At 36.9% G+C, this 72,089-nt stretch overlaps 2 protein-coding genes, 1 non-coding gene and 3 pseudogenes across 3 annotated transcripts; 4 read left to right on the forward strand and 2 right to left on the reverse strand.

Moving 5' to 3' along the window:
• Positions 1-5,396: 5,396 nt before the first annotated feature.
• LOC103544642 (olfactory receptor 7G3-like) lies at positions 5,397-6,332 on the forward strand (annotated as a pseudogene).
• A 2,872-nt stretch (positions 6,333-9,204) lies between these two features.
• LOC103544643 (olfactory receptor 7G1-like) lies at positions 9,205-11,362 on the forward strand. The gene is made up of 2 exons (XM_008511446.2): positions 9,205-10,125; positions 11,345-11,362. Exons 1-2 carry the CDS (start codon positions 9,205-9,207, stop codon positions 11,360-11,362), a joined length of 939 nt encoding a protein of 312 aa, XP_008509668.2.
• Positions 11,363-24,606: 13,244 nt separating this feature from the next.
• Positions 24,607-24,711, reverse strand: LOC139084359 (U6 spliceosomal RNA). Its single transcript, XR_011541707.1, has one exon. It is a non-coding gene; the product is annotated as a U6 spliceosomal RNA (small nuclear RNA).
• Positions 24,712-26,999: 2,288 nt separating this feature from the next.
• LOC103566559 (olfactory receptor 7G1-like) lies at positions 27,000-27,978 on the forward strand (annotated as a pseudogene).
• Positions 27,979-32,848: 4,870 nt separating this feature from the next.
• On the forward strand, positions 32,849-33,787 carry LOC103566560 (olfactory receptor 7G1-like). The gene has a single exon (XM_070626681.1). It carries the CDS (start codon positions 32,849-32,851, stop codon positions 33,785-33,787), a length of 939 nt encoding a protein of 312 aa, XP_070482782.1.
• A 17,911-nt stretch (positions 33,788-51,698) lies between these two features.
• On the reverse strand, positions 51,699-52,631 carry LOC103566561 (olfactory receptor 7G2-like; annotated as a pseudogene).
• Between the last annotated feature and the right edge of the window lie 19,458 nt (positions 52,632-72,089).

Raw genomic sequence — 72,089 nt, forward strand, 5'->3', positions numbered from 1 at the left:
GAGATGATCCCTCTTGCGAGGAATCCAGTTGCCTTGCTTGGTCCATCTGTCATTTTGGGGGACAGATTTCCTATTTATATCCTTCAATATTCAGAGGAGAGGTAAATTACTCTGATGGCTCCAAGGTAATCAGAGGTCCCCCAATAAATTCTGTGAGAAATTGAACAGATGTTTGTTTTTTTTTTTTTAACCAACCTATCCAGAGGACAACAAAGAGGTAAGAGAATGTTCAGTGGGATTGTTATAAGTGAGATTCCAAACTAATTTTTGACCCTCTTCTTGATCTATTTGCTTTCCCTCTTTCATCCAATTTGCAATCAGCTTTCATTATTTCTGGCTTCTACTCTATCTTGTTAATTCCAAGGACTCTTTCCCCACCTGAGCGTGAATTAGCCCCTTCAGAAATTGAACAGGTATTCTACAGTTCTCTCATTTCTCTCATTTTTTTGGCAGTGAGTGGGGCTGGAGTGAGGTGAGTTTGGCTTCTCAATTTTCCCATTCCTGGTTACAGATGTCATCCTTCGAGGACAAATCAAATCTCACCCTTATTTCTTTTCTGTGAGGACTCTGGGAGAGGAGGCTGAGACCCATTAGTCTGGCTATCCAGTGTTTCTTTGAAAACTCCAAAACAAATCATCGTGAAATATTTTAAACCATCAGAACAGCACCGTGAGCAGAAAAACAGCCATACAACCGCCTTCTGGATTAATGCTGACTCTTTGCCATATTAGTTTCAGACTTTTAAAATAAAGTATTATACATACATATGAAGTCCTCTTTACTACTATTTCTCTCCTTCCCTTCCCAGAGCTTTACCACTCTGGAATTTGATGATTATTTGCCATGCTTAGTGTACCGCTATTATTGCATGTGAATGTATCTCTATAGATACTTCTCTATTGTAGAAGAAAATCATATCAAACCCAAATGACCATTGATGTGAGACTATGTTAAGATTCATGAACCTGACCTGCTTGTATTAATCTTGATAAATTTCAGACACATGGTGTGAAACCAAAAACAAAGTTGCCAAATTAAATATGTATTATACCATGTATAATAAATATGAACATGTAATCTGTAACATCACATAAACAGAATGTTTATAGATAGATCATTACTCATATAAAACACTCCAGAGGACTGATCCACGTGAAGTTCAGTATCATGGTAACACCTGGTGAGGGAAGATCAGTATTGATTATGCAAGAACACACTGGGGCTTTAAGGAGATCTGCATTGTTTTATGAAAAAGAAAAAGTGAAGTAAATTTGGCACAATATTTGAATTTGATCATGCTGGCTGGTGAGTTTAAGCCCCATTTATTGTCATTCTTTGTACTTTATGGGATGCTTAAAATATAACCTTTTAAAACATAAAAATAAACAGTAGAGGCCTGCCTCATGGCCAAGTGGTTAAATTTATTCATGCTCCACTTCAGTGGCCTCAGTTTGTGGGTTTGGATCCCAAGTGTGGACATACTACTCATCAGGCATGCTGTGGAGGCATCCTACATACAAAGTAGGGAAATATTGGCACAAATATTAGCTCAGGGCGAATCTTCCTCAAGCAAAAAAAAAAGAGGAGGATTGGCAATGGATGCTAGCTCACGATGAATCTTCCTTACCAGAACCAAACAAAGAAACAAACCAAAAATGATAGTTGGGGCCTGGCCCCATGGCCTCGTGGTTAAGTTTGGCGTGCTCTGCTTCAGCAGCCCAGGTTCGCAGGTTCAGATCCTGGGTGCGGAAATACACCACTTGTCAAGCCATGCTGTGGTGGTGACCTGCATACAAAATAGAGGAAGATTGGCACAGATGTTAGCTCAGGGTGAATCTTCCTGAGCAAAAGTAAATAAAAAATAAACAACAGTTAATCATTTTAAATTTACATAAATTTCACCTTGCTGTAGCTGTCATTGTATTTGTTGCCTTTCCCCTTTAATAATTTTTTACTTTAATTTTATACCCCTAGAACTAATATAAGTGTTTTAGTTTTGAATATTTAAAGAAATTATGATGAATATTTAAAAAATTAAGGATGATGAAATAGTCTTAAAATAGTATAAAATAGCATTAGAATAATGTGGCATAACATAGCTATGCCTTAAGTTTTGTTATCTATTCTCATCCTGATGTTTATTTGGGTTATTTCCTCCTCTACTTCATTATACTAAGAGGGCTCCCAGTGGGATTTGAGCACATCCCTCCTTTCTCACCGCTGGGACATTGTTCTTGGAGTGTCCTCTCTCCTTTTCCCCTGCTTCCTCTTTCACTCAGTCTCACCTTCAAATTTCCTTCTAGGCATCAAGACTTGTCCACAGCTAAAACCAAAAATGATGGAAATCAATGCAGGGCCCTATGTGCTGAGTGCTGTGCTTGATGCTTTCCATCTATTCATTTCTCATTCCTGCAGTACCTCTGTACACTTTTTAACAGTACTTCCCATTAGAAAAATGAGAGAATTCTATCTGTTCAGGGAATTTCAGGGACCTTCCCACATCACAGATTCATGTCACAATTAGAGGAATCACGATTGAACCCAGGATTGTCTGAGTTCAAGTCTTACCCATATATGCTTGACATTATCAAGATCTCTTGTCTTTCTCCGGGAAACAGTCAACTTGCTGCACAGAGCTTCAATTTGTGAAGCAAAGGGCTTGGATTAGGTGGAATCAGTGCACATGTGAATCAATGATTTATTTGACTGAGACACCATTACAGAAATGACTTTAACTCATTAATTCATAAGAACAGTAGCAGATGCTTGGACACACCAATCTTTTACTCCCGCTTTTGGGAGTTCCAGGATCTCCCAATTTCTCAAGAATCAGAATAAGCCAGAGGGGATAGGAGTGGCCTGGAGCTGGCCGTGAGTTGGTCCTCACAGGACTTCTCACCTGAACCAGGGACCGAGGTGGCTGAACCAGTAATAATAGGAGGGAGGATCCGATCTGTGGCTTACTCTACGTTTTCTTTCTCTCTTTTTTAAAATTGAGGCATAATTGATATATTGTATTAGTTTTCAGTGTACAACAGTATGCAACACAATGATTTGATATATGTATATATTGCAAAATGACAGAATAAGTTTAGTTGACATCCATCACCACTCATAGTTACACATTTTTCTTTCTTGTGATGAGAACTTTTGAAAATTTTTTTATATTGTCTATGGTACAAATGAAAGACATGGGTCAAGACAAAAATAGAGGGAGGGACCTCTACTGATGGATAAAGACTGATTAATTTTCATTCTCAGAAACTGCAAGAAGAAAGGAAAAATGATGGGAGTGAAAGACACTGATGAGATACCTATGAAGGAAGTAAAAAAAAGGCAAACAGATCTATCCAGACTATTAATGTATGCATGGAGATTAACTGTAATGACTCCCATTAATATTTGAATGTTTTTGCAGTTAATTATCCCTCCTTTTTTTAACCTCCATTCATGTGGTCAAAGACTATTAAGCAGAAAAGGTCATGTATATTTGTGTAAGAAATTACCTGTGAGGAAAATGTAAGGAACTTCCAAAACTGAGTGTCTTATTTTCTCTCCCACACATAAAGATAATCAGATAAAAAAGTACTAACATTTTACTATTTGCATGTACTATGACAAACGTTTTGCATTTATTGTTGTAAGTCCCATCATTATCCTGAAAGTATAATTATCAGAGCATATTTGATTCTATTTCACTTCTGTCTCTTCATCCACCATTCTGGGGCCTTTGTTAAGTGGCCTGGATATCAGGAGTAGCTAATTAAGAGATACTTTCTCTCTAGGACTCTGAGGATGTCACACAAATATTGTTATTTTATTTGCTTAAGGTTCCTTATATATTATCTCTCACACTATTCTGTTATGGTAAATAAATGCTTCACTCTAGTTTCCAAGGGGGACATTTTAGCCTTCAGATAATAAAGAGAAAATTGCATCATCATATTTTCCCAGCATACTTATCTTTCCTTAATGGAAAGTATCAAAGAATTTGTGGACACATTTTAAATCCACCACATTTGTGACTAAAAATGCCATATGTTCCAAATGATACAACTGTAAGACTGTGGAGCCCCTATCAGCCTGGGTTCCTAAGTGACTCTGTGGAGCAGAAGACCTGTGCCCAGTGTCTGTTAAAATCGTTCACATATACACACGTCTAATGCATGACAGATTCACACAAGCCTTCCTTTGGTCAGGCAGCATTCTCTAGTCTTGACTGATCTCAGGTCCTGCAGGTGTACCCTGTTTTGGTGTTGTCAGACAGTAAACACTGTGGGATCATGGGAACACAGGGGACTCAAGACCAAGGCATTGACAGACATAGACCATCTTTCATGCCAAATTTAAGGGAGATATGAGAGTGCTAGTTTCATTTCAGAAGGACTCAGGAGGCAATTTGAGGAGGCTTTCACTGGCCAAAGATAGGACAATTGGAGAATCAATCTGAATAACAACTTCAATGTATTGAAATATATCAAATACATTTAAAATTAGTTCATGAAGACATAGTGTTCATCTTTAGATAATGCTGAAAGCCAATTTATCATATTAAAAAGTGGCTAATACAGGAATGAAGATGTATTCTGCTTTTCTTATAAGAACTCTATGTCAGAGTGATCACCTATTTGATTAGGGAAAGTTCCTCTTTATGGAAGTATTTCAGCCAACAAATGAAGCGTGAATTAGGATGTCACCATTTTGCAACTCCTGAAGAATTAATGGATCCAGGCAATAATTACCAGAAGCAGGATAAACAGACACTACGTACTTCCTCGTGAAAATACTTAAGGATGTTTGCCAGAAATTGAACCTAAATGTAGTCAAGCTTCTAGACTAGAGGTAGGAAGATTTTTCTAGCAAAGAGCCAGAAAGTGAAGATTTTAGGTCTTGTGGGCCGTATGACGTCTGTCACAAGAATTCAACTCGGATGTTGTAACACGCAAGCCACCATGGACAATACATAAGGGAATGGCTGTGTTTCAGTAAACCTTTATTTACCAAAAGAAATAGGAGGCTGGATTTTGCCCACTGGCTGCATTTTCCCAAACTCTATTCTAGAAATCAGCCTTAGTAATTTTATTTTGTGATTATTGTTTGCTTGGAAGCATCTTAAAGCAGAGGACAGTATTTCATTCTAATTTTCTTCTCATCGAGTCCCCATACGTGACAACGAATAGATGAAAAATAAAGACTTGGGATAGGGAGCGGTGCAGGGGGAAGAATCATGGGAATATAAAGCTGGAAACGGAGAGGAAAGGAAGAGGGAAGAGCAGCAGGAGAAAATATCTGTAACTGATTTGATTCCAAAATATAGACAAGATTAAGGAAGTTTCTCTTAAGTTTTGTTTTCTTGTCACCTCCATCGTTTTTTTTTAATCAGGGCTATCAACAATATGAAATCAGGAAATCTCTCTGAGACTGCAGCATTCCTCCTCCTGGGACTGTCAGAGGATTCAGAACTGCAGCCTCTCCTATTCTGCCTGTTCCTGTCCATATACCTGGTCACTGTGCTTGGGAACCTGCTTATCATCTTGGCCATCATCTCTGACTCCCACCTCCACACCCCAAGGCACTTCCTCTCTAATTTGTCTTTCATCGATATCTGTTTCACCACCACCGCAATCCCAAAGATGCTAGTGAACATTCAGACACAGAGGAAAATCCATCAGTTACACAGCCTGTCTCACTCAGATCTGCTTTTTCTTAACTTTTGCTGGATTGGAAAATGGAATTCTGGTAATGATGGCCTATGATCGATTTGTGGCCATCTGTCACCCACTGAGGCACAATGTTATCATGAACCCCAAACTCTGCGGGCTTCTGATCCTTCTTTCCTTCCTTATTAGTGTTCTGGATGCCCTGGTGCATACTTTGATGGCAGGCAGCTGTCCTTCTGCATAGACCTGAACATTCTCCACTTTTTCTGTGAACTAGCTCATGTTCTGAAGCTCGCCTGTTCTGATACCCTCATCAGTAACATCCTCGTATATTTAGTGACCAGCCTGTTGGGTGTTGTTCCTCTCTTTGGTATAATCTTCTCCTAGACTCAAATTGTCTCCTCTGTCCTGAAAATCCCATCAGCTGGTGGAAAGTATAAGGCATTTTCCATCTGTGGGTCACACTTAATAGTTGTTTCCTTGTTCTATGGGACAGGTTTTGGGGTGTACCTTAGTTCTGCACCTACTCACTCCTCCAGGAAGACTACAATAGTATCAGTGATGTACACGGTGGTCACCCCTATGATTAACCCCTTTATCTACAGTCTAAGAAACAAAGACATGATGGGGGCTTTGACGAAACTCATCTCTAGAATATCATCTTTCCATTGATGTGTCAATTGCTTTGGGCTTACGCTGTGAGTACGTGACAAAGAGAAATAAACCATAAGTGATCCAGAAAGCTGGGCCAACTTATTTAAATACACATGACCAGAGATCAAATGGTTAAGGGTGAGAATTTTGGAATCAGACCAGCTGGGTTTGAATCCTGCCTCTGCTAAACCTTTGCTAGGTGGCCTTTGACAATTTACTTCAACTTTCTAAACTCAGTTTCCTCATCTAAAAAGTTGGTACAATTATATTAGTTTACATTTTGGGATGGTTTAAGATACTTCAACTCTATCAGTGAGGATGCATGCCGTCAGCAGTAATGAGGCAAAAGTCTCAATCCCAATACAGTCTAACAATAAAAACAATGATCATCTTTCCTATCAATTGCCTCAGAGATTGAATAGGTTCAGGCACAGAATCACAGGGCTGCAGTTCATTCTGCCATGTGCTGGCTTCCTCCTAAGCCTGTTCTCTTGATGGACAGCAATGCACACAGTAGTGCAGGGACACTTCAGACACAATAACAACCAGAAACAGAAAACTGACTGCCTCTTCTTGGGTCTCTTTGCAATGCACATGTAAACTTTACAAAGAGACATCCAGAAGCCATTGTTTTTATCATCATTCCGACTTGGGACATATGTCCTATATTAGTTTCCTGATGTCATTGTAGCACATTGCCACAAACATACTAGCTTAAAACAACACAAATGTATTCTCCTGTGGTCTTGCAGGTCAGAAGTCTGAAGACTGCTACACTGGACTGAAAGTGTTGAGTTCCTTCTGAAAGCTCTGAGGAGAGAATGAAATGGGGAGTTGTTGTTTCATGGGTACAGAATTGCTATTTGAAGTGATAAAAGCGTTCAGGAAGTGGTTGGTGGTTCTGGTCACGCAACACTGTGAATGTTCTTAATGCCATGGAACTATACACCTAAAGTGGATGAAATGGTAAATTTTATATTATATATATTTTACACATTAAAAACCTCTCAAAAAAGGAATTAAAACTGATAAATAATATCTTGCTTTCTAGATAAAAAAACAAACAAAAATCATTCCAATGTACCAAAGTGTTATACACAAAAGTCAAAATGATTAACTATTTCAGAAGACAATATACAAAAATATTTTTGTGACTTCAGAGGAGTTAAGCATTTCTTAAGAGAGTAAGTGCAATCCAAAAGGTAAAGACTGAGAAATTCAAGCATTTGAGAGCAAGCCACTAAACCAAATGACTCAAGAAAGAAAATTCACAATTGTTCTTTCAATACAACAAAAAGAAAAAGGTAGGGCAAATAAACTTCCCATGAAATATGTCCAAATCTAACCTTGCTCACCCCATCAATATCAGTGTGATATTACTCAGTACAGACAGAAACAACTATTAATATATTCTAGCACACTCAAAAATCAATCCTTCTCTTCTGCTCCCCTGGTAACCACCATTCTACTGTCTGTCTTTATGAGTTTACTTATTCTAGGTACCTTATAACTGAAATCATAGAATATTTGTCCTTTTTCATCTTATTTCACCTAGAATAATGTTTTCAAGGTTCATCCATGTGTCAGAATTTTATTCCTCCTTATAGCTGAAAAAATATGCAATTATAATCAGGCTTCCTGATATCATTGCTTATATAGATATGCCATTGGTTTTACCTAAAAAAAACAATACTGGAATCCAATTAGAGAAGGGTAGTGGGTCCATTTTTGCAAAGTGTATGAAATAGATGTAAGCAGAAACAGGTGGAGAAGTGAGTGGTGAAAACTTAGCCTCACAGCATCAGAGACTCAACCATCCTGAATTCCCCCATTCTATACTCTTGGTCTTTACGGATTTGCACAGCTCTGGGATCAGAATGATAATAAAATTGGCTAATGATGAGCTTCAGATATTTATCCTCCAGGGATACACAGACTATAAAGTGTTTGTCTGTGACCACTTCACTCAATAGCCTTTTCTCAGTAAAGAAACATGACTGCTGAGTCCCCTCCCAGAGATGATTCCTCTTGCCCAGGAGCCTGGTGCTTCATTCAGTCCCTCTCCTCTTCCTAAGGATACAGCTTCAGTCTCCATCATTCAATATCTAGGAGAGATGTCCGGCCCCATTCCACAGTGACGTTGTCTGGGTAACCTAATGTTCCTTAGTTAAAGTTTGAGAATGAGGGCCAGTGTTTTAATACAAGTTCATCCAGGGGAAACTGTGAGGAGCATACATGCAATGGATGATTAGAACCAAGACAACCATTTGCCTCCTGCCTGTCTTCCATCTTCTTGATATGAGTCCTTGTATCTCTCTTCTGATTCTCAATCAACCCTCATTCTGCTAGTCTCATATTTTCTCGACCATGGCAAAGAACATTTTCCTCCTCAGCAGGCGTATCCTCATCTGCAAACATGATGATTGTTATAAAATTCGCTGGCATTTACTTAATTCTTATAGTGGTCTTAGGGAGACTTGGTCAGTTTCACTGTGTCTTCCAACTCTGGGTTTTAAACACACATTTGTACTATCTCTGTTTCCGGGTTGTGAGGTCTCTGAGGAAGGAAGTGCAGACCCTGATAGAGTCATCAGCCTGCTTCCCTCGACTACCTATTTCTCCTAATAAAATTTAAAAATATTTTAATTAATCAGAACAGCACAGGCAGTGTAATATTTAAAGGGATCATTTCTTAATCCTTTCCAGAATTAATAAATGTTTACATGCTGCTTTACTAACTCGAGGTATTTTTTCAAAATAACAAAATTACATGCATACAGAAAGCTTCCCTTCATTTTACTCTTTCTCTTCCCCAGACGATGTTTGCCTCGGAGGACACACTTGCTCCTGGTCAAGGGACCACATCTTTTCCATCATATTCATCGACAACATGGGACTCAGAAACAAAACAGATGTTTCAGAATTTCTTCTCATGAGACTGACAGAGGATCCAGAACTGAAGACCATCTTTTTCAGCTTGTTCCTGTCCATGTACCTGGTCACCGTCCTGGGAAACATGCTCATTGTCCTGGCTGTCAGCTCTGACTCCCATCTCCATACACCCATGTATTTCTTTCTCTCTAATCTGTCCTTTACTGACATCTGTTTAAGCACAACCAGAATTCCAAAGATGCTGGTGAACATCCAAGCACAGAATCAGAGCATCACTTATGCAGGCTGCATCAGCCAGATCTGCTTCATCCTGACTTTCGTTTGTTGGGAAAATTTTCTCCTTGCAGTAATGGCCTATGATCGCTATGTGGCCATTTGCCACCCGCTGAGGTACACAGTTATCATGAACCCCCGACTCTGTGGACTGCTGATTCTACTCTCCATGTTCATTAGCATTGTGGATGCCCTGCTCCACAGTCTGATGGTGTTGCGGCTGTCCTTCTGCACACACCTGGAAATCCCCCTCTTTTTCTGTGAAGTTGTTCAGGTCATCAAGCTTGCGTGTTCTGATACTCTCATCAATAACATCCTGATATATTCTGTGGCTAGCATATTTGCTGGTGTTCCCCTTTCTGGAATCGTTTTATCTTATATTCAAATTGTTTCCTCTATTTTGAGAATGTCATCATCAGGAAGAAAGTATAAAGCTTTTTCCACTTGTGGGTCTCACCTCTCCGTTGTTACCTTGTTCTATGGGACAGCTTTTGGAGTGTACATTAGTTCTGCAGTGACAAACTCTTCCAGGAAGACTGCAGTGGCTTCAATGATGTACACTGTGGTCACTTCCATGATGAATCCCTTCATCTACAGCCTGAGGAACAGGGACATGAAGGGAGCCTTGAGGATGCTCATTGGTAGGGTATCTTCTTTTCTGTGATTTTGTCATCTGATTTGGGCTACATTCACTAGAATGAGCAGAATGCTTGACTCATCCATCACCAAGTTATTACTAAAGGAATGGATAGCGTGATGGCTAAATGCATTTTATCTGAGGGTGAAACCTAACTTGCTCTTTATCTAGCTTTGTGGTGTTTGACAAATGATTTCCATTCTCTAAGATAAGTTTCTTTGGTCAGGATTCATAGAAACTGAATCTGAGGCAGAAGTTCTTGGTACAGTAATTTTGTGGAGAATGTTATCAGCACAAGGGAAGTGAAAGAAGGTGAATAGGTCAGAGAAAGGACTTACACAAGGTTGTGGTCATTGCAGAGACTAGATTCTGCCTGATCCCATGGATAGTGCCATGTGAATTGCACCCCAAAATTAAGCCTATTGTGAGACATGGTGGCTGATCTTTCATAACTTAATTCTGTAATTCCTGAGACCTGTCAGTGGTAAATTGTACATGTGCAGGGCAACATTAGCATCCACAACACTCAGCTTCATCATCTGAAAAATCGCCATCATTAGATTATCCCAGCAGTTTGAAATGTTTGCAAGATATTTGAGCTTGATCAGTGAGGCAACCTTAGTTTCTAATAAGAGAAAGAAATCCTGGCTCTAATATGCTCAGATAATAAAGAGAGTTATCTTTCATTACAAGGACTTGAGAGGTAAGGAATGTACAGGAATGAGAGAGTGGAGATTCATTCAGTCCTCCCTGAAGCAGCCTCTTGCTTGGGCTCGTTCCCCTCATGACACCAGATAGATGCAACACATGCAAGCATCAATCACATCTAGACATGATTCCTGGAGACAGAAAACTGACTGTTCTTACCTGGGCCTACTGTTAATAGAAGATCTATTTATAATAGACATTCCTATGGCATCTTCTATAAGATATCATCTTTAATCTCATCACTGAAAACAGGGTCATATGCGACCTAGTTAATCTCTGTTGGTGTGGGAAAAATGATTACTACAAGAACATTAGACTGACAGTACAGAGTGAAACTCCTGCCAGGAAGTCCAACCCATAAGCACCACAAACACTTAGGACAATGCCTGGTACATAGTAAGTACTCAATAAAATTTAACTACTATCATTGTATTTCATAAAGCCTTGTAATCCTATTGGTTCTCCATATTTTTGCCACCTGCTTCAGCAGTTTGTTTTAGTTTATTGTTATATTTGTCAGCTGCTTTTTCTGGTCTGAGTAATATAATAAAATAAATAATTTTGTAGGCAGGAAAAATGTTGGTAATCTTCTAGCATCTTATTTGCTTTGAAACCTTATTGATCTATGAGTGGGGTCATACAGAGTACGTCTTTCTCTGTCTGGCTTATTTCACTTAACATAATACCCTCAAGGTCCATCCATGTTGTTGAAACCTTATTGATCTATTTATGAGAATGTATCTGAGTTTTCACTTCTTCCCTTAGTCACCTTGTATTGCTGTGTTTCTTACACATCTCTGGTTGATTCCACACAGAGAAAAATAATTGAATAAAATTAATTGTATCATTGATGTCATAGAGGATTGGGTGCAGTCTTAGGGCACTAATACAAAACTATTTAATGTGTTTATGAGGGAAGTTTTTCTATGGAGAACTGCTTTCATTTGAGAAGGAGATGTTGAGGGTAAGACAGGAGAGGAGAAAACGGAAGTTGGCAGGATCAGGAGAATTACTTTTCCCATAAACACATATAATCAGGGCCGTGAGTTAGAATCATCTCTGAAGGCGAGGGAGTGAAAACGGTGGAGGTCTCAAATGAGGATCAAAGGAGTTGCTGGAGAGCTTTCTGTTCTGGCTGTCAGTGGAGGTCTGGTTTTATTTTCAGAACCGTAACTGGGAAACAGCTCCCTGCCTGGAGCTTGAGGTGTCTTCTAGCGCAGAGCTTCCTCCACTGATGTCCACAGAACAGCTGCAGAGGTGAATTACCTGAGACCTTTGTTCATACAAAGGAGAGTTCCCTGTCCTTCTGCAAGAACTACTGATGTTGAAGCTCTGGGGAGACATGTGAGGGGTGAGACTTTTTAATAAGCATTTTGCGAGATTCTGGTAATCTCTGAAGTCTGAGATGCATGATTTTCATATTAGAACATGAGAAAATGTATTTAGAATTAGGAATACGGAAGGGCCTTTTCTCAATTTTACTTGTTAAAATATCATATGCAAAGCAGTGCATAAAATCTATGTGTAGTTCTGAACGAACAGTAACATAACAACCACGCATATATCCATCCTGGGGTAGAAAATAAAGCAATGCTCTTCATAAAATTCAGCTGAATGGTCTCCCATGCACATCACCCTCTCCTTTCCCAGTGGCAAACACAATCCTGAATTCTATGTTAATAACTTCCTTTGATGTCCTTTTATTAGGTTGGATCCTGTGAAATTGCCAGTATTTGATCATATTTACCCTGAGACACTAGCCGTAGGATTAAACGTCACTGTCTTAGCATCCCTGCATGTATTCCTTTCCAATTTAGAAATTTTCCTCTTTTAAAACTTGTTGAAAGTTTAATTTTAATATATGAATTTTGTGTCCTGATTGTTTTTCTCATTATTGCACTTTTGAGATTAAGTCCTGTTGTTGAATGTATTAGTAACTGATTTATCTACAATACTCTGTATTTTTACATTTGGTATGATGACTGTTTTCAAACTAGATCCTTTATGATATTGATGGAAATTTTATTTGCTTGTAGCTGGTATTTTGCTATTATTAATAAATCTGTTTGAATAAGCTTTTTTATGTCTCCTGGGAGAAATGAGAGAGTTTTATTTTTGCGATGGAATTGTTGGTTAAAGGGAACATGTATTCTCATGTATTCTTCTTTGGGTAGTTCCCAAGAGTTTTCCTAAGTGGATGAATAAATTTACACACACATTAAATCTTTCTCTTGAGCCATATCATCACCAACACTTTTTCATTTATACTGACAATTTTGTGGATATAAAAATTATTTCATCAACCAGCATATGTCTTATTATTGTATGGTTGACAGCCTTTCCACACAGTTATTTTCCTTTCTCTTAAATAACTATTTGTGGTATTTCTACTGAGTTGTTTTTCTTTTTCTTATTAATTCTTATGAGTTCTTTACATAATAAAGATATTAGTCTTAGTCAGTTATGCGCATTGAAAATTTCTTCTTTAAGTGTATGACTTCTCTTTGGATATCCTTTACAGTTTTCCTTTCAGTGAACAGAAGTGCTTCATTTGAATATAGTTACAGTTTCTCAACACTTTCCATAATGGCTTGCACTCAATAGGTCTTATTTATGAAATCCCTAGTAGTTCGATCTGAAGAATTTTCAGTTTTGGCTTTTACATTTGAAGCATGAATCCTCCTAGAATTTAGTTTTCCCTTCATTGTGAAGCAGGATCCAAATTCATTTTTATGTTCCTGCATAAACTGCCCAGTTGTGTGTTGATTTCTTTCCGGGGATCTATATTCTGATTAATAGGTCTTGTATTTACCCCTGCACCAATATAACATGTCTTAATAATCATAGTACACCAGTCAGCTTAAAATAAGTATGCTGTGGTAACAAAGAAGCCCCAAACTCTGTTAATTACAATTACAAGGTACATTGTATCATAGTTTGCTTCTTTGGTAATTCACAACTTACTGTAACAATATTGATAACAAAAAGGACCATAATTTCAATGAATGGTCCATAATTATGTAGGAAAAATATATTGAATCTACTAGTTTGAAACTGGGGAAAGTTGGTATGAAATTCTGCAATGGGAATAAAATACCTATTACATGCCCAGTCTATATTTTTTTAAATTGTGGTAACATTTATAACTAAATTCACAATTTTAATAATTTTTAAGCATGCAATTTGGTGGTGCAATTACATTCACAATATTGCAGTCATCATCACTATCTGTTTCCACATTTTTCATCACCTCAGTCTCTCCTCCTTCCTCAGTCTCGTCAATTTCTAGTCTACTTTCTGTTTCTGTGAATGTTCCTACACTAGATATTTCGTATAGGAGGAAGCATACAATCTATATTCTTTTTTTAAAGCTTCCTATTGTGAAAATTTTCAAACATACAGAAAAATTGAAAGAATAATACAATGAACACCCATTCACCAACTACCTAGATCCAATGGATATTAATATTTTGCAATATTTATTTCATCAATTTATGTATGTTTTTTATTTTGTTAAAATACACACGACATAAAATTTACCAACCTAACCATTTTTTTCTTCTTTTTTTTGAAGTTTTTAAAAAAAATTTTATTGAGTTAATGATAGGTTACAATCTTGTGAAATTTTAGTTGTACTTTATTGTTTGTCAGTCAAGCTGTAGGTGCACCCCTTCACCCTTTGTGCCCACCCACCACCCCACCTTTCCCCTGGTAGCCACTAATCTGTTCTCTTTTGTCTACATTTTTAAATTACTCATATGAGTGGAGTCATACAGAGATTGTCCTTCTCTATCTGGTTTATTTCACTTAACATAATTCCCTCAAGGTCCATCCATGTTGTTGCAAATGGGACAATTTTGTTATTTTTTACAGCTGAGTAGTGTTCCATTGTATATATATACTACATCTTCTTTATCCAATCATCTGTTGATGGGCACTTAAGTTGCTTCCACATCTTGGCTATCGTAAATAATGCTGCAATGAACATTGGGGTGCATAGGACTTTTGGAATTGCTGACTTCAAGCTCTCTGGATAGATACCCAGTAGTGGGATAGCTGGGTCGTATGGTAGTTCTATTTTTAATTTTTTGAGGAATTTCCATACTGTTTTCCATAGTGGCTGCACCAGTTTGCATTCCCACCAGCAGTGTATGAGGGTTCCTTTTTCTCCACAACCTCTCCAACACTTGTTGCTATTAGTTTTAGTTATTTTTGTCATTCTAATGGGTGTAAGGTGATACCTTAGTGTAGTTTTGATTTGCATTTCCCTGATGATCAGCGATGATGAACATCTTTTCATTTGCCTATTGGCCATCTGTATATCTTCTTTGGAGAAATGTCTGTTCATGTCTCCTACCCATTTTTTGATCGGGTTTTTTGATTTTTTGTTGTTGAGGTGTGTGAGTTCTTTATATATTATGGATATTAAGCTTTTGTCGGATGTATGACTTGCAAATATTTTTTTCCCAGTTAGTGGGTTGTTTTTTTGTTTCAATCCTGTTTTCCCTTGCCTTGAAGAAGCTCTTTAGTCTGATGAAGTCCCATTTGTTTATTCTTTCTATTGTTTCCCTTGTCTGAGAAGACATAGTGTCCAAAAAGATCCTTTTAACACTGATGTCAAAGAGTGTACTGCCTACATTTTCTTCTAGCAGCCTTATGGTTTCAGGTCTCACCTTTAAGTCTTTGATCCATTTTGAGTTTATTTTGGTGAATGGTGAGAAAGAATGGTCAATTTTCATTCTTTTACACGTGGCTTTCCAGTTTTCCCAGCACCATTTGTTGAAAAGACTTTCTTTTCTCCATTGTACGCCCTCAGCTCCTTTGTTGAACCATCCTAATCATTTTTAAGTGCAAAGTTTAGTAGTGTTAAGTATAAGAAATTTTTTGTCTTGCAAGTTTGAAACTCTGTTTCCTTTAAACAAGAAGTCTCTTTATTCCCTTTTTCCTAGCCCCTGGTGACTTTGTTCTTGTGAATTTCAATGCTTTATATACTTCATATAAGTTGGATTTGTCTTTTTGTGACTGGCTTGTTTCACTTAACCTAATGTTCTCAAGTATCATCCACGTTGTAGCAGGTGGCAGAATTTCCTTCCTTTCTGAGGCTAATGTTGCATTGTATATATATTCATCATATGTTGTTTATCCATTCATCCACGGATGGACACTTGGGTTGCTCCCAACTCTTGGCTACTGTGAATTGTGCTACTATGAATAAGCATGTGTAAATATCTCTTAGAATCTTTATTTTTTAAATGCACTGTCCATATTAGATTGATATCTATACTCATGTTTTAATCTTTCAAAAATTTAACTTTGAAATTGTCGTACACTGAAATGCACTTATTGCATACTGTTCTTTGTATTTTAACATGTGTAAACTAACTTGCGTTGCCACTGTAGTCACGCACTCCTTCATCTTTGTGAACCATTGATCTGTTTTCCATCCTTATAGTTTTGTATTTTTCATAATGTCATATAGATGGAATCATAAGTCACCACAACCTGTACATGAATATTTATAGTAACTCTATTCATAATTGACAAAAAATGAAACAACTCAAATGTACTTCAGTATAGAATGAATGAGTAAACTGCGATATATCATTATAATAGAATACAGCAATAAAAAGTAAGAGGTGTTGATACAGGTGACAACTTTTATGAGTCTCAAGGCCCATTCTGAGTGAAAGAAGCCACATGTAAAAACCAAATATTTATTTTAAAATTCTTATCTTGAGATGAATTAATGTTCTGATATTTGGTTTGCCATTTTAGGATTATATTCTTCCTGGGTATTTAAATTTTGAACTGCAGATTCATTTTAATTGCTAGTTTTTTCTCTCTCTCTTTCCATTTACATGCTCCCACTTTATCAGCAGATTCACAGCAGATTCACAGTTGCCCTTATCAATCACCAGGGCTCTAGCCTTGAATTCAGTCTTATAACTGCTTCTTCCTGCTCAGTGATTTTGAAAATATCAAAAATCCAGCCACCAAACCATCAGGTGCCTTGGTTAAGTTCTGCCTTGCAGGCTTTTCTGAAACTTTTCACAGTTCTAAGTCTACAGTCATGGTCCCGGGCAGTGTCCACAACTCTTGTGTTCACTCACATTTCTCAATTACAAACTTCTGCCTGTAACCTTGGCTTTATATATTTTCTATCTCTATATCTTTTCATCTTTATCTATGATTGCATGTTTCTGAAGCAAATGAGGTTAAGGGATGACATTACAATGCCATCTTGTATCAAGAATATTGTAGGTTAACAAAGTTCCTACAGAAGCAGTTAAGAGCAGAGGAAATAAATTGATAAACACTTGAAAATATTAAATTCATTAAAGATAAGAAATATTTTAATTAACATTAATGTGGAGTATTGTCTCCACCAACTAGATAATGGGTGAAACCTAACTAAATATATTGAGATTATACCTGCACACAAGTGCTTTGCCATGGCATTGTAACTTCTTACAACTCTATTAAAAATCAATAATTTCACCCACCATTCTCTAAAGTGAAGAAAAATGTTCATTGAAACTGTTGTGATGAGATTAGAGATGATTGAGAAAATCTAAAAAGGGAGTAAGATCTGTCTGTATTGATCAAGATAGAACAGTCACACAGAATACACTAGAATCTACTGTATAATGCATACACAGTCAATATTAAGTCAGGAAACATTCAGTGACACTTGGAAAGAAATAAACAATGCTTGAGTCTTTCTAATTTTACCATAACTTAGCTATGTTTTTAAATGTATTATTTATGTCCACATGCATACTATATCTTTTTTTTTTTTAAAGATTGACACCTAGGCTAACAACTGTTGCCAATCTTTTTTTTGTTTTTTTCTGCTTTATTTCCCATAACCCGCCCCCCCTCCCCCGGTACATAGTTGTATATTTTAGTTGCAGGTCCTTCTAGTTGTGGGATGTGGGACGCCGCCTCAACATGGCCTGATGAGCGGTGCCATGTCCATGTCCAGGATCTGAACCCTGGGCCGCTGCAGCGGAGTGCGCGAACTTAAACACTCGGCCACAGAGCCGGCCCCCATACTATATCTTGACACCTAAAATTGGCATCAGACTTCCTGATGTCATTGTTTAGATGGATGCAACTTTGTTCATACTTGAAAAGAATGACTGGAATCCAATCAGAGAAGGATGGCATGTCCATGTTTGCAACATATTTGAAATGGAGATGAGTAGATGGTGTATACGAGGTCTCATGGGGTCAGGGAAGCAACCATCCTGAATTCCTCCCATCTAGAGTTTTGGTCTTTAAGGGTTTGCACTGTCCTGGGATCTCAGTGACAACAGAATTGCTTGGCTAATGAGGAGCTTTGGAAATTGAGCCTCTAGGGATACAGAGACTGCAATTGCCTGTGACCACCTCAATCAACAGTCCTTTTCCAGAAAAGCAGTAGCACATTTGAACCTCCTCCTATAGATGACCTTTCTTACCCAGCAGCCTTGGTCTCACTCAATTCCTCTGCCTTTCCTGAGGACAGGTCTCCCAGATGGTACATTTAGAGGCAATGTCAAGCCTCATTCCACTGTGATACCAGACAGGTAACTGAAATTCCCTTAGTCAATGTATGGAAATGAGGGCAGGTGTTTTGCTACAGGTTCATCCAGGGAAATAAGTGAAGAAAGTACATATATCAGACAATTAGAACTAAATCACTCATGGTCCTCTTCCTTAACTGTCTGTCATCTTCTTCCCATTTCCTCATACTTTGCACCAATACTCAAGTACCTCTTATCTACTAATCTCATACTCAGTCTCTATTATGGCCAAGACCACTTTCCTTCTAAGAAACTTGCCTGTTCTAAGGCTAGGAGATTTTTATAAAATTTTCAGACATTTCCTCACATTCCTGTAGTGATGGGAGGCAGAAATGTTGGCAAAATTCACCTTATCTTCCCATTCCTGGTTCTTTTTTTTTTTTTTAATTTGAGTTAATAATAGTTTACATAATTGTGAAATTTCAGTTGTATATTATTTCTTGTCTGTCACCACACAAGTGCTCCCCTTCACCCCCTTTGCCTGCCCTCACTCCCCTTCCCCTGGTAACCACTGAGGTGTTTTCTTTGTCCATGTGTTTTTTCATATTCCACATATGAGTGAAATCATCTTGTGTTTGTCTTTCTCAGTCTGACTTATTTCGCTTAGTATAATTCCCACCAGGTCCATCCATGTTGTTGCAAATGGGATGATTTTGTCTTTTTTGTGGCTGAGTAGTATATTATATATATACATACCACATCTTCTTTATCCAATCACTTGGATTGTTTCCATGTACTGGCTATTGTGAATAGCTGCAATGAATATAGGGGTGCATATGTTACTTTGGATTGTTGATTTCAAGTTGTTTGGATATATACCCATTAGTGAGATAGCTAGGTCATATGGTAGTTCTATTTTTAGTTTTTTTTAGGAATTTCCATACTGTTTTCCTTAGTGGCTGCACCACTTTGCAGTCCCACCAGCAGTGTATGAGGGTTCCATTTTCTCCACACCCTCTCCAACATTTGTTATTTTCAGTCTTAGTGATTATAGCCATTTTAACAGGAATAATGTGGTATCTTAGTGTAGTTTTGATTTGCATTTCCCTGACGATTAGTGATATTGAACATCTTTTCATGTATTTATTGGCCATCTGTATGTCTTCTTTGGAAAAATGTCTATATGCTCTGTCCATTTTTTGATTGGGTTGTTTGGTTTTTTGTTGTTCAGTTGTATGAGTTCCTTATATTTTATGGAGATTAACCCCTTATTGGATATATGATTTGAAAAATTTTCTCCCAATTGGTTGGTTGTCTTTTGGTTTTGATCCTAGTTTCTTTTGCCTTGCAGAAGCTCTTTAGTCTGATGAATTCCCACTTGTTTATTTTTTCTTTTGTTTGCCTTGTCTGAGAAGACGTGGTATTCAAAAAGATCCTTTTAAGTTCAGTGTCAAGGAGTGTACTGCCTATATTATCTTCCAGGAGTTTTATGGTTTCACGACTTATCTTCAAGTCTTTGATCCATTTTGAGTTTATTTTTGTGTCTGGCGTCAAATAAAGGTCTACTTTCATTCTTTTGCCTGTGGCTGTCCAGTTTCCCCAACACCATTTATTGAAGAGACTATCTTTTCTCCATTGCATGTTCTTGGCACCTTTGTTGAAGATCAGCTGTCCACGTATGTGCAGTTTTATTTCTGGGCTTTCAGTTCTGTTCTATTGATATGTGTGTCCGTTTTTGTGCCAGTAACATGCTGTTTTGATCACTACGGTTTTGTAGTACATTTTTGTTTTTTTGAGGAAGATTAGTCCTGAGCTAACATCTGCTGCCAATCCTCCTCTTTTTGCTGAGGAAGACTGGCCTTGAGCTAACATCGGTGCCCATCTTCCTCTACTTTATATGTGGGATGCCTACCACAGCATGGCTTGCCAAGTGGTGCCATGTCCGCACCTGGGATCCGAAACAGCAAACCCCAGGCTGCCGAAGTGGAATGTGTGAACTTAACCACTGCACCACCAGGCCAGCCCCTGTTGTCCATTTTTAACTCAGGGATTGTGATCCCTCCAGCTTTGTTCTTTTTTCTAAGTATTGTTTTAAGAATTCAGGATCTTTGGTTGCCCCGTATGAATTTTAGGATTCTTTCTTCTATATCCGTGAAGAAGGTCATTGGGATTCTGATTGGGATCGCATTGAATCTGTAGATTGCTTTGGGTAGTATGGATATTTTAACTATGTTTATTCTTCCAATCTGTGTGCTTGGAATGTCTTTCCATCTCTTTATGTCATTATCTATTTCTTTCAATAGTATCTTGTACTTTTCATTGTATAAGTCCTTCACTTCCTTAGCTAAATTTATTCCTAGGTACTTTATTCTTTTTTTTGCTATTGTAAATGAAATTGTTTTCTTGAGTTCTCATTGTTAGTTCGTTATTAGAGTACAGAAATACAACTGATTTTTGTTAGTTGATTTTGTACCCCACAACTTTACTGCAGTTGTTAATTATTTCTAATAGTTTTCCAGTGGATTCTTTAGGGTTTTATATAGATAAGATCATGTCGTCTGCAAATAGTGAGAGTTTCACTTCTTTACTCTCTATTTGAGTTCCTTTTCTTCCTTTCTCTTGCCTAATTGCTCTGGCCAAAATCTCCAGTACTATGTTGAATAAGAGTGGTGATAATGGGCATCCTTGTCTTGTTCCTGTTCTCAGAGGGATGGTGTTCAGTTTTTACCCATTGAGTATGATGTTGTCTGTGGGTTTGTCATATATGGCCTTTATTATGTTGAGGTAACTTCCTTCTATCCCCGTTTTAAGAGTTTTTTTTTTTTTTATCATAAATGGCTGTTGGATCTTGTCAAACACTTTCTCTGCATCTATTGAGATGATCATGTGGTTTTTATTCCTCATTTTGTTAATGTGGTGTATCACGTTGATTGATTTTCAGATGTTGAACCATCCCTGTGTCCCTGGTGTAAATCCTGCTTGATCATGATGTATGATCTTTTTCGTGTATTGCTGTATTCAAGTTGCCAATATTTGGTTGAGGATTGTTGCATCTATGTTCATCAGTGATATTGGCCTGTAGTTTTCATTTTTTGTGTTATCCTTGTCAGGCTTTGGTATCAGAGTGATGTTGGCCTCTTAGAATGTATTGGGAAGCATTCCATCTTCCCTAATTCTTTGGAATAGCTTGAGAAGGATAGATATTAAACCATATCTGAAAGTTTGGTAGAATTCCCCAGGGAAGCAGTCTGGTCCAGGGCTTTTATCCTTTGGGATGCTTTTGATTACTGTTTCAATCTCTTTCCTTGTGATCAGTCTATTTAGATTATCTGTTTCTTCTTCATTCAACTTTGGGAGGTTGTAAGAGTCTAAGAATTTATCCATTTCCTCTAGATTGTCCATTCTGTTGGCATATAGTTTTTCGTAGTAATCTCTGTATAATCTATTGCATTTTTGTGGTATCCATTATCATTTCCCCTCTTTCATTTCTAATTGTACTTATCTGAGATTTCTCTCTTTTATTCTTGTAAATCTGACTAGGGGTTTGTCATTTTTTAAAACTTCTCAAAGAACCAGCTTTTGTTTCATTCATCCTTTCTACTGCCTTTTTTGTTTCAATAGCATTTATTTCTGCTCTGATTTTTATTATTTCTCTCCTTTTACTGACTTTGGGCTTTATTTCTTCTTTTTTTTCTAATTCAGTTAGGTGTAGTCTGAGATTGCTTATTTGGGTTTTCTCTTGTTTATAAGGTGAGCCTTATCGTGATGAATTTTCCCTCTTAATACAACTTTTGCTGTATCCCATATGAGTTGGTATGGCATGTTTTCTTTTTCATTTGTCTCCAGATACTTTTTGATTTTTCCTTTAATTTCTTCAATGATCCATTGCTTGTTCAATAGCATGTTGTTTAGTCTCCACATCTTTGTCCCTTTCTTAGCTTTTCTCTTGTAATTAATTACTTGCTTTATAGCATTGTTATCAGAAATGATGCTTGTTACTATTTCAGTCTTAAATTTATTGATGCTTGCCTTGTTTCCCTACATATGGTCTATCCTTGAGAATGTTCTGTGTTCTGTGCACTTGAGAAGAATTTGTATTCTGCTGTTTTTGCATGGAGTCTTCTATTTATGTGTATTAAGTACAACTGGTTTAGCTTTTCATTTAATTCCACTGTTTCCTTGTTGATTTTCTGTCTGGATAATCTATCCATTGATGTGAGTGGAGTGTTGAGCTCCCCTGCTATTATTGTGTTAGCATTAATATTTTCTTTTAGTTTTGTTAATAGTTGCTTTAACGTACTTTGGTATTCCTGTTTTGGGTCCATAGATATTTATAACTGTTATTTCTTCTTGATGGAATGTCCTTGATCATTATATACTGCCTCTCTTTGTGTCTCTTTACCTGTCTTATCTTGAAGTCTACTTTGTTTGATATAAGTATTGCAACACCTGCTTTCTTTTGTTGGCCATTTGCTTGGAATAATGTCTTCTATCCCTTCACTCTGAGCCTGTGTTTGTCATTGGAGCTGAGATATGTTTCCTAGAGGCAGCATCTTGTTGGGTCTTGTTCTTTAACCCATCTCACCACTCTGTGTCTTTCTATTGGAGAATTCAATCCACTTTTGTTTGGGTGATTGTCAATATATAAAGGCTTAATGCGAACATTTTATCACTCATTTTCTGATTCTCCTGCGTTTTCTTTGTTTCTTGTCCCATGTATTTTGGTCTACCAATTGAGTTATGTAGTGTTTTTTTTTCTTTTTATTAAGATTATGATAGTTTACAACCTTGTGAAATCTCAGTTGTACATTATTGTTAGTCATGTTGTAGGTGCACCACTTCACCCTTCGTACCCTCCCCCACTCCCCCTTTCCCTGGTAACAACCAATCAGGTCTCTTTGTCTAAATGTTAACTTCCACCTATGTGTGGAGTCATACAGATTTCATCTTTCTCAATCTGGCTTATTTCACTTAACATAATACCCTCAAGGTCCATCCATGTTGTTGTGAATGGGACTATTTTATCCTTTTTTTGTGGCTGAGTAGTATTTCATGGTATATATATATACACCACATCTTCTTTATCCAATCATCAATTGATGGGCACTTAGGTTGCTTCCACATCTTGGCTATTGTAAATAATGCTGTGATGAACATAGGGGTGCATGGGACTTTTGGAATTGTTTATTTCAAGTTGTTTGGATAGACACCCAGTAGAGGGATGCCCGGGTCATAAGGTATTTCTATTTTTAATTTTTTTGAGAAATTTCCATACTGTTTTCCATGGTGGCTGCACCAGTTTGCATTCCCACCAGCAGTGTATGAGAGGTCCTGTTTCTCCACAACCTCTCCAACAATGGTCACTTTTTGTTTTGGTTATGTTTGCCATTCTAACAGGTGTAAGGTGATATCTTAGTGTAGTTTTGATTTGCATTTCCCTGATGATTAGTGATGATGAGCATCTTTTACTGTGTCTATTGGCCATCCGTATATCTTCTTTAAAGAAATGTCTGTTCATGTCCCCTGCCCATTTTTTGATCGGGTTGTTTGATTTTTTGTTGTTGAGCTGTGTAAGTTCTTTATATATTATGGAGATTAACCCTTTGTCAGATAAATAACTTGTAAATATTTTTTCCCAATAGTGGGTTATTTTTTTGTTTCAATCCTGTTTTCCCTTGCATTGAAGAAGCTCTTTAGTCTGATGAAGTCCCATTTGTTTATTCTTTCTATTGTTTCCCTCATCTGAGGAGTTATGGTGTCCAAAAAGATTCTTTTGAAAGTGATGTCAAAGAGTGTACTGCCTATATTCTCTTCTAGAAGACATTGTTTCAGGCCTAATCTTTAGGTCTTTGATCCATTTTGAGTTTATTTTTGTGAATGGTGAAAAAGAATGGTCAATTTTCATTCTTTTACATGTGGCTGTCCAGTTTTCCCAGCACCATTTGTTGAAGAGACTTTCTTTCTCCATTGCAGGCCCTCAGCTCCTTTGTCGAAGATTAGCTGTCCATAGATGTGTGGTTTCATTTCTGGGCTTTCAATTCTGTTCTATTGATCTGTGCACCTGTTTTTGTACCAGTACCATGCTGTTTTGATTACTGTAGCTTTGTAGTATGCTTTGAAGTCAGGGATTGTGATGCTTCTGTCTTTGTTCTTCTTTCTCAGGATTGCTTTAGCAATTAGGGGTCTTTTGTTGCCCCATATGAATTTTAGGATTCTTTGTTCAGTTTCTGTAAAGAATGTCATTGGGATTCTGATTGAGATAACGTTGAATCTGACAAATATGGAGTGCTTCACTAATTTGTGTCATCCTTGCACAGGGGCCATGCTAATCTTCTCTTTATTGTTCCAATTTTAGTATATGTGCTGCCGAAGAGAGCATGAGTTATGTGCTTCTTTGTTTTCTCGTTATTGATTATTTGTGTCTCTGTTCTGATTTTTTGTTTAGCGGTTACCATGAGGTTTGTATTCAAAATCTCGTGGATAAGATAGTCTGTTTTCTGATGGCCTCTTGTTTCTTTAGACTAAACCAATTCAGTCCATTTCCTCTTCCCCCTCTAAGTTGTCTTTCTCACATTCTTATTCCATGTTGTGTTATGAGTTTGTGGTTAAAAATGACAAGATGATCTTTTTTTTTTCCTGGTGGTGGTTCCTTCCCTTTGTCTTTAATGCTATACTTGAGTACTTTCTATCCTGCTCTGATTCTGTCTATCTATTTATTTCCTTATTACATGCTTTGGAACCCCTTTCTCCACTTTTTTTCAAGTATGAGGGACTTCCTGAGGATTTCTTGTTGGGGGGGTGTCTTCTGGCTATCCTCTCCCTTAGCTTATGTTTGTCTGGGAAAGTTTTTATTTCTCCATCATATCTGGAGGATATTTTTGCTGGGCAGAGTATTATTAGCTGAAAATTTTTGTCCTTCAAAGATTTGAATATGTCGTTCCAATCTCTCCTAGCCTATAAGGTTTCTGCACAGAAATCCATGAAAGCCTGATGGGGGTTCCTTTGTAGGTATTTTCTTCGGCCTTGCTTCCCTTAGTATTCTTTCTTAGTCATTCACTTTTTCCAGTTTCACTACTATATGCCTTGCTGTAGGTCTTTTTACATTGACATATTTAGGAGTTCTGATAGCCTCTTCTACATGGATTTCCATCTCCCTCCCTAGGTTTGGGAAGTTCTCTGCTATTATTTCTTTGAACAAGCTTTCTTCTCTTTTCTCCTTCTGGAATACCTATAATTCTTATGTTGCATTTCCTCATTGAGTCGAATATTTCTCAGAGATTTTCTTCATTTCTTTTTAGACTTAGTTCTCTCTACTCCTCTGTGTGGAGCATGTCAACCTGTCTATCTTCGATTATGCTGATATGCTCCTCTACATTGTCTGCTGAAGCATTCAGGGAATCCATATTTTGTTTTACTTCTTCCATTGTGTCTTTCATCTCTAATATTTCTGATTGATTATTTTTTATAGTTTCAAGCTCTTTTGTGAAGTAGCTCCTGAACTCATTGAATTGTTTGTCTACATTCTCTTTTAACTCATTGAGTTTTTTCATGATAGCTATTTGGAACTCTTTGTCATTTAGATTACATATTTCTGTGTCTTCAGGATTGATTTGTGGGTACTGGTCCTTTTCTTTCTGCTCTGGAGATCTAATATATTGTTTGATATTGCTAGAGGGGGTGACTCTGTTTTTTTGCATCCTGGTGTTATGTGGTCACAGTTACCACCTATTGCCACTGAGTGGGGGTCAAGAGCCATGTATTGTGAGCCCTCTGCCTTCAGCCCAGATCCCAGGCACTGGAATTGGCACTGGGTGGGTGGGGGGAGGGGTGCATTCTCTTGTGTGCTCTTGAGGTTTTCTTCCTCTGGTCTTGCTAACTTCTCTCCACCTGCAAAAGCTTTTGCTGCAGTAGAGGTCTTCCCTATAGGCTGCAAGGGCCCTCAGGGATCCTTGACGTTCCCATGAACAAGTGTCCTCTCCTCTGTTCCTTCCCTCTCAGAGGCTGCCTGAAGTCCCAGATCCCAGTCTTTTGGAGAGGGAGAGATATTTTCTCTTACTCCATTCCACCTTCTCTGAGGGGAGCTCCAGCCTCTCTGCCCTCTGTCATACGGCTGCGTGGGTCTCTCTGACGTTTTTTGTGTTGTGTTTGGATGTCCTCTGTTGGAGTATGAATGTCTTTTTTGTTGTATGTTGGATGGGAGAGATTACTGGGAAAGCTCACTCTGCCGTGATGCTGCCATCACTCTTCCTCATTCCTGGTTCTTGACATACCTATGTGCTATCTTTGTTGCCTGCCTCTGAGGTCACTAGAGATCAAGTTGAAATCTTCAAACTGCCTCCCTACTCTATCTAATTTCTCATATAAAATTACCAAAGGTTTTAAATAATCAGAACGACATAGGCAGTGTGAGTTAACAAAAAAACCCAGTCACCTATTAACCCTTCCCAGGATTAATGGTTGATGCTTTGCCATATCAGCATTAGTTTTTTAAAAAACATGTAACAGAAAAATACGCATACAGAAGGCTCTCCTTTTTTATTTCCCTTCACTAGTCTCCTTCTCCTCCCAAGATGGTTTTTGTCTCAGGTGATGCCCCTGCTGTTTGTCTAGGGATCATACATTTGACTGTCTTGTTACCACATCTTTTCCAATAGATTCATCAACAACATGAATCTCAGAAATGAAACAGATGTTTCAGAATTCTTTCTCATGGAAGTGACAGAGAGCCCAGAACTTCAATCTCTTGTTTTCAACCTGTTCTTGTGTATGTACATGGTTACTGTCCTGGCAAACCTGCTCATCGTCCTGGCTGTCAGCTCTGACTCCCACTTGCACACCCCCGTGTATTTCTTTCTCTCCAATCTGTCCTTTATTGACATCTGTTTAAGCACAACCACTATCTCAAAGATCCTGTGGAACATCCAAGCTCAGAATCAGAGCATTAGTTATGCAGGCTGCCTCACAAAGGTCTGCTTTGTCTTGGTTTTTGCAAGTTTGGATAGTTGTCTTCTTTCAATAATGGCCTATGATCCTTATGTGGCCATTTTCCACCCAGTGAGGTACATAATCATCATGAACCCCCACCTCAGTGGACTGCTGATTCTTCTATCCCTGTTTGTTAGCATTCTGGATGCCCTGCTCCACAGTCTGATGGTGTTGTGACTGTCCTTCTGCACTGACCTGGAAATTCCCCTCTTCTTCTGTGAAGTTGTTTAGCTCATCAAGATTGCGTGTTCTGATACCCTCATCAATAACATCCTGATATATTTTGCATCTAGCATATTTTGTGGTATTCCTGTGTGTGGAATCATTTTCTCTTATATTCAAATTGTCTCCACCATTTTGAGAATGCAATCAGTGGGTGGAAAGTATAAAGCTTTTACCACCTGTGGGTCTCACCTCTCAGTTGTATCCTTATTCTATGGGACAGATTTTGGTGTGTACATTAGTTCTTCTCTTACTATCTCTTCCAGAAACACTGCAGTGGCTTCAATGATGTACATTGTTTTCCCTCAAATGATGAACCCCTTCATATATAGCCTGACGAACAGGGACATTAAGGGAACCTTGAGGAAACTCATCAGTATCTAGATTACCTTCTCTTCTTGATTGTGTCATCTTCTTAGGACCGAGGTTTCTAGAATGACTCAAAGTGACACAAATACCGGGTGAGCCAGAATGCCTGACTCTTGCATCACCAAGTTTTTCTAAAGTGATTGGATATCATAATGGGTAAGTGAATTTTAATTTGGGAATGAATCTTGACTTACTGTTGGTATAGCTCTGTGATGTTTTAAAAATGAGTTCCATTATCTAAGTTCAGTTTCTTTGGTCAATCCCATCAAGCTGAACCTGGGGCAAAGATTTTAGTGATTTTGTATGAACATTCACAGAAGAAGAAAAGTAGAGAAGTTGGATGGGTCAAGGGGAAGATCCAAATAAGTTTGTGGTCATCGAGACATGATTCTGTCAATTTCATAGCCAGCAGCATATGAATGCACTACAGAGAAAAGCCTACTGTGAAACATGGGACAATCTGATTTTTCATACCTAAATCAGTAATTTACAATACTGGTCATGGGTAAACTGCATATGTGCAAAGGCACTATCAGCATTCACTACACTCAGTTTAATCATCTACGTAATTTCTGTAATTTTATTAGCTCAGTGGTCTGAGATGATTGTAAACATTTGATTTTTTATCAGTGATGAAGCCTTTGTTACTAAGAGACAGTAACCCTGATTCTAATATACCCAAGCAATAAAGAGAGTTATATTCTTGACAAGGACTTCAGAAGTAGGAGATATAGAGGGAAATTCATTCACTACTCTGTACGTCTCTATATCTTGGACTGGATTCCCCCATGAACTCACATGACTGCAACATCCAGACGTGAAGCAAAGAGACAGAAATATGACTGTCCTACTCTGGCTCCGTTGTTATTTGACATGGCACAGAGTTATCCAGAACATATCCCCTTTAATCTCTTCACTGCAAATAGGATAATATATCACCTACTTAATCTAATTCTTGATATGCAGAAAATGATTCCTATGAAAACCTTAGACTGACCATTTGGAGTGGAACTCCTGCTAGGAAATCTATCCCCATGAGCACTACAAACACTTAGGACAGTGCCTGGCACCTACTAAGTACTCAATAAAATTTAACTACTATCATTGTGTTCTTTATCTTGCCTATATGTTCTTAAATCTCGTAATCCTATTGGTCTCCCATATTTTCACTACTTGCTTCAGCAATTAGATTTGTTTTCTTTTATTGTCATATTTATCAGTTGCTTTTTCTGGTCTGAGTAATATAATAAAATAAATAATTATTAGATAGGCAGGGCAAAGGTTGGTAATCTTCTTCTGGCATCTTATTTGCTTTTAACATTCTCATTGGCTTATTTATAAGAATATATCTGAGTTTTCACTTTTGTCCTTGGCCATCTTTTATTACTGTATATCTTACACATCTCTGGTGGAGTCCACACAGAGAAACATAATTGAATAAAATTAACTGTATCATTGATGTCATAGAGGATTGGTTGTAGATGTAAGATTCTAATGCAATCCTTTTTAATGTGTCTTTATGAGGAAGGTTATTCTATGCAAAACTGCTTTCCTTTGACAAGGAGATGTTGAATGTAAGATAAGAGAGGAGAAAAGGAAAATTGTCAAGATTAGGAGAATTACTTTCCCCATAAGCACAAAAAAGCAGGACCATATGTTTGAATCACCTCTGTGGGTGAAGGGGTGAAAACAGTGGAGGTCTCAAAGGATAATCAAAGGACTTGCTGGAGAACTTTCTGTTCTGGTCGCCAGTGGAGGCTGAGGGAGGGGTGTTGTTTGTTTTTTTCAGCACCATATTAGGAAACAGCTCCCTATCTGGCACTTGAGATATCTGCTAGTGAAGATCTTCCTCCACTGAGGTCCCCAGGAGGGCTGCAGAGATGAATTACATGAGACCTGTGTTCACACTGAGGTTTCCCTTACTTACAGAAAGAACTACTGACTTCGAACCTCTGATGAAACTTGTGAGGGATGTGCATTCAGTTTTACCCTCAGAAGTATATTTCAAATTTACCCAAAATATGACCCATTTTTATAAAAATCTTTGAAAGAATTAAACAGAATCTTTACATTAGATGAGTGTTTTTAATGTTTTCCATGAAATTGTGATGACCTCTGAAATCTGAGTTGCATGACTTCAGTATAAAAGAATATGGGAGAATGTACTTAGAATTAGGAAGATGTCAGACATTTCCTCAATTTTGCTTTTTAATATAGTATGTATCAAATAGTGTGTAAAATCGGTCTGTAGGTCTTAAAGAATAGTCACATAATAAAAACAGATATACCTATCTCGGTTAAAAATAGAGTAATGCCATGACATAGACTCCATGTAAGTGGTCTCCTACTTATGCTTCTCTCTCTGGTTCCAGGGGCAAACAGAATCTTAAATTCTGACTTTATTTTCTCTAAAGTTCTTATCTTGGGTTGAGTCCTATAAAATTGTCAGTTCTTGATTATATTTTCCCTCTGAAACTCGCAATAGAATTTAAACGTCATTGTGTTATTACTTCAATATATGTTCCTGTCCAATTTGTAGTTTGCCTTTTCTCCAAATTTGTTAGAAGTTTAATCAAAATGTATAAATTTTTCATTCTATTGTTTTTCTCATTATTGTGCTTTTGAGATTTAATCATGTTATTGGGCATGACAGTCACTATTTCCCATCCTCTGTGATTTTACATTATGCGTGGTGACATTTCTAAGTAGATATCCTGTCCAATATTAATGGAAATTTTGTTTTTTCTGGTTTTCTGCTGTTACAAATAATCTGTTTGAATATTCTCATATATATGTCTCTTGGTGGAAATGAGATGGAGTCTTATACTTGCAATGAAATTATTGTGGATAAAGGAGTATGAATTTTTCTTTGGGTAGTTCCAAAGAGTAATCCTAAGTTTTTGAATCAATTACACACATATTAGGAGATCCTGATGATCTCTATCATCACCAATATTTCAAGTGTACTGATAATCTAGTGGGTTCAAAAACTGTTTCATTAATTGGAACATTTCTTCTTATTATATGATTGAGAGTCTTTTCACATATTCATTTTCTTCTCTTTTAAATATATGTTTGTGGTATTTCTACTGATTCGTTTATCTTTTTCTCATTAATTCATGATTTATTTACATAATTTCAAACTGCAGTCCCCTATTGTGAACAAAAATGTACATTGAAACTGTAGCGAAACAATTAGAAAACATGGTTATGAAAATCTACTAAGAAGTAACAGATCTGTCTGCACTGATCAGAGACAAAATTTTCACAGAGAATAAAGTAAAATCCATTGTATAAATATACACAGTGAAAATTCATATTCAGGAAACATAAATTACTCAGAAAAACTCCTGAGAATTTCCAATTTTGCAATAAGTTAGCAAAATTTTTAAATATGTCATTTATATCCACATATGTGAACTATATTTTCACACTTAAAATCGGTATCAGACTTTCCAATGTCATTGATTAGATAGAGATCTCTTCGTTCACACCTAAAAAAAGGATTAGAATCCAATTAAAGAAGAATGGTTTATGCATATTTGAAAAAAATTTGAAATGGATATGAGCAGGCACAGATAGAGAAAAGTAGATGGTGTAAACCTGATCTCATAGGGAAGCAACCATTCTGAATTCCTCCCATCTACAGTCTTGGTCTTTAAGGATTTGCACTGTCCTGGGAGCCAAGGACAATAAAATTGCTATGCTAATGAGGAGTTTTGGAAATTGAACCTCTAAGGACATAGAGATTGCGATCTGCCTGTGACCACCTCATGCAACAATCCTTTCCATGAAAAGAAGTAGCTCATCTGAGCCTCCTCCCACACATGGTTCCTCCTACCCAGCAGCCCAGGTCTTACGCAATCCCTCTGCCCTTCTTGACGACAGATATCCAAGATGATATATTCAAAGGAGATGTCAAGCATCATTCCACTGTGATACTGGCCCGGTAATCTACTGTCCCTTAGCCAATGTTTGGAAATGAGGGCGTGTTCATCCAGGGGAAGCTGTGAAGAAAATACATATATAAAATGATTAGAACGAAGTCACCTATGGTCCTCCTGCCTGTCTGTCATGCTCTTTACACATTTTCTTGTACTTTGCACCAATTTTCAAGCACTTGTCATTTACTAATCTCGTATTCAATAATTGCTATGACCAGGATCATTTCTACCTGAGTAGAAATATGCCATTTTTAAAACAGGATAACTTTTAAAATTCTCTGATATTTACTTACCATCTTGTGGTGAGAGGTCAGCATATTTGGTAAAGTTGATCTTATCTTGCATTCCTGGTTCTTGACATACCTATGTATTATCTCAGTTGCCTGTCTTTGGTCTCAGGGGATCCAGACAGAATCTTCAAGCTGCCTCTCTAGTCTATTTGTTTCTCCTTATAAAATTACCAAAGGTTTTAAATAATCAGAACAACATAGCCAGTGTAATTTTACAAAATTACCACCATTTAACCCTTTTCAGAATCAATGATTGTTAACGCTCTGCTATATCAACTTTGCTTTATTTTTTAAGAAAAAGAATAATATACATACACACATCATTTTTCTTCCCCTCTTTCAGTCTCCTTCCCTTCCCAAGATGGTTTGCTTTCTTTTTTTTTTGGTGAGGAAGACTGGCCCTCAGCTAATATCTGTTGCCAATCTTCCTCTTTTGCTTGAGGAAGATTGTCACCGAGCTAACGTCTGTGCTATTTTATGAGGGATGCCACCACGGCATGGCCTGAGGTGTGGTGCTAGGTCTGCACTGGGATCCAAACCTGTGAACCCCAGGCCACCGAAGAGAAGCATGTGAGCTTAAAAACTACGCTGCCAGGCCAGCCCTCCAAGATTGTTTTTGCCTTTGGCAATGCTCCTCCTACTGGTCTAGAAAACATACATTTGATTATATTGTCACTCTAACATTTCCATCAGATTCATCAACAATATGGATCCCAGAAATGAAACACATGTTTCACATTTCCTTCTCATGGAAGTGACAGAGGATCCAGAACTGCAGTCCCTCCTTTCCAGCCTGTTCTTGTCCATGTACCTGGTCACTATTTTGGGGAACCTGCTCATCATCCTGGCTGTCTGTTCTGACTCCCATCTGCACACCCCCATGTACTTCTTTGTCTCCAATCTGTCTGTTAACGACATCTGTTTAAGCACAACCACGATCCCAAAGATGCTGGTGAACATCCAAACACAGAATCAGAGCATCACTTATGCAGGCTGCCTGACACAGATCTGCTTTGTCCTGGTGTTTGCAGGTTTGGAAAGTTGTCTTCTTGCCGTAATGGCCTATGACCGCTACGTGGCCATTTGCCACCCCCTGAGGTACACAATCATCATGAACTCTCGCTTCTGTGGACTGCTGATTCTACTCCCTCTGTTTATTATCATTCTGGATGCCCTGCTCCACAGTCTGATGGTGTTGCAACTGTCCTTCTGCACAGACCTGGAGATTCCCCTCTTCTTCTGTGAAGTTGTTCAGCTCATCAAGATTGCATGTTCTGATACCCTCACCAATAACATCCTGATATATTTTGCAACCAGTGTATTTGGTGGTATTCCTGTGTGTGGAATCATCTTCTCTTATACTCGAATAGTATCCTCTGTTTTGAAAATGTCATCAGCAGGTGGAAAGTATAAAGCTTTCTCTACCTGTGGGTCTCACCTCTCAGTAGTGTCTTTATTCTATGGGACAGGCTTTGGAGTTTACATTAGTTCTGCTCTCACTAACTCTTCTAGAAGCACTGCAGTGGTTTCAATGATGTACACTGTTGTCCCTCAAATGATGAACCCTTTCATCTATAGCCTGAGGAACAGGGACGTGAAGGGAGCCTTGAGAAAACTCATCAATAGGACACCTTCTCTTCAGTGACATTGTGACCTGCTTTGAACTAGGGTTTCTAGAATGAATAAAAGTGACAGAAATATTGGTAAGTCAGAATGCCTGATTCTTGCATCATCAACTTCTTCCAAAATGACTAGATAATATAATGAGTAAGTGAATTTTAACTTGTGGTTGAAACCTAATTTTCTGTTTCTGTAGCTTTGTGGTGTTTCAAAAATGAGTTCCATTCCCTAAGCTCAGTGTCTTTGGTGGGGTCCTTAGAAGGTGACCTGAGGCAAGGTTTATGCTTGTATTGTTGGAGCATCAGAAGAAAAAAAGGGAGATGTTGAATAGGTTAGGGGGAGGATCAAATAAACCTGTGGTCACAGCAAAGACTCGACTGTGTCTGATCACATAATTAGGGCCATGTGAATTGCACCCCTGAGACCAGCCTACTGTGAGACACGGAAGGAGTTATTCTTTCATACTCCAATTTAGTAATTCCTCAGCTCTATCACTGGTCAACTGTGCAGGGCAACATCAGTATCCACTACACTGAGTTTTATCATCTATCAAATCTGCTATGATGTGATTATTAGTGGTTAGAGATGATTGTCAGGTATTTGATCTTGATTAGTAAGGAAGATATTGTTTCTTCTTAGAGAAAGTAACCCTGATTCTAGTACGCCAAAACAATAAAGAGAATTGTCTCTCCTTACAAGAACTTCGCACATAGGGAATGTAGAGGAAAATTCATTTATTCAGCCATGTGGTTCCCAGTTACCCCCATGGACCAAGATGGGTGCAACAAATGCAGACATCATAGCTAGACATGGTGACCAGAGAGAGAAATTTGACTTCTCTTCCTTAGGTCTATTGATACCTTACATTGCATGGAGTTATCCAGAATATATACCTTTAAATCCCTTCGCTGTGAATAGGATCATATGCCTCGTCTAAACCTCATTTCTGATGTGGAGAAAATGATTACTTTGAGAGTCTTAGACTGAGTACATGGAGTGTTTTTCTTGCTTGCAAGCCCACCTCCACAAGCACTGCAAACACTTAGGACACTGCCTGACACATAGCAAGTTCTCAACAAAATTAACCAGTATCATTGTGTTCCATACTTGCTTATGTTCATACGTTTGTATTCCGCCTGTTCTCATGAATTTTTACTACATAATTCAGCAAGTAGATTTTCCTTTTAGGTTATATTTCTCAGTTTCTTTTACTGGTCTGAGTAAAAATAAAGGAAACAATGTTTAGGTAGGCAGAGCAAAGGTTGGTAATCTGGCATGTAATTATCTTTGAAACCTTCTCATTGGCTGATTTATAAGAATATATATGAATTTGCACTTTTTTCTTTGAGGAAGATTAGCCCTGGGCTAACATCCTGCCAATCCTCCTCTTTTTGCTGAAGAAGATTGGCCCTGAGAGAACCTGTGCCCATCTTCCTCCACTTTATATGTGGGATGCCTGCTACAGCATGGCTTGACAAGCGATGCGTAGGTCCGTACCCGGGATCCAAACCAGCTAACCTGGAGCCACTAAAGTGGAACATGCAAACTTAAGCACAGTGCCACCTGGCAAGCCCCTCACTTTTCTTCTTAACTATCTGATCTTGTTGTGTTTCTTACTCATCTCTGGTGGAGTCCTCATGAAAATCATACTTGAATAAAATTAATTATATCACTGATGTCTTAGAACATTATCTGCACTCAAGATTCTCATGCAAACCTTTTTAGTGTGTCTTTCTGAGAGAAGTTATTCTATGGAGAACTATGTTACTGTGAGAAGGAGTTGTTGAGTGTAAAACAAGAAAGCAGAAAGGAAACTTAGCAAAATCAGGTGGATCGCATTTCTAGTAATCACATCACTTCAAAGAATTCTCTCTACAGGAGTGAAAGCAGTGAAGGTCTCAAAGGAGAAAAAGAAGTTACTGGAGATCCTTGTATTCTAGTCACGATTTCAGGTTGAGGAGGTTGTTTTATTTTTAGCACCACATCTGGGATACAGCTTTGCCTGGGAATCATGCTACCTCCTAGTCCAGAGCCTTCTGCATCAATGTTCACAGAACACCCGGAGAGTTGAATCACCTGGGGCCTTTGCACATATGACGGGTTTCCAAACCTCACTGAAGTACTACTGACTTTGAATCTCTATGGAGACATGAGGAATGAGCCTCCTTATGAAGCACCCTGTGAGGTTCTGATGACCCCTGAAGTCTTAAGTGCACGAATGTGATATTAAAAGAATATGGGAGATTGTGTTTAGAATTAAGAATGTGGGAGGACTTTTCTTCAATTTACTTTTTAACAGTACACATACTAAGTACTGTACTTACTTGTACTTACTTACTTGTACTTACTTACTTGTAGTCCTGAAAGAATAGTAACACAACGAAAACATTTTTTTAATCTATCCAGGGGTTAAAAATAGATCAATGCTATCATTATAGAACCCACCTGAAGCATCTCCCACTCACAACACTCCCATCTCAAGTGGCATACACTGTCCTAAATTCTGCACTTATCGTTTTTCTGTTAGGTTTAATTTTATGAAATTTCCAATATTTGATCATATTTCCCTATGAAACAGGTAACAGGTCTAAAAATCGTTGGCTTATCGATAATCCCCATGTGTATTCTTGTCTGATTTGTAAATCTGCCTGTTTCCAACTTGTTAATTCTTTGTGTTTACATTTTGCATCGTGATTGTTTTCCTCATTATTGCAGTTTCAAGGTCATGTTTGTAGTAGCAGGAAATAATTCATTTCCAATACTCTGGACTTTTTACATTATTTATGGTATCTTTTTAAAATAGATGTCCTTTCTGATACTTACAGATATTTTGTACTTTTGTAACCAATTTCATGGTATTATAAATAAACTCGTTTAAATATTCTCTTCTATATCTCCTGGTGGAAATGAGAGAGTGTATTACAATATGGATGGTAATATTGGATATAAGAGGTTTTTCTAAGTTTTTCTAACTGTTCCTAGTCAATACAATAGAAAGCCCTGGTGATTCATATCATCACCAACACATTTCAAGTATCCTGATAACCTAATGGGTGTAAAAATGATTTCATTAATTTGTATGTTTCTTACTATATATGGTTGATAGCCTTTTCAAATATTTATTTTATACTCTTAAATATCTGTTTTTGGTACATCTGTTGACCTGTTTATCTTTTCTAATTGATAAATATGACTTCTTTATGTTATCAGACTATTATTCTTAGTGATATGCACTGAACATTTCTTTTTAGATGTGTCTTGTTTTTGGATATCTTTTATAGTTTTTTCCGTTTTTTGGATGAACCCAGTGGTTAATTTTAATGTAGCTGAATTTCCCATTGCTTTCCAAAATGGCATGCACTAAATAGGTCTAGTTTATGAAACCCACAGCTACATCAGTCATAAGGGCTTGCTGATTTGGCTTTTACATTTGAAACAATACCCTTCTTGTGACTTAGTTTTGCCTTTGATGTGAGGCAGGAATCTAGATTCATTTTTTTGTTTTTATTGAGGTGATTATAGTTTACAACATTGTGAAATTTCAGTTGTACATTATTATTTGCCAGTCGCCATATGAATACTCTCTTTCACCCTTTGTGCCCACCCACCAACCACCTTGCCCCCGTCAACCACTAAACTGTTCTTTTTGTGTGTTTCTTTATCTTTCACATATAAGTGAATCATCTGGTATTTGTCTTTCTCTGTCTGGCTTATTTTGCTTAACATAATACCCTGTAGGTACATCAATGTTGTTGCAAATGGGGCACTTTTGTCTTTTTTATGGCTGAGTAGTGTTTCATTGTACACCACATCTTCTTTACCCAATCATCAGTTGATGGGCACTTGGGTTGCTTCCACTTATTGCCTATTGTGAATAATGCTGCAATGAACATAGGGGTGCATGAGTCTCTTTGAATTGTTCACTTCAAGTACTTTGGATAAATACCCAGTAGTGGGATACCTTGGTCATATGGTAGTTCTATTTTTAGTTTTTTGAGAAATCTCCATACTGTTTTCCATAGTGGCTGCACAAGTTTGCATTCCCAAGAGCAGTGTATGACGGTTTCCTTTTCTCCACAACCTCTCCAACATTTGTTATTTTTTGTCTTAGTGATTATAGCCATTTTAATGGGTGTAAGAGATCTTAGTGTAGTTTTAACTTGCATTTCCCTGATGATTAGTGGTGTTGAACATCTTCTCATGTGCCTATGGGCCATCTGTATATCTTCTTTGGAGAAATGTCTGTTCACATCCTCTACCCATTTTTTGATTTTTTTTTTTTTGGTTGTTTTTGTTCAGTTGTATGAGTTCTTTATACGTTTTGGAGATTAACCCATTGTCAGATATATGATTTGTAAATGTTTTCTCCCAGTTGGTGGGTTGTCTTTTCATTTTGTTGATGGTTTTCTTTGCCTCGCAAAAGCTCTATAGTGTGATGAAGTCCCACTTGTTTATTTTGTCCTTTGTTTCCTTTTTCTGAGTAGACATGGTATTTGGAAAGGGATCCTTTTAAGACCAATGTCAAAGAGTGAACTACCTTTATGTTCTTCTAGAATTTTTATGGTTAATTTTTAACCATAAAACTGATTTTAATTTTAACAGGATTTAATTCCTGTTAAGAAGTCAACCCCATAACCACTACAGACATTCACAATAATATTTGTCAGATAAAAAATGCTAATTTAACTAGTATTCATACCATATGTGTTCTATCTTTCTGATATTTATTAATCTTTTAACGTTTCTTCTCTCACATATTTTTTCTACATTGTCTTCAACAATGAGATTTATTTACCATTTTGGTAATATTTGTCAGCTGCTTTTTCTGGTTGATTAACATAATCACATGAATAATTATTATCTAGGAAGAGTAAAGGCTGGTAATGTTTTCCTCACACTTTGCTATGATTTCTTCTTATTGATTTGTTTATAAGAAAGTATCTGAGTTTTTACTTTCCTCTTGGTCACTTCATCTTGCTGTGGTACTTTTTTCTCTACTGGAGTGCAGAGAAATATCGTCATAAAAATTAATCGAATCATTGAATACTTAGATATTGGCTAAAGTCTTTGGGCTCTCCTGAAAAACATTTTAAGGTGTCTATGAAGAGATCAGTTTTTCTATGGAGATGGATGTTACTTTTAGAAGGAAATGTTGAGTGTGAAACAGCACAGGAGAAAATGAAAGCTTGCAGGATTAAGGAGAAGACTTCTCCCCAAAGCAGAAAAAAGCAGGACTACTAGTCAGAATCATTTCAGCGGGTTTGTGGGTGAAATGATGGAAATCTCCCCAGAGCATCAAGAAAGTGACCAGAGTGGGGCCAGCACCATGGACTAGTATTTAAGTTTGGCATGTTCTGCTTTAGCAGCCTGAGTTCAATCCCAGGCATGGACCTACGCCACTCATTGGCAGCCATGTTGTGGTGGTGACCACATACAAAAATTAGAGAAATAGTGGCACCGATGTTATCTCAGGGCAAATCTTGCTCAGTAAAAATGAAAACAAAAATGAAATTGCCCAGAGACCTTTCCATTGTGGCTATCATATGAGAGAGAGAGAGAGATGCATTATGTTGAACATCACAATTTGAGGAGTGCTCCCTTCTTGGTCACCATGTCTTGTAGTACAGAGATTCCTGCAATGACTTCCACAGAACATTTGCAAATATGATTAAGCTGAGGCTTTTGTACAGCAGGAAGGTTCCTGGACCTCACAAAAGAAGGACAAACTTTGAAACTCTGCAGAGAAATCAAAGGATTCACACTTTTAATAATAATTTTATGAGATTCTGCTTCATTTTGAAGTTTGAAATGCATAACTTTAATATTAGAAGCCCATGGGAGAATGTATTTAGAATATGGAATATGAAGCCATTTCCCAAGGTTTTCTTGTTAAAACATATAAAAAGTAGTGTGTAAAATGGATCTATATTTCTTAGAGTTCACTAACATAATGAAACACATATACCTATCACCTGGGTGAAGAAATAAAGCAATACTCTCATCAGAGAACCCACTTGAAGTATGTTTCAGTCATAGCACCCTCTCTCTCCCCAATGGCAAATGCTATGCTGAATTTATAACTTTATTTGATGCTTTTCTATGAAGTTGAATTGTATGAAATTGCCAGTATTTTATCCACAAACTGGGCAATAGGATTCTATATTATTGTTTGATCACGCCATATGTATCTGTATCCAATTCATAAATTGTCTTCTTTTCTAACTAAATTGAATCTTAATGTATGCTTTTTGTGTGTTGATTGTTTTTTACATCTTTGTGATTTTGAGGTTGAAAAAGGTTGTTTGTTTAACAGCAATTCATTTTCAGTGCTCTCTATTATTATATTATGCATCATGACATTAAAAAATAGGTATCTTTATAAAACTCAAACATATTTTGATTAGCATTTTTCTGCATTTATGAATAAATAAATCTGTTTAAATATTGATATAAATCTTTTCTGTTGGGAAGAAGAATATTTTATATTTGGGATAAAACTATTGGGTATATGCAAGTACCTATTCTTTCTATATTTCCAAAGACTTTTCCTCATGATACATATCCTCACCAAAAGATTTCCATTTACACTGACAATCTAGTGGGTGTAAAAATCATTTTGTTGTTTGACATTTCCCTTAAGTTTAATGAGATTGAGTGCCTTTTCACATGTTAATGGGCCATTTACTTTTACTCTCTGTTAAATATATCTGTTTATGGTTTTTCTATTGAGCCATTTTTTTTCTTGTTAATTCCTAAGAGTTCTTTATATAACCAGAGTATTAATCCTTGTCAGTGATATTCATTGCTAATTCAACTTTATGTATGTGGCTTGCTTTTGCACATCCTTTATAATGTTTAATAAATCAACACAAGTGCTTAGTTTTGATGTAGTTGAATTTGTCAATACTTTCCATAATGCCTTGTGTTCAATAGGTCTTCTTTACAAAACCATTTATTATTTGGATCTGAAGAATTTGTCATTTTGGTTTTTATATTTGAAGCATGAATCCACCTGGAAGTTAGTTTTTCCTTTGATGTAAGGCAGGAATCAAATTCATTTTCATGGTCCTGCATCTTTTAATAACTAGTTCAATCAGTCACTGTAATTCTGCTTCTGCAATAAATAAACTATCCAGTGATAAGTTTGTCAGTAAGCAGCAAAACTGAGTCACATACCAGGAAAAAATACTTTTCCAGAGAAAACTGGTGATTCATTCTGTCTTTCTGAGCTCCCTGAGGACAAAGCTTGATTTTCATTTCTTAGTATCCAGAGAATTGAATGTCACTCCTTAGTGTTGGCACTCAGGTCATCTGAAGTTTCCTGGTTTTGCAAATAGAGATCTTATTCTACTGTAGTTAGGTTGATCAGTTTGTGCTTATTTTCCCATTCCTTTTTTTTTTATATGATTAGCTAGGTGAGATCTTTATTCTTCACCTGTTACCTGGCAATGAGGAGGCTGTGGAACAATGTGAATAACCAAGTCAAGTCTACAGGCTACGTATGCCATCTACTGGTGGCTCTATTGATGTCTGAACTACTTTAAAAAGCAGATACTACAGAATAAAAGGACTGATTTGAGAATTTACAAATGTCAACATTTGCCATTAGAGTTATCTTCTTAAAGTAAAAATAACATACATAAAGATTATTTACAGTTGGTATTCTACTCCATTCCTCTCCTTTGATTCCTAGAGATGCAGTCTTGAATTTGGTGAGATTCCAGTGGTATTTTATACTGCTTTTACACATATGTGTATTTATGTGTATGTGTGTATATATCTATATATTGTATGAAAATACATATGTATGTGGATACATATATATGCCACAATCAAAACACTCATCAAATTGAGAAAATAAAATTGTTATGCCATAAGACAGTGCAATATGTAACATAGTTAAATTTAATGAACCAGAGTGAAATGATCCAGGAGTGGTAAATCACAAAATGTATTGTTTTGAACATCAGTTTCAAAATGACATTTACATTATATAAAGAATTAAAACACAGAACAATAACATTGTTTATGGATAGCATTGTAGATGAGGAAAAAGTTTTCCTTGACCCTCATAGGGTCCCTGGCTGGGTCTGAAAATTAAACTGACTAACACAGATTAACAGGAGAAAAGCATGCACATTTATTTAACATAAGTTTTATGTGACATGGGACCCTTCATAAGGAACTGAAAACCTGAAGAAACCGCTAGAACAGAGTATTTTTATGCTAGGTTTGATGAAGAGTAGGCAGTTGTGTATAAATATGATAGATAAGACAGTGTGAAGCACATGTAGTATAAACTGGAGGAAATAGCAAGTTTTGTTTGTTAGAATTCTTCTCAATGTCCATTTATCTCCAGAGATAATGACGCTCCTTTCCTCTGGGTATAAGGAGGGATTGCATTAAGGTTTTGTGATCCATTTTAGGGGTAAAGAACTGGAGAAAGTCAGAGCAGTCTTCTTGTCTCTGCTGTTTTCTCAAATTCCTTCAGCATAAAATATTCAATATGCTAAGTGTCTATATTTTGGAGTAGCGTGTCCTGAACTGCATCCGTTTCACACTAAATGGATTGAAAAACAGGGAAATAATATATATCAAATTCAGTGTAGTGGTTCCCTCTGGGGAGTGAAAAATGCTCAAGAATGTGGAAAATAAAGTTGAGAGGACGGAGGACCTTAAAATATACATGTATTATTTTGTTTATAAAAACTTAATGCAAGATAACAATATATTTGAATTTGTTGAAGCTGAGTGGCAGATTCTCAGACATTATTGTTTTTAGTACAATATCTGATAATTTAAATGTTTCATCATCAAAAATGAAAATTCATATTACATATGTAGTTGAAAACCTTAATTAAATTTCTCATACTATAGATATCTTGTTAGTCAAACTACTTTTCTCTCTTGGATTTTCATTATTTGTGTGGGTGCCCTTAGATTATTTATTTTAACTTTGTTTATTCATTTCTCATCCTTGTAACATTCTCATAAGGCTTTGTGATGATTCCTATTATACACATGAGTATAGTAGAATGCTTCTTGCACAGTCATTACAATTTATTTATTCACAAAGCAATTGCTGGAGCCTGGATTCAACTTAGATGTGTCTGAGTCAGATATCTTACCCCAAATGATTTATGATGCTGTGATGATTCCATGATCAGGGCCCAGAAATTCTTATCGGTGAAGCAAAGTTGGCCCAGGGCTATTCAGCTCTAAATATTAGGATATTAATTAGTTCTTCACACTCTTGTAGATTTTTTTCTAAACCATTGGTTCATAAGAATAACGGGCAAATGTAATGATACACCCTGAACATAGCCAATTAACTTGCCTGTTTTGGGTAATCAATGACTATATTCTCAGATATCTTATCTTAACACAAGAAGTAGGAGAGTATCCTGGCTCATAAGCTAGGGATTCTTGTAAGAGCTAGTGCTCAAGGCACTCAGGCTTTCACAGGGTACCAAGAGAAAAAAGCAAGAGGATCTGAAGTCATGATTGATTTTCAATATTTATTTTTCTGACCTTATCTGTTAATTATACAATTGAGACAGATTTGTCAAAACATAGAAGGAGTAGGATCAAGCAACTGAATATCGAGGGATTAATTATTTCTATAATATGCCATGGAAACTCAGAAATAAAGGATAGGATGTGTCCCATTGGGCTAGCTAGGGAGGAAGTAAAGAAAAGGAAAAATAAATCTAGAAGTAATAACTTATTCATGGGAACTAATTACGATTTCAGTTAATTTAAAATTTAAAATACTCTAATGTCTTTTTCTATAAACTTTCAATAAAAATGTGACTGGTAGCTAAACAGAAGAGAGTGTACATGTGTTTATTTCACACTGCCTTTGTGTGGTAGGGGCAAGAAAATTGTAAAAGTAAGTTCTCATTTTCTCATCAGTTGTCATTATCATCTTAAATAACAACTACTTCATACTTACTAGGTTTTCAGGTCCCTGACAAACCATTAGAGATTGAGATTAATTTTTTTCTTTTTGAGGAATATTAGCCCTGAGCTAACATTGGCCGCCAATCTGCCTCTTTTTTCTGAGGAACACTGGCTCTGAGCTGACATCCGTGCCCACCTTCCACCACTTTATATGTGGGACGCCTACCATAGCATGGCTTGCCAAGCAGTGCCAAGCGGTGCCATGTCCACACTCGGGATCCGAACCCGCGACCCCGGGCTGCTGAAGTGGAATGTGTGCGCTTAACTGCTGTACCACCGGGCAGCCCCATAAGAGATTAATTTTTTTAAACTCCAGAACTACAGAATCATTTGAAGTATCCTGATATACTTTGCTCATTTTCCTTTTCTTTTCTTAAGGCTGATTTGACAATGTTCTTTCTTCTCCTACTACTAAAACAACTCTCCTGTCAAGTAGCTTGGACTTGTGTGTTGGCAGATGGAATTTTTCTCATTTTAGGATTCTGCTGAAGACACACTAACAAATTGTTGCTTTCTTTCTTCAGTATTTTTTTCCCAAATCTCCATGCAAGTACTGCATCTTAAATTGTTGTTTTTTGGAGAGAGGAATGTGCTACTTATCACCTCATGAGAAAGATGCTTTAATCTTCAAGTAATTGGGGGGAAAGGGAGTCTCATCACCATAGGCATATACATTATATAGTGCACATATATTAATGGCCATAGTCAATTTCCATACTGTTTTCCATAGTGGCTGCACCAATTTGCACTCCTACCAGCAGTCTATGAGTGTTCCCTTGTCTCATTTTCCTCTCCAACACTTATTGTTTCCTGTCTTGTTAATTATAGTCATTCTGATGGGAATGCGGTGATATCTCATTGTAGTTTTGATTTGCATTTCCCTGATAGTTAATGATGTTGAATATCTTTTCATGTGCCTGTTGGCCATCTGTATATCTTCTTTGGAAGATCTTTTTCACGTTTCTTTAATTGAGTTGTTAGTTTTTCTGTTGTTGAGATAAATGAGTTCTTTGTATATTTTGGATATTAATCCTTTGTCAGATATACGGCTTGCAAATATCTTCTCCTACTTGTTAGGCTGTCTTTTCATCTTGTTGATGCTTTCCTTTGCTGTGCATAAGATTTTTAGTTTGATGTAGTTCATTTGTTTATTTTTGCTATTGTTTCCCTTGCCCTGTCAGACATAGTACTTGAAAATATGCTGCTAAGACAATGTTGAAGAGTGTACTTCCTACGTTTTCTTTTAGAAGTTTCATGGTTCCATGTCTTACATTCAAATCTTTAATCCATTTTTTTAAACCACTTAGGATTTATTTATTCTAACAGAGAAATGTCTTGCCACCTAATTAAAATCTGGTTAAAACAGAAAACTAGGTGGTTAGGTCACTTTTGTGTCCTTGAAAATAGAGTCAGATTCTTTATAAGGAAGTATGAAATGTACGGTAAGGGCAGTAAAAAAATCACTGATGCCAATGCTGAGGGTGTGCAGTGAGTTGTCCTGTGCCCTGTTGATAAGGGGCAAGTGCATGCTATTTTGGAGGGCAGTTTGCAGTGTCTCCCAGCCCTGGGTGTGCCTCTGTTGACTCAACAGTTCTGTTTGAGGAATGTACCTCCAAAACAATTGAAGCATTGGCTACATAGCTCTGTGCTAGTCTCCGATGAAAATAGATAGCCCTGGATTCACTGTTGTTGAGTTGTGGCATTCATTTCCATTTATTGACCACCTCTTCCATGGTGACTGCCAAGCCAGACTCAGGGTACTTATTTACGTGCCTGTTACTCTTTGCTTGGCAGCTTCTGGATCTCTACACGTGGGGAGGTGAGGCCCTGGTGGTGTGGGAAGGGCAGCCTCTGAACGCGCACTTATCTTTAATCCATTTTGAGTTAATTTTTGCGTATGGTGGAAGATAATGGGCTACTTTCATTCTTTTGCATGTGGCTGTCCAGTTTTCCCAACATCATTTATCAAAGAGTCTTTCATTTCTCCAATGTATATTCTTGGCTCCCTTGAAAATTAGCTGTCCATAGATATGTGGGTTTATTTCTGGACTCTTGATTCTGTTCCACTGATCTGTGTGTCTGTTTTTGTGCCAGCATCATGGTGTTTTTGTTACTATAGCTTTATAGTATATATTGAAATCAGGGAGTGTGATACCTCGAGCTTTGTTCTTTGTTCTCAGAATTCCTTTGGTTATTTGAGGTCTTTTGTTGTTCCATATAAATTTTAGGATTCCTTGTTCTATTTCTGTGAAAAATGTTGTTGGAACTTTGATAGAGATTGCACTGACTCTGTAGATCGCTTTAGGGAGTATGGACATTTACGCTATGTTAATTCTTCCAATTCTTCCAAGCGTGCAGAATATCTTTCCATTTCTTTGTGTCTTCTTCAATTTCTTTCAACAATGTTTTATAGTTTTCACTGTACAGATCTTTCACTTCTTTGGTTAGATTTATTCCTAGATATTTGATTCTTTTTGTTGCAATTGTAAATGGGATTGCATTCTTAATTTCTCTTTCTGCTACTTCATTGTTCGTGTATAGAAACACTATTGACTTTTTTATGTTGATTTTGTGTCTTGCAACTTGACAGTACTCACTTATTATTTCTAAAAGTTTTTTTATTTTGAGGAAGATTTGCACTGAGCTAATATCTGCTGCTAATCCTCCTCTTTTTGCTGAGGAAGACTATCCCTGAGCTAACATCCATGCCCATCTTCCTCTACTTTATATGTGGGACGCCTTCCACAGCATGGCTTGACAAGTGGTGCATAGGTCTGCACCTGAGATCTTAACCAGTGAACCCTGGGCTGCCTAAGTAGAATGTCCAAATTTAACCACTGTGCTACTGCACCAGCCCCATTTCTAAAAGCTTTTTAGTGGATTATTTAGGGTTTTCTATATATAAAATCATGTCATCTGCAAAGAGTCATAGTTTTACTTCTTCCTTTCCAATTTGCATCCCTTTTATTTATTTTTCTTGCCTCATTGCTCTGGCTAAGGCTTCCAATAGTGTATTAAATGAGTGGTGACAGTGGGCATTCTTGTCTCATTCCTGTTCTTAGAAGGATAACTTTCAGTTTTTCTCCTTGAGAATATTAGCTGTGCATTTGTGCTACATGGCCTTTCTTATGTTGAGGTACTTTCCTTCTATACCCATTTTATTCAGAGATTTTACCATAAATGGGTGTTGTGTCTTGTCAAATGCTTTCTCTGCATCTTTTGAGATGATCAAGTGATTTTTGTTCTTTGTTTTGTTAGTACGATGTATCACCTTGATTGATTTGTAGATATTGACTCATCCCTGCATCCTTGGAATAAATCCCACTTGATCATGGTGTGTGATATTTGTATTGTATTGTTGCCTTTGATTTGCTAGTATTGTTGAGGATTTTAGCATGAACATTCATTAGTGTCATTGGCCTGTAATATTCTTTTTTTTTTAATGTCCTTGTCTGCTTTTGGTATCAGGGTAATGTTGACTTTGTAGAATGAGTTAGGAAGACTCCTTTCCTCTTCAACTTTTTGGAAGAATTTGAGAAGGATAGGTATTAAGTCTTCTTTGAATGCCTGGTAGAATTCACCAGGGAAGCCATCTGGTCTTGGACTTTTACTACTTGGGTGGCTTTTGATTACTGTTTTGATCTCCTTACTGGCGATTGGTCTACTCAAGTTACCTATTTCTTCTTGATTCAGTTTTTGAAGGTTGAATGCTTCTAGGAATTTATCCATTTCTTCTGGATTATCCAATTTGTTGGCTTATAGCTTTGCAAAGTTTTATGCAAGGTCTAATAGAACATTTCTGTTGCAGTTTTTCTGTTAAGTGAGTAGGCCCCCAGTGTGCCTGGTTGCTAGGCTCAGGGGCTTAAGATTGCTATAGACCTCCAGGCTGTGAGGCTGTTGTCAGCTCTCTCAGGATTGCAGCTAAGTAGGGCTGGCCCCAGGCATGGGACCACCCAATTGTTTCATGCTTTTGAATGTGGGGCTGATTCCCTATGTGGCTGTTTGGGAAGCACAGGTCTTCTGCTACTGATAAGCCTCTCAGCCCACAGGTCCACACCCACCATCAACACAGTCCTGGCCTGTGCACACTTACTGACTGCCTTGAGCAGACCCAGACACCCCATTGCAGAGGCCCCACACTCTCCACCCACTCATCATGCATGAACTGCCACACAGAGGCAAACCCACTCACCTACCTGCAGAAGATCCAGGCACCCAGCCTATGCAGGCCAAAAAGTTGCCCAAGGGCTTGCCCTTGGGTGGGGCCAATCCCTAGGACAGATTGCCTGCCTGCTCTGGCTGAGCTGGATCAAATTAGCACTCTAGTTTCCATGGAAGGCTGTGGGCTAACAGGCCAAGTTAACAACTCCAATGGTGTCCGCCAGTGTCTGTGTCAGCATGCCTGTACTAGGTCACAATAATGGCTGCTGCCCATCTCTCAGTCCCTAGAGAGTTCTCATTTCTCACCAGGATTCACCCAGAGCCTATGAAGTTAGTCTCTTTTTAAGAAAGGACTGTGAATCTTTCTTTCTGGTGATTTTAAGTTGCTTTCCAAAATGGGTGAATTTGTGCATGGTCCCTTTAAGAGCTGGCTTTTTTTCTGCGTATGTCTGATAGCTTTTCTAAAGACATTCTCCGTTGTAGTTAACAGCCAGCAAAGCCAGACATTATGAGACTCAACTCATTTGCTGAGCTCAAAGTATGCTTATAGCAGCAACACTCCCCTGCTCAGGTCCCCTGCTCCCCTAGAGAAGGCTGTGTACCTTAGGATGGTTCCTGTCTGGCTGACCATGAAGCTTGTGAAGGTGGCTTTTTTTTTTTCTCTCCAGACAGGAATTTCTGCCTCTTGTTCCTCCGTCAGGACTACCCCTTGCTGTGGGGGTTCTTTTTATCCAGTTTTAAGCTCTCTTTCAGGGAAATTGTTCCAAAAAGAGTTGCAACTTGGTTGTTTTCTTGGGAGAAGGTGAGTTCAGAGTCTGCCTACACCACCATCTTGACATCTTGGATGAAGGCTATATTTATTCATGTTATTTTCTTACTTTAAGAAAAGAACTCTGACAGCAAATATCAACATTTACTAAATCTAGATGCATAGATACATAGGCACCTTATCTATTTTTCTATTTTTTTGCCTTTGAAAATATTTTATAGATTACTAAAGAGAAACAGATAGACTGGAGTGTAGTTATGGGATCTTCTTTATTCTTCATCTCCTCTCTCTCAAAATAGTCATAACCAAGAAACAGGGGCAAAGCAAGATATCTCTTCTAGAAAGTGGAATCCTTAGCCAGGAATGGAAAAGAAAGGAGAAGCTGGTCACAAACCTCTCCCTCTTGCCAAAGAAATTAAAGAAAATGTTAGAGAATTGTAAAGCATTTTGTTTTCAAAATTGAGCAAAAGTAGATTGTTCTTCAGCATGGAAAGTTTTCTGGACTTTAGGATAAATGTAGGAGATTATTAGAATGAGAGATGCCTGAGTACTGCTGCAAAGGTACAAACAGACAAGTTCAGGAGAGGATGATGAACTATTAGGCAGGACCCTCAGCAACTGCTTAGTTCTGCTCATCTTCGTGATGGACTCTCCTTAAACTGCCCCTAGATGTACTGGTAAACAAAGACCTGTCTCTGTTTGCAAAACATAAATTAGGAGACGTCGGATTACCCAGGTGCCAATAGCAAGGAATGGCATTCCATTCTTCCCTGAATGTGAAACAGAACAATGGAAGCTTTGAACTAAGGGAGCACAGGAAGACAGGGAAGCCTTGGGCTCCCAGACAGCAATTATGGTCCCTGGTACTAGGGTCATGTGGCTTGCATAATGACATGTCCATGGCTGTTGAGTATGGTGGCCACAGACAAACTATTTGCAGTCTCTATGTTCCTTGGGCGTTCAATATCTAAAGCCTTTCATTAATCAAACCTTTTTATTCTCATGTGATCACAGGGCAGCAGAAATTCTTGAGGAGCAAAGCTCAGAGAAGAAGTTCTTTACTTTGGTTGATTCACCCTGAGAGATCAAATGCATGCCATCTTTCTCTACATCTTTCTTGGCTGAAATCCCTTTCAAGTCACCTACACACCTAAATACATCTTCCTTCTGTTATTAGATTCTCATCTTTCTAAAAGTTATATTTAAATACAACCATGTCCTAACAATGAGATCAGGAAGACTAATACCACATTTAAACTGAAAAATGTAGTTTCCTTACATGGGTAGATACACTATCTTATAAGTACATGTGCTAATATAGGGAACGTACCCTAAAAATGCAAACACCAAGGGCAAATTCTTTGTATGGCTCACTGAATGTTGGTTCTGCTTGTGCATATTATATTTAGCAGTTTGTAGTATATTCTGCATACTCAAGTGTAACAGAAATTTGTTCTCTTTATAGAATTTCACTATCGACTTTTCCTAATTCAATATTAATAGCTTAAATGTACTTTTATTCCACATTATCGACCAAGGAATACAATTATGGTTCATGGTTATCAATACTGTTGCAGTAAATTACAGATTATCAAAGTAGCAGTGATTCAATGTGACTTTGATTCAACCTCTGATTCAATGTGATTTGAGGACATAACCATAAGACTTTGGGCTTGTTAGTTATAACAACAAGTTTTCTCTTAGCTGATTGTTATGACACAATTATTACGACAAGGATACATACAATAAACTTGTTGATTAGAAGGAAGAGCCCAAACAAAAAGCAACACATAATGGACAGTTTATTTTTTGCAGAAGTCGGATTACAATGATTGGATAAACAAATAAAAAGGTACAGGGACATAAAATGAATTTGACTTCCTATCTCACAGCAAAGTAAAAATTAAACTCCAGGTGAGATCATGCCTCAAATGTAAAAGCCAAAAATACAAATCCTTTATTTTGAGGTAAGTATGGGATACAGAAACAATGCCTATTGAGAATGAACCACTAAAGAAAATACTGACAAATTCAACTAGAATAAAATTAAGCATGTATGTTCATCCAAAAAACATTATAAATAATTTGCAAAAGAAGCTATAAAAATATTGAAGAAATTTTCATTGCATATAACTAACAAAAGATTATCTCAATTAAGTAAACAACTGTTACAAACTAATAAGAAGAAACAGGTGGCTCGATAGAAATACCACACATAGATATTTCACAGGAGAGGAAAAGAAAATGGCCCATAATATGTGGAAGACTGTCATTCTCATAATAAGGGTGAAGCTATCCTCAAGGAGCATAGAATGCATCCCTACTCTCTTATACTCATGCAATCCTTACCTCTGAAGTTCATAGAATGAAAAGTAACTGTTTCCTGTTTGAGAATATACGAGGCAGGATTTTATTTGGTTGTTAATATCCATAACTTTTTTAGCCTCAAGCAAACACATCAAAATCATCTCAAACCACTAAGGCAATTCAATTATGTCAATGTTATAGATGATGAAACTATGTATGGTGAATTCTGATATTTCTCCAGAGAGGTACACTTAAATAAAGACAACTCTTAGTAATTAGTGTGTTGGGTTCACAAAAGTCAGCTCTCTTGCCTCACAAGAATCTTAAGGCTAGGGTAAAATTCACATGGTCCTAACCATTAGATAATGTGGAAACTGTCTCTCCCAATAACCATGGCCCTGCTTAAATCCTTTGCTTGCCGAAATCCCTTCTCCAAAGTGGTTCTGATAATGCCATCCTCCAAAATCACTATAACATGATCCCAGGGCTCAGGTTCTCCTTCTGTGAAACATGACCCAAAAAAACTGAGTTTAGACAGTTGCAATCACTTGTCAAACATCCCAGAGTTTGATAAAGAGCAAAATCAGAATTCAAGCCCAAGTTTAAATGTACTTAGCCATCATGCTGTTTAGTCATGATGTAGACCTTGCTGATAAAAGCTAGGTATTCTCAGACACAGAACACCTTTCACCTTGACTCATTCCAGAAACCTGATCCAAATATGATGACAAAATTATTAGAGAAAAGTTACCTTACTGATTATTTTTCCCAAAGCTCCCTTTATGTCCCTGTTCCTCAGGCTATGGATAAAGTGATTCACCATTTGAGGAACGAAAGTGTACAACACTGAAGCCACTGCAGTCTTCCTGGAAAGGCAGTAACTGCAGAACTAATGTACACCCCTAATCCTGTACCGTAGAAAAAGATGACAACTAAGAGATGAGATCCACAGGTGGAAAAGGCTTTATATTTTCTGCAAACTGTTGGCATTTGCAAAAGAGAAGAGATGATTTGAATATAAGAAAAAATGATCCCAGAGAGAGAAATTCCACTCAGTATACTACCCATAAAATTAGCCAGGAAGATACTGATGAAGGAATCAGAACAGGTGAGCTTGATGACATGAGCAAGTTCACAGGAGAAGTGTGGGATTTCCAAGTCAGTGCAGAAGGACAGCTGCAAAGCCATAAGACTGTGGAGCAAGGCATCCCTGATGCTAATGAACAAGGAGAATAGAATCAGCAGTCCACAGTAGCAGGGGTTCATGATGACTGTGTACATCACTGGGTGACAAATGGCCACATAGTGGTCGTAGGCCATTATTGCAAGCAGACAATTTTCAAAACAAGCAAAAACCAGAACAAAACAGACGTGGAGGAGGCAGCTGTATAGGTGATGTGCTGATTCTGTGCTGGATATTCACAAGCATTTTTGGGATTGTGATTGTGCTTAAACAGATATCAGTAAAGGACAGAATGGAGAGAAAGAAGTACATAGGGGTGTGGAGGTGGGAGTCAGAACTAACAGCCAGAAAGATGAGCAGATTTCCCAGGATCGTGATCAGGTACATGGACAGGAACATGCAGAAGATGAGAGGCTGCAGTTCTGGATCATCTGTCAACACCAGGAGAAGCAATTCTGAAACATCTGTTTGGTTTCTGGTTTCCATGTTGGTTTTGAATCTGATGAAAAATGCTGTGTGACAAGAAAATAAAATATGTGGTCTCTGGACCAGCAGCAGCAGCAGTCCCTGGGAACATCTTAGAAATGCCAATTCTTGGACCCCACTCCAGATTCACTGAGGATAAAAGCTCCAGAAGTAATGACCAACAGCCTGCTTCAACAAGGTCTCCAGATGATCCTGACATACACCAGTGTTTGAGAACTGCTGCTCTAGAAAAATGTTCATCTATATTGTGAACCCAAGTGAATATTCAAATCTTTTCTCTGATGTTTCTCCTTACATCCTTCTTCTTTCTCTCCTCCTCTTCCCTCTACTCACATAATTAACCCCAACATCATTGAGCAATTATTGTCTACCACATTGGGCAAGTCTTGAGAATGAAAGTAATAAGATATGACTTCATTCCTTTAGAATCATTCCACATCTTCAAACAGTCAGAAATATAATAATACAATTACAAAGTCTGTCTCATCTTTAGGGATGTCTTCCCCTAAGGTAGTAAGTGACAAATGATCAAATACAAGGGAACAAATAAAAATCCAAGCTGAATGGGAGCAAGGATGAAATGCATTGGATCATAAAAAAGACACATAAAATTAACAATTTGATGTTTCTTAGAAGACAAACACTTGTGAGATAACTCTAGCACTGGGTATCCTAACGGGCACATTCCTGTGCAGTCATGGTCCTCTCTCTTTTGAGGAATACAGAAGTGGCTATCAGAGGATCAATCATTTAGTTAATACTCAGCTTCAGACTCTCTGAATTTAATCCAGCCTCGAGCACTTGCTTTGTGAATGGGGAAACTCTTTAAGTGTGTGGAAATCCCAGTATTCTTGTTCGTATATTGCGAACTACCAGAAAACTTGGTGGGCTTGTTGCAATGGTCAGAAATGAATAGAGTTAAAACAGTCAGCATGTTGCTCAGCATATAGGAACCTCATATTGATATTTTCTATTGTGAGTTTTTTCCCCACAAACAATAGTACCTGTCATGTAACTGGTCTTGGTGGGGCAAGTTGAGGAAAGAATAAAGAAAGAGAGCTCCCCTTGTATAATAAGCACAAATTTCAGGGATAGGTTTATGTGCTGAATTTTCCTCTGGTAATCTTGATCATGTAGAGGGGGAAGGAAGGCAGTATCAATGATATCAATATTCATTTGACATAGACATAAAGCAGTTAAAATGAGTTACATAATAAATTAGATCTAGGAATCAATATAAACAATGAAAAAAAGAGAAAAAATTGTTTGATATAAAGTCTACAGCATGAGAAGTGCTTAAATGTTTTTAAAGCTACATTGGTGTTTATATTTATTATGGATTACTGAAGCACAAAAAAGTGTAGAGAATTATAATAAATGACCGGTCACCCATCCATTAACATTATCAAGTTCATGCTCTTCGCCATCATTCTTTAGGTATTTTCATTGCCATAAATAATAGACATATTTGAAGCCCTCACATCAGGTATTTGTACAATTTTGAATCTTTCCTTACCTGAGGGAAGCTCTACACTAACTTGATCCACATTATCCACCTGCATGTTTTTTATATTTATATTATTCTTCTAAAAACATTGCATTGCTCCTTCTTTTTAAAAAGGCATATATAAGCATAATAAAACTGTGCATGTCATTTTACAATTGGTTTTCACACTTATATTTTTGTTAATGTATTCAATTTCCTTCATTCGTTTTAAGTACCATAGAGTGCTTCACTCTATTGTCGCATCATGATTTACTTCTATATTTCCTAGCTGAGAGACATTATAATGTTTTATACATATATATACACACACACACATTCACACATACACATACACTCTCTCTATATATATGTATTTATGGATATATACACAATATGAAACCATGCCTGTGGTTTGAAGCCATCACATTGGTGCATGAAGCGAATGAAGGTGAATATAAAAAGGGAGCCTTCCGTACATATACTATTTTGCTACTTTACAAAAGAAAAAAGCCTGAAGTTGCTATAGCAGAATGCCAATATTTGCTAATTCTGGAAAGAGGTAGATGGTGGTATTTTAAAATTATTATTACATCCATGCTGTCCTTATAATTTAAAATAATCAATAGTTTTATAACGATGAACAAGTAGACAAAGGAAGTAGTCTGCTCTGTCTGTTTGGGTCTACACTTCCTTCTCCAGAATCCTCACACCCAGGCAACAAAGAGAACACAAAAGGCATTCTGTACAAAGATGGATGGGAAGGTAATGGGAAGATAGGGTGAAGCTGACTAACATCTCTCCCCTTCACCACCAAAAAAATGCAAGTTAATGTCAGAGAATTTTATAACAGTCATGTTTGTGAAGGGGAGAATTTAAGCTCAAATGCTAAATGGTTCTTCCTATTACATATAGAGAGGAGAAGACAAGCATAATGAGAGCTGAATGAGTATTGTTGCAAAGGTACAAATGAACATGTCAAGATGATGACATACAGGCAGGAATCCCATGGAGGATTTAGTATTGAACGTCTTAGGAACGGATTCTTTTCACAGCTGTGCAGGGATGAAACTGTCGCAACACCTGCCCTCATGCCCAAAACATTGTCTAAGAGATTTTAGGTTACCTGGCTGGCTTCATTGTGGGATGATACTTGGCATCTTCCCTGGGTGTTGAATGATAGAGACAGAGAATCTGTCTTTGAGAAAGGCTGAAGGACTGAATGAAGCCCCAGGCTTGTAGGCAAGAAGGATCATCTCAGGGAAGTGGCTCAGGCTTTGCTTCCTGACTGAGTGGGGCTGTTGAATGAGGTGGTCACGGAGAGGCTCTTCGCAGTCTATGCCTCCCTGGTGGTTCAACATGCGAAGTTCCTCATTAGACACACTTTCATTGTTATTCAGATCCCAGGACAGTATAAATCCCTTAAGACCAAGACTGTAGAAGGGAAGAATTCAAGATGGCTGATTCCATGTTTCTGCAAGGCCAGGTATATGCCATCCAGCTCTCTCCACCTGTTTCTGCTCACTTCATTTCACATACCTTGCACACACACACCACCTTCTCTAATTGGATATCAGTCTTCATTTTTTGGTGCAATCAATGGGATCCCTACCTAATTAATGATATCAGGAAAATGGATTCTAACTTTGAGTGTGAAAGTATACGTTCTATATTGGTATAAAAATATATTTATAAATAGAGCTAAGCTATTGTAAAATGCAAACAGTGACGATTCTAGTAGTCACTGTTCCTGAACCTTAATCTTCATAAGCTATTACATAAATTAAATAAACTATTAGATAAAAATTAAAAACTATTACTTCTTAAAAATTAAAAATTATTACTTATTAAATCATAAACTATTACATAAAAAATTTTAAAAACTATGACATAAAAATTACAAACATAAAATGTTTATTTATACAGCAGATTCTAATCCATGATCTGTAAACTATTCTGACTGTGATCAATATGGACAGACTTTGTAATTTTATAAACACCTTTTCCAATTTCATCACAATACGTTAAGTGTACATTTTTCCTTAGTAATAGGGGATTGTGGATTGAAATTATGGCACTTGATTTTTAATAGAGTTATGAGAAATTACAACAGCACTGCCAAGGCAACAGTATGTTGGCTCACCCATACTCTCAGTAGACTGAGTGAGATTTCAACCATAATTTTATAGGTGAAGATGGTGCTCCAGGTTAATATTTAACCACAAACTTTACGTCATTAATGAATTTAATATGTTAATGCATTTATCAATTTATTTTACCACATATTAACTTTTCCTACATTAACTTTGTTTTTTAGTCAATAAACTTCTTGATATAGTATTAGAAACAAACATAAGAAAAGATGGCATTTGAATGTCACCCATTCAATTCAACACGTTAAAATAGAAAACATACAAAAAGACATAGCTGGTCTCATAAAACAAGAGAAGGCTTTCCATGTTCCTCACAAGTAACTCAAACATAACCAGTGAGTGGACTAAAGTCAAGGGTTCTATGGATTACTTCCGTAAGGAAGAAATTAATCTCTCCTGTTAATGAGCACACTGGAAGTTAAATATCCTGGAAGAGATTATGTGCTTGAAGTCAAAGACAAGAACAGAATTTCAATATTTGACAAATGTGGTTGAACAGGAGAGTTGTGGACACTGCCTGAGCCTTTGAATGTGAACTTGAACAGCTGAAAGTTTCAGAAAAGCCCCAGGGAAGAACTGAACCAAGTTACCTGCTGGCATGGTGACCGGATCTGTGATATTCACAATATACTCAAGCAGAAGGAGTCAGGAAACTAAATTTAGGACTAGAGAACTGATTGGTGATTGTTGAGGGCACATGTGAACCTGCTAAATGAGAAAAAGTGAACCTATAGGTGAAAAGAGAGAAAGAAACAATCCTTCCCATCCAAATGGAATCTGAAAATCAAAATATAAATAGGAAGAAAAATAGTCCTGAGACAGACAATCACCACAATGAAAATACAGAATATCAGGAGGCCAGCACGGTTGATATAGAATGAATGATGGAGGGAATAGTAAAGTGGAGATAAGACAAGAAGTGTCAGACTAATTATACAAAAGCCTACTGACAAAGGCAGATGAAGGGTAGCCCAGATGCCGCGGCATTTGAAAGATCCTCTCATGAGGATTTTTATCTGCGCACACTCTTATCATCAGCACTGACAATAAGGCTTCATAATAGTGTGCTTTCAATTAATATTTAGTGAATTAATGAATAAATATATGTGTATTAGAACTTGAATATGATTTAACACATTTACAGAGTAAGACTAAAACATATCATCATTTTCAATAGATGGAGAAAAAGCATTTAAATAAACTGCAACATCCTTCCATGATAAGATAGTGAAGCAAGAATGGAGGAACCCACCTTAACTCAAAAAATAGTATTTCAGACATCATCTACAGTAAATGAAATACGCAGTGGTCAAATACTCAAAACATTCTCTTTAAAATCAAGAACAATATAGAAGATACTAAAAGACACTATTTCAAACAACATAGTGTAGATTTGAGTCGCTGAAAAGAAATAAACACGTCATAACTAATATATGCAATTAGCATCTACATAGAGAATTCCAAACAATCTATAGATGATTTGTTAGAGAGAACAAAAGAATGTAACAAATTTGCTGAAATCAAAATTCTATACAAGCATCAAATGCATGACTTTATACAGAAAAACTTATTTAGAATGTGTGATTTGTAAGAGATACCTTTAACAAGATCATCAGATAAATACCTGTAAAAAGTTCTAATAAAATATTTCAAAGCACATTATGCAAAAACCTATGACATTTTATTGAAGGACACTAATGAACACAAAAAATGCAGATGATATTCAAACTTTCGATAAATATACGCAATATTAGAGAGATGTCAGTTTTCCTCAAATAGTTGTATAGATTTCAGGCACATCCTGGGACTTTATTGTATTTGAGAAGCTGACTTTGAAGTTTATATGAAAGAGTGGTGGAGAAAGAATATTTGACTTAACGGAAAATAAGAACAAAGTGGAGTACTTGCCTTACAAGATGTATTATGGAGCAATAGTAACTAAAATGTTATGGTTCTATAACAGATAGAAAAGTATCACCAGTAAAACCCTCATCTATATGAAGATTTTTTAGGACAGAGATGGCATTGGATACCTTTTTTTTTTTTTTTTAAAGATTAGCACCTGCGCTAACATCTGTTGCCAATCTTCTTCTTTATTTCTTTTCTTCAAAGCCCCCAGGAACATAGTTGCATATTCCAGTTGTGAGTGCCTCTGCTTGTGCTATATGGGACGCCACCTCAACATGGCCTGATGAGTGGTACCATGTCCGCACCCAGGATTCAAACTGGCATTCCCCTGGCTGCTGCAGCGGAGCATGTGAACTGAACCACTTGAACATGGGCCAGGCCCCTGGATGCTTTCTTTATGACAATGTAACTTTGAGGTAAAGGATGGTACCATTCAGTAAATAGTGCTGAAATTATTGTGTCCATGTTGGAAAAACTAAAATTTGATTCTATCTTACACCATACTCAAAAAACATTCCAAAACATCAAAGCCTTAAATGTGAAAAATAAAATGACTATGTTTTTGAAAACAATATAAGAAAGTATTCCTATGACCTTGGAGAGAGAGTAATCATCCCTTAGATAAGATTAAGTGATCACAATACAAAATGAAAAGAGTGAAAAACTCAACCACTTTAAAATAAGATGATAATGGACTAATATCCTGAAAACACAATGAACTCCCACAACTGGAAACCAAAACAGACACAAAAAAAACATGATTAAAAATGGGCAAAGGACTTGCATAGTCTTTCTCTAGAGAAGACATACAAATGGCCAAAAAGCACCTGAGAAGATGCTCACCATCATTAATCATTAAGGAAATGCAAGTCAAAACCACAATGAGACACCAAATGATACGCATTAAGATACTTGCTATAAAAATATTAACAAGTATTGGCAATGATTTAGAGAAAGTGGAACCTTGTGAACTGTTGGTGTGAACGTAAATGTGTGGCTGCCATCGACACAGTAGGATGTGTCCTCAAATAATTAAAAATAGAATTATCATATAACGTATGTTATAATAATTCTACTTCTGGATATATTCTCAAAATAAATGAGGCAGGGACTTGAACAGATATTTGTACACCCATATTCATAGCAGCATTATTCACAATAGTCAAAAAGTGGAAGCAAACCAACTTCCCATTGACTGATGAATGGGTAAATAAATTATGGTATACACATACAATGGGACATTATTCAACCTTAAGGAAAAGACAATCCACCAATTGGGAGAAAATGTTAAATCATACACTGACAAGGGGTTAATTTCCAAAATATATAAAGAACTCATATAACTCAACAACAAAAAAAGAAACAACCAGATCAAAAAGTGGGCAGAAGATATGAACAGATATTTTTCCGAAGAAGTTAGACAGATGGTGAACAGGCACATGAAAAGATGTTCAATATCACTAATTATTAGGGAAATGAAAATCAAAGCTACAATGAGATATCACCTCATACCCATCAGTATGGCTAAAATTAACAAGACAAGAAATGACAAGTATTGGAGAGGATGTGGAGAAAAGGGAACTCTCATACACTGCTGGTGAGAATGCAAACTGGTGTAGCCACTATGGAAAGCAGCATGGAGAGTTCTCAAAAAAGTAAAAATAGAAATACCATATGATCCAGCTCTGCCACTACTGGGTATTTATCTAAAGAACATGAAATCAACAATTCAAAGGGATGTATGCGTGCTTATGTTCATCACAGCATTATTCACAGTAGCCAAGACATAGAAGTAACCTAAGTGCCCATCAATGGGTGAATGGAAAAGAAGATCTTGTATGTGTGTACAATAGAATACTATTTAGCCATAAAACGACAAAATTGTACCATTTGCACCAACGGGACCTCAATGGAGGGGCCTTGAGAGTATTAGGTTAAGGGAAATAAGCCAGACAGAGAAAGACAAACACCATATGATTTCACTCATACGTGGAAGATAAATAAACACATGGATAATGTGAACAGATTAGTGGTTACTAGAGAAGTGGATGAGTGGAGATCACAAGGGGTAAAGGGGCATGTATGTAGGATGACAGATAAAAACTAGACTGTTGGTGGCCAGCATGATGCAGTCTATACAGAAACTGACATATAATATTGCCACCTGAAGTTTACAAAATTTTATAAGCAAATATGGCCTCTATAAAATAATTGAATAAAAAAGAAAGGAAATTCTGATACATGCTGCCATGTGGATGAATCTTGAAGACATTCTGATATGTGAATAAGCCAGTCACAAAAGGACAAATAGTGTGCAATTCTATTTATGTGAGGTTCCTAGAGGACTCAAATTCATAGTCACAGAAATTAAAATGAGGTTTCCAGAGTCTAGGGGCAAGAAGGAACAGGTTGTTATTGGTTAACAGTGAAGATTTCAGTTTTGTGAGATGATGGGTCTTATGTACGGATGGTGATGATTAACCACACAATGTGAATATACTTAACGCACTGACCTACACAATTAAAAAAGGTAAATGGTAATTGATATCTTTTTGTATTTTACTGCAATTCTTAAAATAAAAATAACTTATCAACTAAACAATAAGCCACCAAAACAAGTGGCTCAAGAATAAAAGTTCATAATTTTTCTTTCAATATAACAAGAAGTACAGAAGGACAAATAAACTTTCAATGAAGTGCCTTCAAATATGACCTAGACTAACAATCCACAATAACTTGATTTTATTACTCAGTGCAGCCATAAAAGAGAGCTATAACAACTTATATTAATGACACAAGTTACTTGGAGGTAGCACTCATCCTATTTTTTTTCTTTTTTAAACAGTACAAATTAATTTTCTTACACTTGTGGAGGTTACATATCTGAAATCAGAATATTTACTGGGCTAAAATCAAAGAGTTTGCACGTCTTGGTCCTTCTGGAGTCTCTGAGGGGAGATTCTCATTCTCTGCCTTTTGCAGTTTCTAGTTGCCCATCAGCATTTCTGTCACATGGCCCTTCCTCCATCTTCAAAGCACATCAGATCAATATCTGCTTCCACCATCATATCATCTTCTCTTCTGCAGTCAAATTTTCATTTGTTTTCTTTTTTAGAATTTGCAAGCATTTCACTGAACAAAAGAAGTAAGACCAAAAGGAACACATACCTTTTAATTCAGTTTTTTAAAAGTCAAAAACCAGCAAAAGTAAGCTATATTTTTTTCAGGCATGGTGGAGAAACTACCAAGAAAATCCAGGATATGCTGACTTTAATAATCGGGATATTGGATCCTTCTTAGAGGAGAAGGAGAACATTACTGGAATAGAATATTGATGATACTGTAGGTATTGATATTACCTCTTTTTTCCAGCTTCTTTGAGATGTATTTCATATATAAATTGTCTAAGTTTAAGGTATACAATGTGATGATTTGCTATATGCAAGAAGTTTTCAAGCACAAAAGGGAGTATTGTTAACTACAGTCACCATGCTGTATATTAGATCCATAGAACTGATTCATCTTATAACTGAAAGTTTGTACCCTTGGACCAATATCTCTCCATTTCCCTCACCCATCAGCCCCTGAAACCACCATTCCACTCTCTATTTCTATGAGATTGACTGTTTTAAATTCCGTATTTATGTGAGATCTTACAGTATTTGTCTTCCTCTGACTTATGGACATAATTGCACGCTACTGATTTTCAGTGACATTTTATTTTATCGTTATTTAAAATAAACCACTATAATTCAATCAAAAGCCCCCCATAGGGAAGAAAAATGTACATTGAACCTATTGTGTTGAAATTGGAAAAAGTAATTATTAAACCACTTGTGAATTGAATCTACTTCAATTCACCACATTGAATCTATTGTGTGGAGGGAAAAAGTGGTTATGTGATCTATATGGATCATAGTCACAACTGGTCACAGAGAATAGATCAGATTCTGCAGCATAAAATATAAAGAATAGAAATTAAAGTACAGAAAACATTCAGTGACTCTAAAAAGGAAACACCCCTAAATGTTTCAATTTTACAACATTTAGTTATATTTATAACTATATTATTTATACCCAATGTATAAACTATGTTTTCACACTTAAAATTGGAATAAAGCTTCCTGACACCAATGAAAAAGAGAAGGCTTTGTGACTTAAAGAAACAGGCTAGAATTCATTAATAAAAGAATGTGTGTACATGTGCAAATGGAGGTGAACCTGAACAGGTGGAGACAACTGGATAGTGAACAACTGGCCTAACAAGGTCAAGGATAAGCCATCACGAATTTCTCTCTTCTATTGTCTTTGTCTTTAAGGATTTGCAGTTCCCAGGGATCATAATGACATTAAAATATTTGTTTAATGAGGAGTTTTGTATATCTATCCCCTAGGGATATAGAGACTGTAAAGAGTGAGCCTGTGACAATCTCATCCAGCAGCTCTTGCTTGGTCAGGAACAAGCAGACCTGAGGCTCCATCCAAGGATGATCTTTCTTGGCCAGGAGCACCTTGCCTCACTTGGTCTCTCTGTCCTTCCTGAAGACATATCTCCTGTCTTCAATATCATGTAGTATGTCAAACATCATTTGACAGTGTTGCCAGTCAGGTAAGTGAAAATTCCTTATTTAATGTGTTGGTAATGAGGACAAGGGTCTTACTATGAATTCATCTTTGAGAATAAATGAGGACAACACATGCGTGAAATGACCAGAACCAGATGTCCAATGGGACTTCAGCCTATCTGTCTTCTTGTGATGAATTCTCATGTATTTATGTACCAATACTCAGCTAGTTCTCAGTCTGCTGGTCTCCTAATTCCCCTAAAAAATGGCAGAACCTCTTTTCCTCCTGATCAGAAATCTGCCCTTTCTCAAACGTGATGACTGTTATAAACCTTTCTGACATTTTCTTGAATTTTTCTGTGGTAATATGAAAGGATTTGGTCAGCTTTTCTGTTCATTCTGTTCCTGGTTCTTGATAAGTCTTTGTACAGAAGTGATTTTGTACTATCCCTGTAGCTGTGCTGTTAAGATGCTGGGGAGAAAGTGGAGACAGAGTGAGACCTTGTTGGCTACCTTCCTGGTATACTCATTTCTCTTTATGAATTTACCTTATACTATATATAAGAAAAGCAGAGACAGTATAAGAAAAAAAGACATACGACTATCCCTCAGCTCATTCCAGAATTAACAAACGTTGACTTGGTGCTAGATGAATTTCAGGTCTTTTTTATAAAGTAAAAAATTAATATGCATATAGAAGACACTTGTTTTGTATCTCACTCTGTTCTTGACCTCCCCTTTCTAGCAACAACATCTAGAATGTGATGGTATCGATCATGCGTGACTTTACATTGTATATGTATTCATAAACACATATAGGATGAAGGACGTTAACCATAATATCTATCAGTTTAGGAACAAAGAAATAAAACATGATGTAACAATATAGTGGAATACTTTCTGCTAATTAAAATTAATGATGCAGGACTAAATACATCAACTTCAATCAAAAAATAAATTACATAAAATGTCAATCGTAAATGACATGTTCAGTATGGTTCGGTTTACATAAAGCTTAAAAAATTTGAAACAATTCAATTGTTTTTGGAACAATTAATACTAATTATAGTAATAGTTGCAGGGAATAACATACAGTAAGTTCATGTATTCCTTCCTGGGGAGGGAAAAGAATCAAGATCATTCAAATGCATGATGTAGGTGTTTCACATATACACATATTATTTATTGCAATAAAGTCACCCAAAATGAGAATAGTGAAATGTATGAATTTAATAAATTTGACTGATGGGCACCAAGTTCTTCGCTATCTCTGTACATTTGTTACACTTGAATAATCTATAGTAAAAATAAACATATCTATGTAGGATCAAAAAACATTTAAATTTTTCTCATGCTGCAGACGTTTTGTCATACAAAATACTTTTTTCTGGTGGGTTTTCATTATTTGTGTTGATTCATATATCTGATAATTTTTATTGTTTAATTCATTTTAATTTTTATCTATTTAATCATATGTCCATTTCAAATGAATATTGATGTCACTGACATTTCCTTAATTCCCTTTCTACATGATAAAGTTTCTCAGAAGGAGTTTCAGCTCAGAAACTCTTCCCTGAAATGTACAGTTATCATCTAGGGATGTTCTCTCTTTCCATATTCTTTCCTCAACTTGTCCCACCCCATTTCTTTCTTTTGAGGAGAGAAACATAGCAGGAGCTGTTGTTCATGGAGGAAGAAGACTACAATAGGAAATGTCAGCACGAGGGTCCCAAATGCTGAGTGCCGTTCTGGATGCTTTTCCTCCATTCATTTCACAATTTTGGAACATCCCCATAAGTTTTTATGACAGTTCCCATTATACAAATGGGGATATCAGGCCTTTTATAATGATAAACACAAATCATCAAAAAATAATTATCTTTCCTCACTCTCAAAGCAAGTGCTTGCTGGACTAAATTTGGTGTGTTTGATGACAAGTAATACACAAAATGATAAAGGCCCTCATGGCCACTTCTTTTTCCCCTTGAGAAGGAGGACCACTGCATTACAGAGACAATCATTTTAGGACAGTTGATTATATTACAAGTATCATATAAATATCTCTTATCTTATAAATTTATGTCTTCCAAGGACCAAATATTGAAGCTATTTTCTCAGGAGTTTATGCATTTCATTCTTTCTCTTATTTGCCTGTTTTTTCTTTTTTAATGATATGCCACCTAACACCTCAGGGGAGAATTTCCCTTAGGATGAGACAGAAAATCTCTCTGAAATAGTTTTCCAGCTTTTCATAGAATCCATCTGTAACATAGTTGAGTAACATTTCCATGGGAGAGTCTTATGAGCTTCAAGTTTATATGCTACGTTTTCTAATCTTTGCTTGGGTACAGAGCATATACTTGGATGGATGACATGAACCCACCACACAATACTTCATGAGTAAAAGTGGACATACTTTGTAGGGTAGTGAAAAGATTTGGGGCATTATTCAGGAAAAAATATTACCATTTTAAAGGGGAATTATGAAATCTCAGTGATGGTTTAGGAATGCTAATTCTGTACTCTCCAAAGGCATTAACAGAGATTAGTCAAGTGAGTCAATCAGCAGTCAGATGATCTGATCTCAGACCTACTGCTGTCATGAACTAACCATGTACTTTGTGTCCAAGATGTAACTTCTTTTCTCCTAGGTTTCCCCAATGATGCATGGATTGATTGTGTGATGCAACTCATCTATAATTTAAAAAGCCCTTCATAAGATTCTGAGGCATGCCAAAGTTTGGGAACTATTACCCTACAAGAGAAATTCGATAGCTTCAGTCTCATTCTTCTGTTTTGGGCAAGAAACGTTTCTGAAGGAAATATCACATCATATTCTTTCTTTCAGTCTCAGCATTCAGCACAAGGTGGGAAACAGAGTTGGTGATCAATAAAAATAAGAGCCAATAAAGGAAGTGGAGGGAAGAGGAAGAGTGAGAGATGACGATAGAGTGGGAAATTAGCAGAGGGAAAGATTTGAATATTCTCTTGGGTACATAATATGGAGGATTCTTTTTTTCATTTTTAGCACTGGTTCTCAAACTTTAGCACGTATAAAATTCATCTGGAGGGGTTTTTAAAACTTAGATTTCTGGTCCCCAGAGTTTATCAGCAGTAATTCTGGAGTAGTACCACAATTATTCATTTCTAACAAGTTCCCATTTGGAGCTTTTGCTGCTTATCCAGGGACCATTCATTTTATTTCTTTTTACTCCATCTTTTCAATCAGATTCATCGATAACATGGAACACAGAAATCACACAGACTCTCCAGAATCCCTTCTCCTTGGATTGACAGATGATCCAGAACTGCACCCTCTCCTATTCATTCTGTTCCTCTCCATGTACCTGGTTGCCATCTTGGGAACCTTACTCATCTTCCTGACTGTCATCTCTGACTCCCACATCCACATCCCCATGTACTTCTCTCCAATCCATTCTTTACTGACATCTGTTTAAACAAAACCACAGTCCCAAAGATGCTGATAAATATCCAAGCACAGAGTAAGAGCACCACTTACACAGGCTGCCTTACACAGATTTAGTTTGTCCTGATTTTCGCCAGTTTGGAAAATTTTCTTCTTGCAGTAATGACCTATGACCTCTGTGTGGCCGTTTGTCATCCACTGAGGTACACGGTCATCACAAATTCCTGCTTCTGTGGACTGCTGATTCTATTCCCCCTGTTCATTAGCATCGGGGATACCCTCCTCCACAGTCTGATGGTATTGCAGCTGACCTTCTGCACAGTCCTGGAAATGCCCCTCATCCTCTGTGAAGTTGTTCAGGTCATCAGGCTGGCGTGTTCTGATACCCATCAATAACATCCTGACATGTTTTGCAACTAGTATATTTGGTGGTGTTCCTGTGTATGGATCATTATCTCTTATGCTAAGATAGTCTCCTCTGTTTTGAAAATGCCATCAGTAGGTGGAAAGTATAAAGTTTTTTTCCACCTGTGGTTCTCACCTCTCAGTTGTGTCCTTATCCTATGGGACAGGATTTGCTCTTTATCTTATGCAACATTAGTTCTCCCCTTATAAACTCTTCCAAGAACATTGAAGTGGCTTCAATGATGTACACTATTGTCCTTCAAATGCGGAACCCCTTTGTCTATAGCCTGACGAACAGGATATGAAAAGAGCATTGAGAAAACTCATCTGTAAGATGCTATTGGTTTTTCAGGAGAGTGTTAATTTACAAATATTTGTGTATTTTCTAGCTGTCCTTCTCTTATTGATTTCTAGCTTCATAATATTGTGGTCACAAACGACACTTTGCTTGATGTCAGTCTTTTAAAATTCACTGAGACTTGCTTTGCGGGCTAACATATAATCTATCCTGGAGAATGGTCCATGTGCACTGTAGAAGAATGTGTCTTCTGCTGTTAAAAGAAGTGTTCATATATGTCTGTTAGTTGTTATACACTTAGACCATTTTCAAATTCTCTGTCATTTTTTGATCAATCCAGGGGTACTATCCATTGTTGAAAGTTTCATACTGAAGTCTCTAAGTATTATTTTAGAAATATGTATTTCTCATTTTACTTTTTTCAAGTTTGTTTCATGTATTTTGAGGTTCTGTGTATATATGTGAGGTTTGGTGTATATACGTATATAATACTTATATCATCTTGACTATTGACCCTTTTACCTCTTCTTTATCTATCTATCTACCTTTTTTGTTTCTATCCCTTTTTGTCCATTTAAAAAATTTTGACTTAAAATCTATTTTTTATGATGTCAGCTCTCTTTTGGTAACTATTTGCCTGGAGTATATTTCTATCCTTTTATTTTCAATCCATTTATTTTTGTGGATTTTTAGTGAGTCTCTTGTAAACATCATATTCACATCATGTTTCTTTTATCTCTCTTCCAGTTTCTTCCTTTTGATTGGAGCATTTAGTCCACTTACCTTTAAAGTATTTCCTGATAAGGAGATTCTTAATTCTTCCATTTAAAAATTTATGTTCTGTGTGTCTAATAACTTTTTGTTTTGTTGTTCTTCATATCCACCATTACTGCTTTCCTTTCTGTCTAGTTGATTTTTTGTTAGGAACATTCTGGATTTTGTTCTCTTTGCTTGTTTTGAACATATCTGGATAATATGCTCGTGGTTACCATGGGCATTAAATTTAACAATGTAGTTTGTATTAACACCACTTTTCCTTCAATAACATGCAAAACTTCTGCTTTTATGTGGCTCAATCATTTCTTCTTTATGTTGTTGCTGTCACAAATTAAATCTTTGTACATTGTTGCTAGTAGTATAGATTTCAAAATTTTTACACCTATTTAAATCGAGTAGGAAATAAAAGTGGAGCTGTAAACTAAGAATAAAATACAAACTCTTTTATTTGACTACACATTTATCTTTAGCAGAAATATTTTCTCACATGGCATTGAATTATTGTCTAGTGTCTTTTCATTGCAACTTGAAGGGATCCATTAGACATTTTCATAGAGCAGGATTAGTTTTAATGAACTCCTTCAGCTTTGTTTATTTGGAAATGTTTTGTTTCCCCCTCATTTTTGGAAGAAAATTTTTGTCACTTACAAAATTCTTGGTTGACATTTTTTTCTTTTAGCATTTTATATATATCATCCCAGTATCCTCTGACCTTCACTGATAAATGAGAAATTGATTATTAATCTTATTAAACATCTCTTGTCTGTGATGAGTTAATTTTCTTTTAAGTTCTTGTACATGGTGAGCTCCTTTCATGATTCTATCTTTCCCTTTAGCTTTGTCAGTTTGATGATAATCTGTCTTAAGGTTAGCATCTTGGTGTTATCCTCCTTGGAGTTCATGGAGCTTCTTACTTTTGTAAGTTCATTATTTTCACCAAATTATGGAAGTTTTGACCATTATTTTTCAAATATTTTTTTCATCTCTTTCTCCTTCTCTTCTCCTTCTGGGACTCCCACAATGATTACATATATTTTTTCATTTGATGGTGTCCCATTGTCACCTAGGGTCTGCTCACTTTTCTTCATTCTTTTTTCTTTCTGCTTCATAGAATCAATATTTTAATGTGGTAGCTGTGTGTATCAGAGTCTCCCCTAGAGTTTGCTTTTCTTAAAAAAAAAATCTTTAAGGTGGTAGTACTGTATTCATTTAGTGACTTTCCCAAAATATATTCACAAAGACTATAATTCTTGTTGTACATGGTCATTGACATGTATGCTCTTTAGCTTTGTGTAACTTGTACTTTGACAGATTTCCTTGAATGGCAGGAGTGATACAGGATTGGGTGCAGTCTTAGGGTTCTAATGCAATCCTTTTTAATATGTCTTTATGAGGGTGGTTATCCTATGCAAAACTGCTTTCCTTTGACAAGGAGATATTGAGTGTAAGATAAGAGAGGAGTAAAGGAAAGTTGTCAAGATTAGGAGAATTTCTTTCCTCAAGGCTCAAAAAAGCAGGACCATAATTTTGAATCATCTCTGTGGGTGAAGGGGTGAAAACCGTGGAGGTCTCAAGTGAGAATCAAAGGAGTTGCTGGAGAGCTTTCTATACTGGTCATCAGTGGAGGCTGAGGGAGGTTTTTGTTTTCAGCACTACACTAGGAAACAGCTCTGTACCCGGCACTTGAGTTATCCGCTAGTGCAGAGCTTCCTGCACTGATGCCCACAGAACAGCTGAGAGATGAATCACGTGAGACCTATGTTCATACTGAGGTTTCTCTGGCTTACAGAAACAACTACTGACTTTGAACCTCTGGGGAGACTTGTGAGAGATGTGCATTCATTTTCACACTCAGAACTATATTTCAAAGTTTCCAAAATTATGACCTATTTTTATAAAAAATTGAAGGAAACAAATGTTTATATGAGACGAGTGTTTAAAAACTCTGTGAAAAGCATTCTGTGAAATTCTGATGAAATCTGAAATCTTAGCTGTGTGACTTCAGTATAAAAGAATATGGGAGAATGTATCTAGAATTAGGAAGATATCAGATGTTTCCTCAATTTTGCTTTTTAACATATCGTGTACTAAACAGTGCATAAGATCTGTCTGTAGTTCTGAAAGAATAGCCACATAATAAACATACATACCTATCCAAGGGTTAAAAATAGAGCAATGCCATCACCATAGAATCCACTTAAGTGGTCTCCTACTTACACTACCCTCGCTGATTCCAGGGGCAAACACTATCTTAAATTCTGACCTTATTTTCTTTGAAGTGTTTCTTTTGGGTTGAATCATATGAAATTGTCATTTTTGATTATATTTGCACTGCAAAACTGGTAATAGGATTTAAACGTTATTGTCTTATCACTTCAATATATGTTAATGTCCAATTTATAGTCTGTCTCTTTTCAAACTTGTTAAAAATTTAATCAAAAATATATCAAGTTTTCATCTTGATTGTTTTTTATCACTAGTGTACTTTTGAGATTTAATTACGTTATTGGGCATAACAGGCACTATTTCCAATCTTCTGTGTTTTTACATTATGTATGGTGACTTTTCAAAGTAGATATCTTGTCCAATATTGATTCAAGTTTTGTTCTAGTTTTCTGCGCTTGTGAATAAATCTCTTTGAATATTCTCATATATTTGTCTCTTGGTGGAAATACGATGGAATCTTATACTTGCAATGGAATTATTGGGATTAAAGGAGTATGGATATTTCTTTAGATTGTTCCAAAGTGTGATCCTAAGTGATTGAAACTATTACACACATATTAGAAGGTCCTGATGATTTCTACCACCACCAATATTTCAAGGCTACTGATAATCTTGTGGGTTTAAAAACTATTTCATTATTTGGCACACTTCTTATTTTTATGTTATTGAGTATCTTATTATATATTCATTTCCCTGTCTTTTAAATATATGTTTGTGGTATTTCTACTGATTTGATTAACTTTTTCTTGTTAGTTCATATGATTTATTTATATAATTTCAAACTGAAGTCCCCCAAGGTGAGCATAAATGTACATTGAAACTATTGTGAAAAAATTAGAAACTATGGTTATGAAAATCAATAAAGAAGTAACAGATCTGTCTGCAGTGATCAGAGACAAATTTTTCACAGAGAATAAATTAGAGTCTATTGTGCAAATATACACAATGAAAATTAACATTCAGGAAACATTAATGACTCAGAAAAACTTAAAGTTTCCAATTTTTCAATAACAGCATTTTTTTTTTGTTTTTTTTAAATTGAGTTCATAATAGTTTACACCAATGTGAGATTTCAGTTGTACGTTATTTCTTGACTGTGACCACATAAGTGCTCCCCTTCACCCCCTATGCCCACCCCCTACCCTTCTTCCCCTGGTAACCACTAAACTGTTTTCTTTGTCCATGTGTTTGTTTACATTCCATATATGAGCGAAATCATCTGGTGTTTGTCTTTCTCAGACTGTCTTATTTTGCTTAGCATAATTCCCTCCAGGCCCTTCCATGTTATTGTAAATAGGATGAATTTGTCTTTTTTATGGCTGAGTAGTATTCCATTGTATATAAATACCACATATTCTCTATCCAATCATCAGTCGACGGGAACTTGGTTTGTTTCCATGTCTTGGCTATTGTGAATGGTGCTGCAATGAACATAGGGGTGCATACGCTACTTTGGATTATTGATTTTAAATTGTTTGGTAGATACCCAGCAGTGGGATAGCTGGGTCATATGGTAGTTCTACTTTTAGCTTTTTAAGGCATCTCCATTCGGTTTTCCATAGTGGCTGCATCAGTTTGCATTCCCACCATCAGTGTATAAGGGTTCCCATTTCTCCACACCCTCTCCAACATTTGTTAATTTGTAGTCTTAGTGATTATAGTCATTTTAATCGGCATAAGGTGGTATCTTAGTGTAGTTTTGATTTACATTTCCCTGATGATTAGTGATGTTGAACATCTTTTCATGTGTTTATTGGCCATCTGTATAACTTCTTTGGAAAAATGTCTGTTAATGTCCTCTGCCCGTTTTATGATCAGGTTGTTTGCTTTTTTATTGTTCAATTGTGTGAGTTCCTTATATACAATGGAGATTAACCACTTGTCAGATCTATGATTTGCAATATTTTAAATATATTATTTACTTCCACATACATAAACTATATTTTCAAACCTAAAATTGGTATTGGACTTCCCAATGTCATTGATTAGATAGGGACTCTTTGTTCATACCTGCAAAAAGGAGTGGAATCCCATTAGAGAAGAATGGTGTATCCATATTTGCAAAGAATTGGAAATGGAGATGAGCAGGCACAGATGGAGAAAAATGGATGGTGTAAACCTGGTCTCATAGGGTGAGGGAAGTAGCCATTATGAGTTCCTCCCATCTAGAGTCTTGGTCTTTAAGGATTTACACTGTCCTGGGATCCCAATGAGAA

This window comes from Equus przewalskii, chromosome 6 (genome assembly GCF_037783145.1).
Source record: "Equus przewalskii isolate Varuska chromosome 6, EquPr2, whole genome shotgun sequence".
NCBI lineage: Eukaryota > Metazoa > Chordata > Mammalia > Perissodactyla > Equidae > Equus > Equus przewalskii.

Bases quoted from the DNA above. Each gene is read 5' to 3' on its own strand.
- LOC103544643 (XM_008511446.2), top strand. From the start codon at position 9,205: ATGGGACTCAGAAACAAAACAGATGTTTCAGAATTTCTTCTCATGAGA.
- LOC103566560 (XM_070626681.1), top strand. From the start codon at position 32,849: ATGGATCCCAGAAATGAAACACATGTTTCACATTTCCTTCTCATGGAA.